The sequence below is a fragment of the Peromyscus leucopus genome, chromosome 22 (assembly GCF_004664715.2).
Source record: "Peromyscus leucopus breed LL Stock chromosome 22, UCI_PerLeu_2.1, whole genome shotgun sequence".
Classification (NCBI taxonomy): Eukaryota; Metazoa; Chordata; class Mammalia; order Rodentia; family Cricetidae; genus Peromyscus; species Peromyscus leucopus.
Window position 1 is genome coordinate 51,223,498 of NC_051081.1, and position 72,089 is coordinate 51,295,586.

The window sequence follows — 72,089 nt, forward strand, 5'->3', positions numbered from 1 at the left end:
TGACTCAAAGACAGCTGCATCACCAAAGCTCAGCCCGGCATGGGTGACAGCTCATAAAGCCGGAGCACCCTGTGCAGCCTGCTGGCGGCTCAAATTAGGATGCCGTTTCCAGGTGCCACCGCGGATCCAGACCTGTTCCAGGCAGCTGGGCTGGTCTCAGCATCGTCTTTGCATCTTGGCTTCCATTGTTCACAGCTTTTATTGTTTACTCTGTCAGGGAGGAGCCCAGTGAATCTTTCCCATTTCAGAGATGGTGGATTTGGGGATGTTGCTGGTGAGCTTCGAATACATCCTGAATGAGACTTTTTATTCACCCTTTCAAACAGGGATGTAGTTTATTCACTTTTCAGGAAGAAGGACCCTGGTACCTCAGGGATATACAATAAGGTTTCCAGATTGCCATTGCCACTGGGGACCAGCATAGCACACAATTCAGCTGATGTTGGATGATTCCTATCTTCTCTTTTATGCGGCACTTTTTGTTAACTTTATGTATTGTTTTACAATTTCTCATATGTATTGCATATCAAAGTACCCCATTATCCTCTCATTTCCTTACCACTATCTTCTTCCAAAGTCTGCCTCCTACTTTAATGTCCTGTGTGCATGTGTGTGTACACCAGTGTGTGTGTGTCCCCCATCCGTCCATCCGTCCATCCATCTGTCCATCTGTCCATCCATCCAGTTGTATCAGTTCAGAAATGTGCAAGTGTTAAAGGGGTTGGTTTTTAATAAGTTTCTTCTTTCTCTGAATATCACACTTCTCTCTAAGTCGGGTGGACAGAGCGTCCCCTGTGATGTGGCACCTTCTTTCTGACCAGCCAGGACACAGGGGAACTTGGCAGGAATACAGTGCTAAGCAAACATAGAATGGAGCCACTCCCCTCAGAAGCTTGAGTGGGTATCCGAGCACAGAGTCCATTTATATGGTAGGTGACCAAGTCCCAGGAAACTAATCAAGATTCACATTTCAGAAGTTAAGACCACAAAGAACGCGCCCAGCGGTGCACATCCTACTTCCTCGGCTGAGAGAAGGAAAATGGTCAGGTTGTAAAACTTTTTATTTTCCATTTTCTAAGAGAAATCTATCATGGAAGGGGTAAAGTTGTCTATGGGAAGCCATTATTGTGCTGTGTGGCAAGCAGAGCTTTTCCCAGCAAAGCCTGGCAGCGCCCTGTTCCCATGACTTCAGCTCAGGTGTGCTGGGTCACTTATAGACCCTCACGCACTACGATATGCACTATGATGTGTTCTCCCTGGGATGTCCTGCTTAGCAAAGTCAGGGGTTCAAAACCAGCTGTGTCTAAGACTAGGAAAATTAAGACTTAGAAAGTGGAGCATGACCAATTTTGGATCTTCTGTTTCTTCTGAAATCACTTGATTATAGTCCTCATTCCATAAGGAATACAGCAGGTGCAAGGATTTAATCTTTGTAAGTGCTAAATGCTTAATGTCAGATGTTTGCTCCATATAGATGTGTTTGAATGGACAAATTTCCAATTCTCTAGTCTCACATTTCTGACGAACAGAGGACCAGCTCTGTAAAGCACCCCAGGCTGTCTATGCATCTGATGGCTGAGTGTCTTTACTAAGGAGTGGCAGCCTTGGACTTGGGAGGGCCCACCTGAGGAGAGACCTGGGTATTTATAGTAGATCCCGCAGTGTACTGCTGAATACCTGATCATCTCTTCCCCACTTCAGCTCCAGAATGAGAGCACTTAGAGCCATGGCAGTCACACTGGTGGTGATGGGAACTGGAATTTTCTTCCCTTTCATCTTGAGACGCAGAGAAGTCTTGTGGGGTAAGTAACAAACAATATGTGATCTTTTCATCTTGTAAAGTTGTTTTTCACACTCAACAAACTGAACATGTTGCGGCAGTTGTTGAGAACCAGTTAAGACCCTTTTGTGCTTTTCAAAGAGAATAACGTAATTCTTCAGTTTAGAAGGATGAAATTGTAATTCCTCCTTTAAAAGAACTGATTTTTCTTTCATGATTGCAGAATAAATCATTTCCATTTTACCTGTACATATATCTGGAAGAAAAGTTCTGAGTATTTTTGTTCCTTTGTTATAAAACCATCTTTCGTTAAATGTCTCTAGTATAGTTTCTGGAATTCGTCAGTTGTGTGGAAAATTACGGTAAGAAAGCTACTGAGATGTCAAGGTTAACATAATCCCTGCTATAAAAAAGGAAAAGGAAGGAAGGAAGGAAAGGAGGGGATAGAGAACAGAAGGAGAGAGGGACATGGGGTAGGGAGGGAGCAAGCGTCCTGGTGGCAGGATGCTGGAGGGCACTTGCTGCCCCCATCTCTCAAACACAGCCCAGTCCTTGGGCCTCAGCACACTCATCCACACCCGAACCTGCTTCCTGCTAGGAGCATGTTCTGCCTGTTTCTTCTGAATGTCTGGACATCATGACTGTGCGGAAGTCACCAGCTGCCTTCTCAAGCTCAGGAGTTCCCGAAGAAAGCCTCCCTCCTCCCTTCCTCCCTCCCTCCCTCCCTCCCTCCCTCCCTCCTCCCTCCTTCCCTCCCTCCTCCCTTTCTCCCTTCCTCCCTTCCTTCTGGGTGTTCCCACTGGGACCTACAAGGCACTCCTTGCATGGGCATGCCATTCCCCTTCCAAGTCTGGGTCCCTTCACCTGACCATCACAGGCATTTCTGCTCAGCCTTAACTTAGGAAGTGTGCTGCCATGGACAACCAGAGGAAACAAAAAAGAGGTAGCCGTTTTAAATCTTACTCCTCCATACCAACCCTTCTAACATCTGGAACATAACAGGTGTTGAGCACACAGTCAGGGAGTAAACCACTTCATCCTTTTGTTTAATCGTTATCAAGGCCCTAGAGAAATAAAACAAGACTGAAAAGGTAGAGGTCAGGAGGCTAGTCAAGAGCAAGCTGTTGCACCCGCGAGCTGTTCATAAAAACATCTGCACAGCATGGCTTTAAATTTTAGAAATTGTGTTATTTTCAAAAATCAGGATGTGGGTTATCTATAACTCTGCTCACAGATTTTTTTTTTTGTTTCTTGAGACAGAATTTTAGTATGTAGCCCCCATCAGCCTGGAACTCACTATATAGAACACACAGAGATCTCCCTACCTCTACCTCTGCCTCCAGAATGCTGGGATGAAAGGCATGATTTATAAATCTGTAATATATTTAAATCTCTTGTTTACATTTTTAATAATATATGACAATGTATAAAACAATTTTCACAATGATAATGCACTTTGGAATGTATTTTACCATTCATTCTGATATTTTGAAGCAGACTTACTATCCATCTATTCCATAAATTTCTTATTTAGAAAATACACCAGTAGTGGTGCCACATCTCGATAGGCAAACACTAAAGAGGATGAAACAAGAGAATCACAAGGTTAAGGCCAGCTTTGGCTATATGTTTGGTCTGGTGTAGGTCAGCAAGGCAGCACTTGGCTTGGCATATATGAGGCCCTGGGTTTGGTACTAAATAAAAGAAAATCATTAAAATCACTGATAGTGCTCTTTAAGTTCTTTTGGTGCGGTGGCACACCTGTAATCTCATCTGAGGCAGGAGGATCAAGAGTTCAAGGCTAGCCTCGGATATATAGCAAGTTGAAGTGCGCCCAGCCTGGACTTCATAAGACCCTGTCACAGACAAACACAAAAGCAAGCAAAAAGTATTTGCTTCACAGTGGTCCAATTTTGCATTCTTTGATGTATGAACATTATTTAGTCAGCTGAAAACAAAACAACAGTGCCTTTGAAATAATACATATTCACTGCTGAAATGTATTTGAAACAGTTTTCATTGGGTCTACTTCACCACAGCCAAAATTAAATGCATTTGGAAGATGACAATGCAGAGGTGACTTTGTGCATTCGGGTGACATCAATGGCATTTTGGGAAGCTATAGGACACATATACATCACTGTGCAGAGCCAGATGGCTCAAAACACAGAGGGAAAGAGCCCTCAACACCTGGAAATTCGCTAACAAAGTACTGAAAATGAAAAAAAGGTTTCATTTTCTCCTGAAGTACACCCACGACCATTATAAATCTAAGAAAACTTTGCTCGGAGCATCTCTTGACAATGCTTAGTGGCCCATGCTTCCTGAAGACCGGCGTATTCTTCTCTACAAAGTGAGACAGGCTTCCAGTGTTGGTGCAAAATTAAGATCCGTGCGAAATTATCTGCATGGTGAACTCAGCAGCTAGTTGTAGCTGTGAAAAGAAAATAAGATACAAATGAGCAGCAGTGTGAGCAGGAAAGCGGCCTGCAAATCCTGAGATTGGGAAGCTCGCCTAGTGGGGGAGTTTGTTTAAAAGGGAAAGCTGGCGAGCTCTGTTCTAGTTCACCAGATTTCTGAAAACAGAGACGGTCAAAACAGGATCCACACGTGGCTCTGAGCAAAAGCCTAGTGATCTGAGTAGCCAAGGGCAGCCCTTAGGAGCCTGGGGCCTCTGTGGCTTTGGAGAGGAAACCTTGGTTTCTTTGCTGTGTTTCACTTCGTTTTGCTTTGTATTAGTGAACATGTTTGGAACTACGTAGCCTGTTTCTTTGTCCTGACACACAGTATCTTCTTGTATGACTTCTTGCATTCCAGCTATGAATATGCAAAGGGTGGGATTCTAGAGGCTAGTGTGCCTCCCAGAGCAGATGGCTCTTTCAGGAGGTACACGTGGAAAGCCAGATGACAGATGATATCTCCCAGACAGGGAATGAGTCAAGTTATTCTCCAGAATTTGGATTTCTCTTCTAGAAAAACAGAAGAGGCCAAGTTGAAATTCTCAGGGTCATTGTCCTAGCCTCAACCACAAGTCATGGGTAGCCTGTGCACCTGCTGAGTGGATCTTGAGATAGAGAGAATGCCACAAGTCACAGAGAAGCACTCTGTCTCCACCTGCTGGCCAGAAAATCCACTTGCAAAGTATCTCATCCCTCCCTGAGGGGAAGAAAGGAAGGAAGGCTCCAGGTCTCTAGCCAGGCACAGACATCCAGGAACCCACGTCACAAACCCAGCTGCCAGCTGCGTAGTGGCATTCCCCCATTTATCTGCCTCCTCACAGCTTGGTCCCTAACCACCTGTTCCCTCTTTTCTTCCTCCCTCCCTCCCTCCCTCCCTCCTTCCTTCCCTCTTTTCTTCCTTTCCTGAGAATGCCATCTAGTCAACTTCTCAGCTCTGCTCTGTCAGTTAGCTCTGGCAGCTCTCATGGGATGTCAGCAAACAGACCAAGGCTTGCTGGCTGCCAGTTTTTTCTCTTGTTTATCCTTTCTTTGTCTAATTTATGCGGCCCCAGAAAATTAACCTGAGATGGGCAGAGGGAAAGATTCTCTCCTCTGTTGTAGATAAACGAGACATCTCTGTTTATCCAAAACATAATTAATTTAAAATCTATTCAGTCCCACAGGGATTTTAGAAGATCATAGATGAGAAAGCATTTCTACAGGAAAAAAATTAATATAAAAATCTTTGGTTCAAAGACAAAATTTGAAATAAACCTTTCTTTAAATTGTGGTAAAATATTTTGTAATGTAGCAATTAAGTATAAGCAATGTATGATCCGTTTAATTTAAATTTCATTTTAATAGGGGCAAATAACAGGAAATTCTCTCACTGGCAGCTACTATTCCCCAGAATAGTAAATACATACACACAAAAAATTTTTTTTTGCTTTATAGTTAATTCTTTTATTCAATCATTTAGGTCTTACACACGACAAGTGTAAGTCCAACCTCCACTGGATAGAGGCCAGGGACCCAGCTCTCTAAGGTTCACAGTGCATAGGATACACCATGAAGAACGGATCAAGTTCTTCTGCTGCATCCACTCAAAGGGTCATTATTTTGTTAAAGAAGAGAAAATGAGTTGCCTGTTTTAAGTAGCTAGTTTGGGGGTGGGGTGGGATATGTACACAGGCATGTAAGGGCATTTGTGCCCATGTGTATAGAGGCCACAAAAGAGCATCAGGAGTCCTACCACGCTCTACATTATTACCCTAAGACAGATTCTCTCCCTGAACCTGAAACTAGACTGGCAACCAGCAAGCCTCAGTGATCCTCCTCTCCCTGATCTGTGCAGCATTTCAGTAAAGGTACATGAGATTGTGCCAGACTGTTTCACGGATATTGAGATCTGGACTGAGTTCCTAATGCTGTGTAGCAGATGTTGTTCTTCACTTAGCCATTCCTCTAGTACCAGAGGATGATACATTTTAAAGTAAGGGGGAAATCTGGCTATCACACCCAGAGCTTTGAAATATTAAACCTGGTCCTTGTAGATTGTTAGGGTCTTGTATTCCACAGAAAGGAGTCTGATTGTTACTCATCAGGGTCTTTGTGTTGTGAGGGGAGGTGCCGTCCCGCAGGTCTGTATTTTAAAAGACAGGAAGGAAAGAAAGGTGAGATGTCTCAGCTGTCACTTTTCCCACTCAGTGATGGGAGTGTAGGGGAAGCCAGTTATGAGGTACAGAACTTCCCAAAAAGGCATTAATGAAATGAAGGGAAAAGAGACACATTCTCAAGCGTCTCCAACAGCACTGGACTCCAGACAAACTCTCAGACGCTGTCTTAGCCAGTGTTCTATTGCTGTGAAGAGACATTGTGGCCAAGGCAATGCTTACAAAATGAAAGTGTTAAATCCGGGGGGGAGGGAGGGGCATACAGTTTTTAGAGGGCTAGTCCAAGATCATCATGGTGGGAAGCAGACAGGCACTGTCTGAGGGATGAGTACTTTTCCCAGCTAGTGAAATCGGGACCACAGCTGACTTGGGAATGGAAATGAGAACTGGGTATAACAAGGTGGTGGATTTAGCAGCCAGCGGGGAGACTGAGTAGACACTGTGCCCCAAGCTGGTGTCTTGAGATCACAAACGTCTCAAGTTCTCCAACAGTTTCCCATCATATTGCTTCTCCTTACATCAAACAGCGAAGGTAGATGCTGTCAGGTGCTGAAGGCTGTAAGGCCCTCTCACTGACACACTGTCCGAAATATGCAGTTACTTAGTTTACCTTTTCACAATCTGTTTCATTTTTAATATAAATGTTAATGCTCAAGAACAGCCCAATAATCCATTCATTTCTAGAGACCACGTGACTGGCATTGTGTCCATCTGCACTTGAGGAAGGCTAAAGCTGGCAGAGTTGCTTTACTGTGGGTCTGTTTTAGTGGTGCCATGTTTTATATCCTAGGGAAGACGATGAAGTCCCGTGTTACCCGTGTCGTGGAAGCGAGCCAGCTCATGGTGGATGATGCAGTCTACAGCACCATGAAGAGGTAAGGGACAGTGTTCACCATTACCCCCTCTTGCAAATGAGCTCATATGAGATGACTCATGGTTCCAGTGCTGTTGGCAGCAGCAATGAACAAATAATGCTCAGTCTCAAACTCTCAGCTCAGAGAAACACAGATCAAAGGCCCGTAGTATAATCACAGATCAGGGCGCCATGATGGCAGAGTCTGAAGCCTGGTCAGGAATAGCATTAGGACACATCAAGAAAGAAAGGGTGCTGCACACCCCAGGCATGGTGCCTAACCACTGGGATGTCCCCATGACACTACCTCAAGCCTAGGACCAAAGCTGCCCATCATCTTTTCCTAAAACAACTGACATCATATACTCACTTTCAATTTTTCAAAAAAATGTTTTATCATCTTATTGTATGTGTGTACATGTTTTGCTCACATGCATATCTAAGTACCAAGTGCATGCCTTATGCCTGCACTGGCCAGATGAGGGCATCAGATCTACTAGAACTCGATTACAGACAGTTATGAACCACACAGTGTGGGTGCTGGGAATCCACCCTGGGTCCTCTAGAAAAGAAGTCAGTGCTCTTAACTCTGGGCCATCTCTCCAGCCCCTGACATCGTGCTCTTAGATATGTGACAGATGCCAGTGCTAATGGTATCATGGTGTCTTGTTAGATGTTCAGAAGACTTCAAAAAACATACTAGGTTTTGTCTTCACAAGCTTATTGTTTTATTGGAAGCTGGCGAAAAGTTACAGCATCTCTCAAGGAACAAATTATTACCTGACACCTTCCGATTTGCTTCAAATTTCTATTATTCCGGGCAGAAAATATTTTCATTATTCCACATTGGCTACAGACAAATTGTTACTTGACTATGAAAAAAAAAAATTGAAGGTGAACAAAAGAGGGGACACTATTCCCTAGAAGATGAACTGGTGGGAATGGTCAGGGAAGACAGGGAGTTTTCAGTGTGGGATGCTCCTGGGAATCTTAGAGCCAGAGGAGTTACCCACTGGAGGTGGGAGAGGTGGCAGAGAATTCATAAACCTAGAAGAGTTTCATGGTGTCGATCTTGGTGCGGAAAGGCCCCCGGCTGCACCGTTTGGGGAGGAAGGGGCATGAGGCTGAACTGGCAGTATGGCTGTGATAGGTAGCCTGTGCTTCTGCAGTAGGAAGTGGAGCCAGGTCTAAAGGCTGGCAAGAGTGGATAGGGCCTATGCCAGTCACGGCTGGGCCACCTAGGTCAGCTGTACTGTAGGAAGAAGCTCCAAAGATCCCTGTGTGGGGGACCAGTTATGCTCACCAGCCCTTTCTGGGTTTAAGAGGAAAGACACCAATGCCTCTACTCTCTTGGGCCGAGAGTCCTCGTCAGGCCAAGCAGATGAGCTTTCCTGGCACAAACTGGCTTTTGTGCATCTGCAGATGCACACACATTAAAAAAAAAAATCTATATCCATATAGTCACCAGGAGGTCCTCTATCTCTCCTTTTCTCCTCTCTCCCTTTCCCTCCCACCCTCTGTCATTCCCTTCTTACCTCCTTCACTCCCTCTCTCTCCCTCCTTCCCTCTCTCTCCCTCCTTCTCTCTCTCCCTCCTTCTCTCTCTCCCTCCCTCCCTCTCTCCCTCCCTCCCTCTCTCCCTCCCTCCCTCCCAAAATGTGGATAAAATTACTTTCCCTATTTTTTTCCTCTGCTGAGAGGCAGTGAGTCTGGGGAAACGGGAAACCGTAGACAGCACAAAGTGCCAGGACCACATCTACACCTCTAGGCCCACTCCTGGAGCAACAAATATGCCCCCTTTCAGCATTCAAAATGAATTTCTGGTTCACAGTTGCCTGTGGGCTCCAGGATACACTCAGCAGGATTATCAGTGCTCAGATCGGGTGACATCATCTTAGTCTGCCGATACTGAAATATTCCAGGTTCCACTTGGCAGCAGATTGAGAGGCAAAGGGCACAGGATGGTTTAATGAGGATGACACTGCTGGGCAGCATTCTCCACTTCTCAAACACCCTGGGGACTAAAGAGAACATAAATCTGACACATGGCTCTCCTCGGCTTTTCACGTGAGGAATGCTGAGCCAGCTGAACAGAGTTCCCGAAATGTGATTGTAAAGTCAATATCCTTCTGCAAATATAAGGACACACGCCCATCGCTGAATACCCTGCCAGTCTCTGCAGCTGGAGTGTTAATGAGCCCTGCACAATGGTTGGAGACATGCACTGTGATTGGAGGGTTAACACATGGAGCTGCCTATTCTGCTCCCCAGGGGCAGCAGCAGGTGGACAGCTGACTGGGCAACTGATACAAACACTTCATCTAGCCCCTAAGATCAGAGCACATGGCAGGTTGGGTATGAAGGGAGATAATCTGCCAGGGAGGACCAGTCCTCTTGAAGGGCTATGTGATAGCTAAGGGGACAAGCTAGAGAAATATAGAGGCACTGGTCCATGGTAATGACCGCTGTCATCAGCAAGCTGTGAGGACTAGAACTCCCAGTCTAGGAGTCAAGGTACCACGGTGGCTATCTACCTCAGAGCAGAGTAGGGTATTGGCATCACCAATCAGCAGGCCAAGGGTTCTTTTGCTCTCTCCAGATAGGAATGCTGGACAGGCAAGGAGAAGCTCTCCAGTAGCTCTCGTTACTTCGTTTGGCAGCAGTGAGCAACAGCATCAGAAAGTGGTGCCCTCCAGGGTCGCAGTCCCTGTGAGTCTCAGGTATAAGAACCCTTAGCCTTACAAGTGTACCGGTACCCACCAGGCCTGGAGTTTTAGAAATTTAGACCTTGGCAGAGACTAGTATTATAGCTCTCGGGCTAGGGTCTAAGACCCTTGACTCTAAGGAATTGGTAGCTCTCTGAGAATATTCCATCAACAGTGGCCAGCGTGTTCTCTTCCCTGGCTTCTTACGCCTTTGTCCTTCCTTTCTCTCAACTCTCCACTCCCTCCTCATCTTTCCTTCTGCTTCATTACTCCTTCCCTAGCTGCTCTCAGACTGGTCATCTGCTTCCTGGGCAGTGAGGCAGCTGGATGCTCGGCCCCTCCCCAGCACCAATCACCGCCATCAAGGCTTGGGTTTTAGACCCACTGCAGTCTTTAGCCCCAGCACCACTCTGAGCAGTTTTTCTGCTAGAACATCAGACGTGCTCCTTGGAGGAGGCAGACACAGTTCATCAAGGCTCATGGCAGCAAAAGGCACAGGAAAGGCCTCCTGGAGAAGCTGGGGTCCTTGTTTCCCATGCTTCAGTGTCCATGGGGTATTCAATGGCTGGTTCTGGCATAATGATAGCCAGCTGGCTGTTAGACCGTTTTTTTCCCTTAAGGCAGCTAGGGCAATCAGGAAGAGTTCATCAACCGCTAAGTAGAAAGACAAATCACCTTGCATCCAAAATATTTGCGCATTTGCAAAGGTGAACATCAGAAGGGGTGCTCAAAATACAAACATTAAAACATCCCATTTTCCCTGTTAGCAATGTCCTTTGCTCAAATAAATTTTAGAGAAATGTCTCTGTCTTTAGGGGCCATGCTCTTGTCTACCATTAGCATCTCAGGAAGATAAAGCCCTGCTAGTGGTGAGAAACAATGATCTCTACCTCTGAACTGGGGTCTCCGGGCCTCTGTCAGTTCCCATGGAGCTTTGATCAATTCATGTCTTAGTTTGCATGTTGAATAACCTGTGTCCTCAAGGCTCAGGTCTTCATTGGATCTTTTACAAATATGTGGGCATGTAAAAAATAGAAGTATTTGATAAGTCATATTGTATATCATGGACATTGGTAAACAGTCATTTCCAGTACAAGTGAGGGGCGGGGCCTGATCCCACTTTTCCCCCAGGGTACTCTTGAGCAGGGAGAAGTGAGAAATATTTAGATAGAAATATAGAGGAGAGAGACAGACAGAAACACAGGATAGCCTCGGGAGGGCCTGGGTCAAAACCCACCAGCCCCTTCTGTCTCTACTAAAGGGCTTTTAAAGGAATGCCAAGGGGTGGAGCAAAAGATCTCCCCCAGCACAGCCAAATGCAGACCATCCCAGGCACCTGGTGACCATGCATGTGGTCCAGCCATCCCCTAATGCAGCCCTGCTGTGCAAAGCAAGCTCAGATCTCACTGGGAAGCTTTTGTGGGCCCCCACTCTGTGTGTTGTGTGTGTGTGTTGTGTGTGTGTGTGTGTGTGTGTATGTATGTATCTCAACATTGCTGCTGTCGCTCATATCTACTTTGCAAAAGCTACTCACCTTATATGAGTTAAGTGTTAAATTCCTCACCAACAAAACTGTCATAATCATAGTATTTATGTCCTGAGGTTTTTAAGTCGTATTTGTATTGCATATTTTGGGGTGAGCAGCACACTGTTTGGGTATACATAGAGATGTGGAAATGATTACAGCAGACGCTGTCGGTCACCTGAAGTAACTGGCTTTGTTCTGTAATAGGAGCAAGTGGCCTCTTTCATCATGTTTTCAGGCTATAGTATGATGCAACCGCACTGAAGCACCTGAAACATGTTTGTTCAGAGAGCAGTATGTGTTTTAGGCTATTAGTAAGAAATGGAAAATATAAACATTCCATTTAATCAGAGTATGAGAAAACCGAAAAGAAGGCTGAGTTGTTTTCCCAAAAGCCGCAGTGATATAAACCTGGGTCCATCTGGGACAACCAAGAGCAGGAAAGGGACATTTGTGCCAGCTGCAGGGGTCTGCCTGGCCTCAGACACTCGGACTCTGGAGGTGGTTGATTTGATGATCCTCCCCACTACAGCTGAGACACTCTGCCCTGTGGTGACTGCCCAGCCAGGTTTTGATGAGAACCAAAGAACTGTAAAAGAGAATCAAGATCATTTAGATATGGATGTTTCTTAAAGAGAAAATATTGGCCATTTTCTTCAGCACCCAATATTGAGACTCTGCTTGTGCTCTATCCCTTTTATGGACCCCAGCAATTCTGTGGTTCAGAACCATCTAGGTTTTTTCTTTGTATGCCCCTGGGTGCACTGTCTGGTATGTGCAGTCACTCACTAAGTGTTCTATTTATTAGTGTATATGTATACGTGATATATGTGTCAGTGATGGGGAGGGTGTGGGGGGATCTGTGTGCAGGATCACATGCACATGCATGAGGAGGCCAGAAGTGAACCTCGGGGGGCCTTACACATTATATTTTGAGACTTGTTCTCTCATTGGAATATGGGGCCCACCAGTTTGGCTAGTCTGCAAGGTGCCCAAGAGGTCTACCTGTCTCTACCAACCCCCAGCCCTGGGATTGCAGACACATATCACCATGCCCAGATTTTTCCCTAAGTTCTGGAGTGTCAGGGACAAGGACAGAATCTCTAGTTAGTGGAAAAATACAGACCCCCGATAAGACAGGGAACTGGATCATCTTACAGTCAGGTTGCCTAGCAACAGGACACTGAGTCAGAGCCCTTGACCCTTTTACCCTGTAAACATCCTATACAAACATCCTGTTAGCTTGCCCCACCTTATGCAGATGACAGCTTCTTGCTCCCCCCACCCTGCAGGAACTATATAAACCCTTCTGGAGAAAATAAAGTTGCACCTTGATCAGAATCTAGACTTGGTGTATTTCCCTTTGTATCTCCTGTCCCTACATTCCCTCCTTAGGGTGGTCGAGTGCCTGTTGAAGCTTTGCAGGCCGGGGCACTGGAGATCAAATTTGAATACTTGCATGTTTGTTTATCAAGTATTCTTGTCAGCTGAGGTGCCTCTCCAGCCCCAGTTAACTTATATCTCCTTATTCTAGGAACCTCAAGAAAAGGGAAGTCCTTTCCCCAACCCAGCTTCTCTCTTTCTCCAAGCTGCCAGAGTCCACCAGTGGGGCTGTTTCCCGAGCAGCAGAGATCATGGAAACATCAATACAAGCCTTGAAACGTGACCAATCACAGTTCTTCACAGGTAAGTGGCCACATGCCTCTGCCTCTGCTTAAACCCACACACAATTTCTTATTTATGAATTATTCTGAGAAATGCAGTTCCTCTGGTATTTGAATTCTATTTAGAGAAACATGCCTTTTGTGGTCTAAAATGAATTGGGAATTTTCCTGTAGCCTTCCCACCTAGTGAAACATGGGGAACACATCCACTCGTAGGAGCTCTCTGAGGAAACATTCATTCCGTTTGTGTCTTGTCACAGCAAGCAGGGGGCTGGACAGGAGCTCCACCTTCCCAGTTTGTAGCCAGGGCCTTCTGACTTAGTTACTCAAGGAACGTGACAGCAGGATGGCTTTCCAAAAACGAGGGGAGTCTGCAGGCTCTGGCCGCTCACGTGGTGGCCGCAGTAGAGCACAGTGGAAGAAAGCATGAACCACCTCAGATCAAAACCTCTGTGGACCTGAAGCAAATGTGGGCACAGCCCAGAGATGCATCATTACTTCTATGAAGCCACACTTGGAAAATCAGCTTTCTTTTAACAAGCTCAGTGACATTTATTTCGGATGCAGTGCCATGAGCTACTTGATCTCTGATATATGTTAATTTAGTGCTGCTTTGCCTGATAAGATGAACTCCTTTTAAACCAGGATCAACCACAATTCTCAGATCCTACACTGAACAGTTACGTTTAATTGATTTTTATAGCAACCAACAAGTGATTCCTAAAAGGGTTTTGTTTCAGACTGCATAGTTGAAAGACCTCTCTAAGGACATTGGTCCCTACCCAGCAGTGACATCAGCTCAGACAGTGGTAGAAGTGATGTGGGGTGACCCGGCCCAAGGATGGGAGCCTGCTGACTCCTGCTTTCATTTTGCAAGGCTCCCAGCCCAGGCCAGAGTAAGAGCACATTGGGAAGACAGACCATATGTGAAATTGAAGAATTCTACCATAAATGGTATTTTAAAATTATTTAAGTTATAGACTCAGCCACTCCAGAACATTTAAGATATAAAAAGGAAGGTGAACCAATCTAAACAGACTTCCTGACACAAACGCACAATGAAGTGCGATCCAAATTAGTCTTAATAATAAAAACCCAGAGTCAGATATCAAGGATGAAAGCTGAAAGAGCAGAGAAGCAGAGCAGCAGCCACTAGAAAGTTCTTACCTCTACTAATCAAATCCTCAGATCGAAATGGACAGCCAAGATCCTGTTTCCACCTCCCTAGTACTGGGATTAAAGGCATGAGCCACCACTGCCCAGCTCAGTTTCTCTTTTAGACTAGTTAAGTCTCGTGTAGCCCAGGGTGGTCTTGAACTCCTGATCTTCCTGCTTCCTCCTCCCTAGTGCTGGGAGTAAAGGTGTGTGCCATTACTGCCTGGCCTCTATGGTTAATTAGTGGCTGGTTCTGCCCTCTGATCCCCAGTCAAGCTTTATTTGTCAGAACACAAGCAAAATATCACACACCAGCATAAACAAATAGTAAGTGCACTGGGTAGAGGGAGCAGATGTTTCTGAATGTAGGGTTGTTGACTAACAAAAGTTTGAACCTGTGAGTCTTTTAACAAAATTGCATTTGCTATGCTCTGTAAAATAGGGGACACTCGGCCCTCACACAGCTGAAAGCAAATTCTGCTCAGTTTACTCCCTGTTCCCCGAGGCTTGGTATGGAATACTCATTGTTGAGATGCTTGCTGTGTTTCTCTTGTATTTGAAAACAGGGTGCATTGCTGTTGAATTTATTTTCTAGTGCAGTGGTTCTCAACCTTCCTGATGCTGAAACCCTTTAAAACAGTTCCTCGTGTTGTGGTGACCCCTAACCATGAAATTATTTTAGTTGTTATTTCATAGCTGTAATTTTGCTTACTGAATCACAGTGTAAATATTTGATATGCAGGATATCTGATATGTGACCCCCATGAAAGGGATCCTGACCCACAGGCTGAGAACCACTGTTCTAATGAGTATCTCAATTTCATTAGTATATAGCCACCCAAGTTTTGTAGGGTTATCTTCAAGCCTCCTCACCTTGATTTGTTGAATAACATAAACAGTGACAGAATTGGTAAGAAAAACAGTAAACATAAACCAAAGAGATTGCATCTGAAGGCTCTAATCTAGAGTTTATAAGAGAAAATAATCAATAGGAGAAAAAAATAAAGGCTTTTATAGAGGAAGGAATGAACACCATTAGCAAGCTAAACTAAGGTGGTTTCTACAGGAGGATAGACATCCTGTTTTAGTATTCTCCTGAAGCAGTGGATAATTGTGAAATGGGAATGTTTTTATTGTACAGATATAATGAGTTGGCCCCAGTGATGTATGCTATGAATGGGTGACACCTCTAAGTAGTAGCCTACTGGCTTGTCTTGGAGCCACATGGTGCTCAGGTTGTTTTTCTGAATCATCACAAAGCACAAAAGTAGACAAAACCCCACACTCCTAACAATGAAGATGCTCGAGGGGATTAAATGAAATTGTATATGACTGAGAAGGAGATGGCAGTTTTCTCAGAATGGTGTCTGAGACTACACAGGGAGTCCTATGCAGATGTTGAGGCTATGGTTGATACAAGTTGGAAAGGTACTTTATCTGGTACTGATGTCACACACACTCTGGTCTGTCTTGTTATGCAGATGCCCTATCAGCAGACCTTCTAGGCACAATTGCCAACCTCTCAGGTTGCTTGCCGTTCATGCTGCCTCCAAGATGTCCTGATACATGCCTGGCAAATAAGTACCGACCCATCACAGGGGCTTGCAACAACAGGTACTGTGTGAAGACCCTCTACCAGTTATGGGCCTCTCATGGCTTGATCATGACTACATGCTATCGTGCAGTAGGCTCTAGATCCATGAATTGTGGCCATCCACTCCTCTCTCTGCTCCATTCTCCCACACGCTAGCTACTTGGCATTTCTACCCTCATGCTACCCTGCACTACAGATATAGACAGCAGAGGTGAACTTTTTTGCTCTGTCTCACTCTTATCTTCTAAAACCATTGGATTACCCTCACCTAATGTCTTAGTCCGGATACTTAGACAGCATCCTTGACTTCTCCAAATCTCCTACCTGTCTCTAGTCTATTACCAGGACTTTCTGCTTCCTCGCACGAACCTTGACTAATGTAAGAGTTTGGCCATCTGCCATAAGGCATCAGGTCCTGTGGCATGTAGCTCTTGCTTCCCTTCGTGTATGGGCCCAATATTAAACACAAACCATCGCAATCCCCTCCCAGCCCCCTAATTCTTGACTTCACTTGGCTTCCTAGCAAGATCTCAGCTCAGTGTATATTTCTGGGGCATCCCACCTTGTCCAGCCAGCCACTTACTTGAATCAATATTTGGATTACTTTCTTCATGTTTATCAATTTTAACCTTTTCCTTTACCCTCTCCCAATCCTGCACCTCTATACTATGGGGTCCATAATCCTGTCTTAATGATACATGGCACTGCATGTTGTGGTTGAGTAGAGCTCTACACAAGATAAGGATAAGAGACACTACCTGCAGGAAGCCCCTTGAGGGAGACACTACATACATTCTTTAAAAAAAAAAAAAAGTTTTATTTATTATGTATACATTGTTCTGCCTGCATGTTTGCCTGCAGGCCAGAAGAGGGCACCAGATCTCATTACAGATGGCTGTGAGCCACCATGTGGTTGCTGAGAATTGAACTCAGAACCTCTGGAAAAACATCAGTGCTCTTAACCTCTGAGCCATCTCTCCAGACACTACATACATTCTAATGAACCTTTTTGGTTGTTTCTGCTCAGCTGCCAGTAGATGTCAAGCCGTTTCTTGAGTTCTCCCAACCCTCAGTATGGACTGATGTTAGGTAGTTTCCACTGGTTATTATTCTGCATGTTCTGCATGGTCTTGCTTCCCTGGCTTGAGTTTCTACATCCAAGGTATTAATGTGACCATACCCCACACCATTGCTTAACATTTCAGCTGGGCAGTTTCCTCTTATCAGGACTCCAGCTGCCTCTGTAAGGTTCTGTTTCTGCAGTCACCATGTAGTTTCCTATCAAGTCACTCCTCTTGTCTTGACTTTGGCACACCTTCCCTGAGTCAGCAGTGCACTTCTTAGTTCCCAGATCACCACCTGCCCAGGCAGCAGCAGGATGTTTCCCTCTTGGGCCGTTCCCTCCAGATTCCCAGTGAATCTCAGCTTCAGGCACACTTTAGCCTCTGTCTCCAGAGACTGTGCTGGTCTCATGTCGCTCTGCTGTATAGCCAGCCCCTGGTCACATTTTCACAGCCTATCTTTTTCCAGCCCAGAGTTCCATCGTGTTTGTAACTGAAGGGTCCCTCTGAAAATTACCCCTAGCCTTGGCCCAAACTTCATGTTCCTGGCCCTGGAGAATTCACCTGGGGCATCTCTCATGTTTCAGCTGTTAGAATGAACACTGCTGCTTGCTCTCCTGTTTCTTTCAGTGGGTCAGGTGGAGGTTGCCTTAGCTTTCTCTTCCTGTTGCTATGATAAAGTACCCTGACAAAAACAATTTAAGGGGGAAATGGTTTATTCTGACTTATAGTTCTGGGCTACATCATTATGGGGAAGTCAGTGTGTCATCTTGAAGCAGCTGCTCACATCATGACCACAGTCATGAAAGAAAACACTGAATGTTTGCTACTTAGCTGGATCCAAGTAGTCCAGGATTGATTTATTTAGTCCAGGATCCCCTGCCTACGGATCACACACAATTAAGATGGGTCTTCCCACATCAATATGATCTTCCACGGGCATGCTCAGAGGCTTGTCTACCAGATGATGCTAAATTCTGTCAGGTTGATGATCAACGCTAACCATCAAAAGGGGCTTCTAACCCATCATCTTACCTGTAAGTCCCTCATTTGGTAAATTATGTGGTATTTGTAGTAGGGACTGAGGAGAGCTTCGTGTGTGTGTCTGCATAGATAATATTCGACGTATTTCAAACATTAATGTTTACATGCTGAATTCCAATAGAGCCTGATCATGAACCAAGGAGACTCATATATGTGAGAACTTATTGCTGGATCCTAGTAATTAGAGGAAGGAGGGTACACAACTGATCACAGAGGTCTTACTCCTTCTAGAAAAACAGACAGAACCCAACAGAAACAAAGACCTCAGTCACATGCAAGTAGCCAGTGTGGATCTTACCACAAAGAAGAGCCACTTGGACACTGGCTTTTTCCACTCAGGAGCTAAGGTCAGGTGGCTGTGAGGAATGAGACGAAGCAGAACCCTCCCCCAGTTACCATTGCCCCCTTTCTTTTGTAGGCAACCTAATTCTGATTTCAGTAAGTTCTCACTGGTCTGATTGCTGCCCGCCCCCTTAGAAAACTCCAGGTGTCTACCCCACTGCTGTAGGGTCAACACCTTCCATGACAGAGATGCTTCATTTGAGTCACTGGGCTGCAGCAGCATTTCCCCTTCCCTGAAAACACAGCCCTTAAATACCACTTATCAGGGAGCTTACATCAGCTAGCTTAGAAACCTAGAACTGCCTAGTTAGAGAGTTCCTGAGTCTAAAGAAGATCTCTAAATTCTCAACCCTTCAGTCCAATGGTTGCCTTTCAGAGTTATTTCTCAGACCTGGGTGTGTTTTGCCCACCCATGTAGGCTTGTTCTTGCACCCTTGCCGTCATTTTATTATTGAGCCTTTCCCTCTGAGAGTGTTTATTAGCAGGAAACCTCAGCGTTATTCATCAAGCCCTGGGAAGTGGTAACTGTTCTTAACCCTCAGGATTCATAGAACCATGTCTGCTTCCTACCCCCAATTCCATACTGCTCAGAACCCACCCGTGGGAAATGTGGATTTTTTTTTTCATCTTTTAAAAACAGTCTCCAAGTGAGTATTTAGAAAAAGGAAAGCGAGCTACCTAAAATCCAGCCAAATGGAGAAGCCTCTGATATAGTAAAGATGCTGAGCAGCCATGGTGAAACACACCCTGTTCATATATGCTGGGTGCTGCAGAGGGATGGATCCCAAGCATGATATAGTTCAGAACCATGCCTCTGCCCTCAAGACTTAAACATACAGTCCGATGAAACAGATACCATGTTACAAGTATTGTGTTAAACAAGTGCCTCCCAGAACATAGAGAAGGGATTAAAAACTCCCAAAGAGTTGAAGGGAGGTCAGCCTTTCTAGCAGAAATAGATTACACAACAACCCATGTTCGTGAGAGCTTGCAGCTGTTTGGTTGACTTTCTTTGCTTTGATAATCCATGATTCCCTGACTAGGGAATGGTAGTTCCTTCCGAGAGGTCCTAGGAGTAGAGATGTCTACCTACCTTCTACTTAAGCTTAATTAGGAAGAAGGGACGTGTGGATCTCTAAGGGGAGGGAAGAAATAGCAGGAGTGGGGCCCAGAGGCCTCCCCTGCAGGGTGCAGATACATACAGCACTTCTTAGAGCACAGCCTGAGATCCAAAGCTTAGCCCTTGAGGAAGCAATATGACCCATTCGACAAGGATGGTAATAGATGAGGACTGGGCAGGGTAGAGCATGAATCCCATCCCTGTGAAATCATGCCCAAGGCTTGGCCTCTGGAAAAGAATATGGATGAGACTGTACCCCTCTCCACCAGTCATGCATGTCTTCTGGATACCAGTGATAATTACTATGACTGTCACCATGAAGTGACTCTTCAGCATCTAACCTCGGTGTTCTTGGCCCCAGGCATGAGCCTCATGCCCCAGTGTAACTCAGCACGCTTTCCCAAGGAGAGCTGTCCTGGAGAGTTCCTGCAGTAAGTGGCTGACTTGACTGACCTCAGGGTGCTACAGCTTCTGGAAAGCATGTGATGAGCCCTGATAACCTGGCCCCTCATGGTCTTATCACTCTCACCAGAGTTGACTTGAGGGACTCTAGCCTTTGCCTAGTAGACAGGCTTGCCAACTGTACCTCCTACTCAAAGACAGACACACACCATGGTCTGCAGAACCCTAAGCTAAGGGCCAGCATGTCAGCTTCCCTATAGTGCTGATCTGTACTCACTCCTCTATGTGGGGGACATTTTCTGTTCAATACAATCCAGACACTCAGAAATCATTCTTAGGGGAAATGACAAACTCGGAAAAGAAAATTTGATGGATGTGTCTGTTACCAGAAGAACTCCCAATTCCATCTGCACTTAGAATGTAATTTGTTTTACAACTTTCTATAGTCATTCCCTAATAGTTAAATTAAACTTTGAGTTTGCCTTCCAAACACATTGTGAAATAACCTAACTCCTGATAACTGACAGCTTCAATTAGGACCATTCCAGAAGGACTAGCCAGCAACAGGTGGGATGTTCTAGGGAGGCCTGATGACTTCTGTGTGTCTAAATGCACAGTGAGACCTTTCCCTAGATGTGTGTCTGTGGGCACACATTCACAGGCACCTTTAATCCCTACTTTTTTCCTTTGTGTTTTAACATAAACTTATGTAATTGTGGAGCTTTCCTGGGAGGAATTAACACAATCAACCCCCTTGGGGAAAGTCTATGCATTGATAGTTAAGCTGCTTTAGACAACAGTTGTTACAAACACGAGCCTGTGCAGAATCTAAATCACACTTTAGAATTCAAAGAGGTTATCACTCAATGTGGAACTAGATATTAGAAATCAAAACAACTCTTCTTGGTGAGGAGGGAGATGCCGGTGTCCTGTAGGACTCTCAAACCATCACATAGGGACCAGTGGCTCCAGAAGATAGATTTCCAAAACTCTTGAAGGTCACATTCATACCAGCTACAGAAAAGCACATCCCTCAATCTCAGAGACCCCCATGTGCTTCATTGACCACAGCAACGACAAGCCCACCTCTAGGACGGTTTAATTGTCTCCAGCAGAGCAACTCTTGCCAGAGATTCCCCCTAATCAGGACCAGAGCTTCCTCACTCCTCCAGACCAGCTTTCAAAGTGTAGCGAAGCCCTTGGACCACCCTAGGACTGCATGGCTGCTAAGGTGTGATGAGCTACTGTTCTGTGTGCCTGCCCCATGCAAAGCAGCTACCATTCTTCTATCATGTAATTCCACCTTTCTGCTGAGAAAGCAACATGCGTGTAGAAGTGAAGAGAGAAGCTAATCTCATATTTGAGCCAGGGCTATTCTGCTACTTTCCCCTATGTGCTGGGGCGGGGTAGGTGGTCAGAAAAACAAACCCAATGGCATAGTAGCTTCATACTCCCTATGGAGCTGGAGGTATAGGTCTTCTTCCTGGTTAGAATGGGGAACACTAAGAAGACCGCAGTGCCTGATGCCTGTGCCTAAGTCCTGGTCACTGGAGCTATGAAGGAAATAAGGCACCACTCTCCTGAAAATCACTTTCAGAAATGTTTCTTCTGCTCATTGCTGCTGTCAGCATATTTGCATGGCCATCATTCATGCGAGCCTAATAAAGGGGGGACTAAAGATAAATGCAGGGTGATACATTGAACTCACTGGGAATGGAGGCTCTTTCAGCCCCTACTGACAGGTATCTCTGTGTGGTCCCCAGAGCCCAAGGGCTCCAGAGCAGCAAGAGGCACTCAGCACTGTCCTCCTGGGGTCTTATGAAACAGCTGATCCCAACTGACACACTGTGTGTCCACAGCAACAACCCAGTGTTCTTGAGCACCGAAGACCTCCTCGTGAGCTGCTGAAATAGAAAAGCCAACCAGGAAAGAAATCACAGTGAGGCTGTGGGAACATTATGTTAGTATTGACTGGGTGAAATAGGGCCACCCTGAGAGCTGTGCTTTATGGAGATCCAGTAAGGAGCAGCTGACTGTAACAAATCTGTGTGAAGGGCTGGCTGCCTTCATGTTTCTAATTAAAAGCACTACTCCAACACCTACCTTTGCAAATCGAGCCAGCTGGTGGGCTAGTTGTCAATAAAGTATTAATAATAGAATTGTTTCCCACTTACTGTCTCGCCAGACATCCAAGTCATCAAGCCTCCTTGGAGTATCATGGCATGTTGCTAACTAGTCCTTCTGGAATGATGATGTAGGTAAAGCGGCAGACAGGCAAACGGTGAAGCCTTTCCCCTCTGGGGTCATTTCAAGCAGTTCTTTGTAATTCATAACTGCTACCCCTCCTCTGCAGAGCATCTCAGTCAGTCACACAAAGGAAGGGTTACAATGTCTATCCACAACAGTGTAGATAAGGAAATCAGTATTGGAACACTCCAAAAGATTTTTAAAAATCACTTGCCTGGGCTAGGGGGGTGTCTCTACTTGTAAGGTGCTTGCCACGCAGGGCGAGGACTGAAGTTGAATTCCCAGAGTCTGTGTAAACGCCAGATGAATGTGGCACCTCATCTATAACCCCAAGCTCAAGGGGGCAGAGACAAGGGAATCTCTAAAGTAAACTGGCAAACTGGATAGTTTGCCAGACTACCCAAAATAGTTGAGCATTGGTTCAACAAGAAAACCTGCTCAACACATAAGATGGAGAGGAATAGAAATGAATCCTTAACATAAATCACTGTTCACACATGCAACTGCATACATATGTGCATCCACACACGTGAACACACATGCAAAAAAAAATCACCTCACTACAATTCTGTATTCTAAGGGCATATATATCCAGATAACAATTTTCCTTCTCCCCCATTTATTGAAAATAGGTTCTTTTCTCATATAATAAATCCTGATTACAGTTTCCCCTTCCTCTATTCCTCCAAGTTCCTCCCACCTCCCCTCCCATCTGGATCCACTTCCTTTCTGTCTCATTAGAAAAGAACAGGCTTCTGAGAAATAACAAAATAAGATAAAAAAAAAAAAACTATCACATCAAAGTTGGACAAACTAATCCAACAAGAAAAAAGGCATAAGAATCCAGAGACCCAAATGTTCATAAAATACTAAAGCTAAGTCCCATAAATACTAAAAGCTGCATGCGCGCGCGCACACACACAACCTGGTACAGACCTATGCAGGCAGGTCCTGCACTTGATGCTTTAGTCGCAGAGTTTATTTGAACTTTGCTCAGTTGATTAGAGGGCCCTGTTCTCCTGGTAACCTCCATCCCTTATGGCTCTTATACTTTCCCTTTCCTCTTCTGTGGGGTTCCCTAAGCTCTGAGAGGAGGGATTTGGTGGATACATCCTATTTAGAGGTGAGTGTTCCAAGATCTTTCTCTCTGCATAGTATCTGGCCGTGGGTCTCTGTATTTGTTCCTGTCTGCTGCAGGAAGAAATTCCTCTGATGATGACTCAATAGGGAATTGATCCATACAGCAGTATATCACTAGGAGTCATTTGTAACTACTTAAAACAAACAGTAGTATTTGGTTTTACTCTAAAACTGTGGGATATCTAGTCTCTGGTTCTTGGTCACCCAAGCAGTGTCAGGTATGGGTTCCATCTCTTGGAGTGGGCCTCAAGTCAAATAAGACATTGGTTGGTTTGTCCCACAGGCTTTGTGCCACCAGTGCCCTAGCATTTTTTGAAGACAGAACAGGTTGTGGATCAAAGGGTTTGTGTCTGGGTTGGTGTTTACTTTTCTCTTTTGATAGCCCACACAGTACCTCTCCATAGGAAAAACCCAAGAACTTTTGTGTGAAGGTTCTATATAGACACCAGCTTGATCTCTCCATGTTCGATGAGTTGTGTGTTGTCTTCAGCAATGGGGTCTTGTCAGTTTGTGGAGATGAACATATTGTCTTGGCAACAACCTGGGTGTTTGGGGATTTGCATGGAACTCCTTTGGCAAACAACTTAATTAGATGTAACCAAGCCACCACACTAGAAGCTTTGTTTGAAGACAAGAGATGGCCAGTGGGGTTCCATCCCCCTCATCATTTGGAGACTTCCTTAGGATTGCCTTCACAGATTTTAGGAAGTTTCCATTGCACTAGGTTTCCATACCACCCTTTAAATGCCTCTCAATTCTAGCTGTCTCTATCCACATTTCTTCCCTCAACCCAATTGCCCTCTCCCTGCCCACCTGATGTTCCTGTTTTCATCCTCCCAACACCATTCCATCCACAAAATTGTATTCATTTCCCCTCCCAGGAAGATACATGTATACATGTGTCCCCTAGTCCCTTTCTCTATACTTAACCTCTGTGGGTCTACAGATTGTAGCTTGTTTATCATTTATTTGATGGCTAATATCCACTTATAAATGAATAGATGTTGTAATTTTTTTCTGAGTCTGGATTATCTCACTCAAGATGACTTTTTTTCTAGTTCCATTCATTCGCCTGCACATTTCATGATGTCATTTTTAACAGTAGAATAATACTCCATTGTGTAAATATACCACATTTTCTTTATCCATTCTATTCGTGGACATTTAGGTATTTAACAATTTCTGGTTATTATGTATAGAGCAGCAATGAACAGGACTGAATAAGTGTCCTTGTGGTAGGATAAAGTTTTCTTTGGGTATATGTCCAAGAGTGGCACAGCTGGATCTTGAAGTAGATAGATTCACATCTTTCTGAAGAACTGCCATTCTGATTTCCACAGTGGCTATACAAGTGTGCACTCCCACCAGCAATGGATGAGTGTTCCCCTTGCTCCACATCCTTGCCAGGATAAGCTGTTACTTGTGTTATTGACTTTAGCCATTCTGACAGGTGTAAGATAGAATCTCAAAGTAGTTTTGATTTGCATCTCCCTGATGGCTACGGATATTGAATCTTTCTTCAAGTTTTTCTCAGTATTTTGAGTTTCCTCTATTGAAAATTCTCTATATAGATCTGATATTTTTACTTGGATTATTTGGGATTTTCTTATATCATTTTCTTAACTTCTTTATATATTTTGGATATTAGTCCTCCATTGGATGTGAAGTTAGTAAAAATCCTTTCCTATTCTGTAGGCTTATGCTTTGTCTAAATGATGGTGTCCTTTGTTTTACAGAAGTTTTTCAGTTTCATGAGTTCCCATTTATTAATTGTTTATCTTAGTGCCGGGGCTGTAGGTATTCTGTTCAGAAAATCTTCCCCTCTATCAATGAGTTCAAAACCATCCTCTAATTCTCTTCTATCAGGTTCAAGATATCTGATTTACTTTGAGGACTTTAATCCATTTGGAGTTGAGTTTTGTGTAGGGTAGTAAGTATGGATCTATTTGCATTCTTCTACATGTAGACATCCAGTTTGACCAGCACCATTTATTGATGATGCTTTCTTCTTCCCAGAGTGTATTTCTGGCTTCTTTTTTTTAAAATGAGTATCTATAGGTGAGTGAATTTATGTATGGATCTTGAATTCTATTCCATTGGTCAATGTGTCTGTTTTTTTTTTTTGTGCCAATACCATGTTGTTTTTATTACTATAGTTTTGTAGTACAACTTGAAATCTGGATTTTTTGAAGTGCAGCTTGAAATCTGGAATGATGAGACCTCCAGCAATTCTTTTATTATTCAGGATTGTTTTAGCTATCCTGAGTATTTTGTGTCTCCATATGAAGCTGAGAATTATCCTTTCAAGATCTGTGGGAAAATGTGTTGGAATTTTGATGGGGATTACATTGAATCTGTAGATTGTTTTTGGTAGGATGGCCATTTTTACCATGTTAATCCTAACAATCCATGAGCATGGGAGATCTTTCCATCTTCTGATATCTTCTTCAATTTCTTTCTTCAAAGACTTGAAGTTTTATCATACAAGTCATTCTATCGTCTTTGAAAGTCTGGTTGAATTCTACACTAAAACCATAGACTTCTTTTTGTTAGGAGAATTTTAATGACTGCTTCCATTTCACTAGGGCTTATAAGTCTGTTTAAATCACTTATCTGATCCTGATTTAACTTGGGCAAGTGGTACTTATCAAGACAATTATTAATTTCTTTTAGATTTTCCAATTTGATGGGCTGCATGTTGTTATGTCTTCCTTTTCATTTCTGGTTTTGTTCATTTAGATATACTCTCTGCCTTTTTGTAGCACGAATCTTAAAGGGTCTTATTAATAAAAACAAACCCCAGAGCCAGGTATTGGGGTGAACGCTGAAAGATCAGAGAAACAGAACCAGCCACAGCTAACCTCACCTCACCAATCTCATTTCCTCAAACTGGAAGCCTCTGTGTCCTCGTCTGAATGGATCTAACAACCTAAAAGCTTAACTGACCCTAGTTCCTGGTCCCCACGCCTTATATACCTTTCTGCTTCCTGCCATCACTTCCTGGGGTTAAAGGCGTGTGTCACCATGCCTGGCTGTTTCCAGTGTGGCTTTGAACTCACAGAAATCCAGATCTGCCTCCAGAATGCTAGGATTAAATGTGTGTGTGTGTGTGTGTGTGTGTGTGTGTGTGTGTGTGTGCACGCGCATGTGTGCACCACCGTTTTCTGGCCTCTATGTCTATCTAGTGGCTGTTCTGTCTTTTGACCTCAGATAAGTTTATTAGGATACACAATATATTGGGGGACACAATAAATCACCACACCTTTTAGTTAATTTGGCTAAAGATTTGTCAATCTTACTGATTTTCTCAAAGGACCAACTCTTTGTTTCATTGACACTTTGTATTGTTCTTTCTTTCTATTTTATTGATTTCAGCCCTGAGTTTGATTATTTCATGTGATCTATTCTTTCTGGGAGTGCTTGCTTCTTTTTGCTCTAGAGCTTTCAGGTGTGCTGTTAAGTTGCTAATATGAGATATCTCCAGTTTTGTTATGTGTCATTTAGTGCTATGAACTTGCCTCTAACAACTGCTTTCAGTGTGTCCCATAGTCTTCATATGTTGTACGTTCATTTTCATTCAATTCTAGAAAGTCTTTAATTTCTTTCTTAATTTCTGTCATGACCCATTTTCCATTCAGTATATAGTTGTTTGGTTTCTATGAGTTTGTAAGTTCTCTGTTCTTTCTGTTGCTGTTGATAGCCAGCTTTAATCTGCGCTGGTCTGACAGGATGCAGGGAGTTATTTCAATGTTCTTGTATCTGTTGAGACTTTGTGTCTGAGTATGTGATCAATTTTGGAGAAAGTTCCATGAGGTACAGAGAAGAGGGTATATTCTTTTATGTTTGGGTGAATGTTCTGTAAATATTGTTATGCCTATTTGGTTTATGATGTCTGTTAGCTCCAGCATTTCTATGTTAAGTTTTTGTCTGGACAACCTGTCTGTTGGCAAGATTAGGGTATTGAAATCTCCATATATCAGTATGCGAGGGTTAATATGTTATTTAAGCCGTAGTAGTGTTTCTTTTACAAACTTGGGTACCCTTTTGTTTATGGTACATATGTTAAGAACTGAAATATCATTTTGGTGGACTTTTTTCCTTTGGTGATAATGTAGTCCTTCCCTATCTCTTCTGATTAGTTTTGGTTTGAAGTCTAATTTGTTTAATTTGTTAGACATTAAAATGGCTATTCCAGCTTGCTTTGTAAGTCCATTTGATTGGAATATCTTTTTCCAACTCTTTACTGTGAAGTAGTGCCTATCATTGACATTGAGGTGTATTTATTGGATTCCGCAGAGGGATAGATCCTGTTTTCACATCCATTCTGTTAGTCTGGGTCTACTGGAGAATTGAATCCATGATATTGAGAGGCATCAATGATCATTGATTTTTGAATCTTGGTGTTTTGGTTTTGGTGGTGGTGCTGCTGCTGCTACTGTGTGTTTCCCTTCTTTTGATTTTCCAGGTCTGAGATTATTTATTTCCTGTGTTTTCACCTCCTTAGATTGGAGTTCTCCTTCTAGCAACTTCAGCGGGGCTGAATCTATAGACATTGCTTAAATTTGTCTTATTTTCTCCATCTATGGTGATTGAAAGTTTTGCTGGGTATGGCATCTGTGGTCTCTTAGAGTCTACAGCACATCTACCCAGGCTTTTCTGGCTTTTTGAGTCTCCATTGAGAAATCAGATGTAATTCTAATAGATCCGCTTTTATATGTTACTTGGTCTTTTCCAATGCAGTTTTTAATGCTCTTTCTTTGTTCTTTATGTTTTGTGTTTTGATCATTATGTGCCAAGGGGACTTCCTTTTCTGGTCCAATCTGCTTGATGTTTTATATGCTTCTTATACTTTTATAGCATGTACTTTAGGTTAGGGAAATTTTCTTCTATGTTTTTGTTGAAAATATTTTCTGGGCCTTTGATCTGGGTTTCTTCTTCCTCTATTCCTATGATTCTTAGATTTGGTCTTTTCATGGTATCCCAGATTTCCTGGATATCTTATGTCAGGAGTATTTTAGATTTAACCTTTTTTTTGACCAATTTATTTCTTCTATTGTATCTTCTGTGCCTAAGATTCTCTCTCCAATCTCTTGTATTCTATTGGTGATGCTTTCCTATATAGTTCCTGTTCAAATTCTTATTTTTTTTATTTCCAGAATTCTATTTCCTTTTTCATGTCTTGAACAGTTTCATCCATTTTCTTCCACTATTTATCTGTGTTTTCCTGGATTTCTTTGGGGGGTTTATTCATTTCCACTTTACGAACCTCTATCATCTTTATACAGGCTGTTTTAAGGTCTTTTTTTTTTTTCTTGTGCTTCAGCTATGTTGAAATTTTCAGGGCCTGCTATGGTGTGGTTCCTAGACTCTAAGTAGAGACTGTTGTCCTGGCTGTTGTTGGTTTTTAAACCCTGGTGCCTAGGCATCTGGGATTGGAATGATTTTTAGTCTAGGTGCTGACATCTGGTCTTGTCTTTGTTGCATGGGGGCTTTGTTCCTTGTTTTATGTTTCCTCTCTAGACTTCAGAAGAGTGTGATAGCTGTGTTCTGACTAGTAGAAATTTTTCTGTGGATCTGATGGGTGTGGCCACTGGGGGGTTTCAGGTAAAATATGTTTGGGTATTGGGAGCTGACACTTAGGAACGGGGACAGACTAGGGATCTGAAAGCGTTCATAGGAGAGGAGAGCAGAGGGTCCAGCCAGGATCTGCTTATTTTGCCTGCTTGAAATTCTGGCAGAGAGTGAAAAGGGGTCACCCCAGAAGGTCTGCTACAGAGCTGGGGATGAGATTAGAGGATTGGATCTGGAGAAATGGAAAGACAGGAGAAGATCTGCAGTCAGCATACCTGCTTCCCTGCCCTGCTCAGCTGGTGTGTTCCCAGGGAGTGCCTACTGGCATTGGAGGCTGGGATAATGGGATGAGTTTGGGAAAGGAATTGGAGGAGATCTTCCTGATCTGCAAAGGATGGGGTCAGAGAGGAAAGGGAGCCTGCAGCAGGTGTTCAGCTGCAGAGCTGGGGTGGGAGTGAGACTGGTGGAATGGATCTGCAGGAGCAGAAGGAGAGATGAGGTTCTGCAGTCAGCCTACCTGCTTCCCTGGCAGGAGTGCAGATAACAATTTTCAAAGTCAAAATATCAGGCAATTTTATTTCAAAGTCCCTTCTCTGTGACCTCACAGGGTGACAATAGTCACTCACCCACCTCTAACTCTGAAACTTTGCTCTTCCACACCTCTCTAATCTATGTTTCCCCTCCCCCAATGACTCAGACTGAGTTGCTGATCACAGTTCCCTCTTACAAAGCATGAGGTAGACACACAGTGACCACCTTTCCCCTCTTCAGTAAAGGGGGCTGGAGAACCTTGTACATGTGAACTTGTAGTCACCAACAGAAGTTTATTATGAAAATTGAAACTGGGTTTCAAAATTCTTCCTCCCATATACAAGAAAACAAACATACACATGAGGTTTTGTCAAAATCACTTATTAAGGCTGGGGAAGTAGCATTGTTTTGCAGAGTGCTTGCCTAGCATGCACAAGGCTCTGGGTTCAAGAATCAACACCACATACATTAGACATGGACATGGTAATAGATGCTTATAACCCTAGCACTGGAGCGGTAGAGGCAGGAGGATCAGAAATTCAAGGTCATCAAATCTTAGCTCAACCAGTCTGGGTTCCAGAAGACCATCTCAAAACAAAAACAAAACATATTGGTCTATCATAAATCAACAAAACCCAGGTGGTGGTTCTACTTGAACTTGGAAAGCATCTACTTTTCCCTAGGATTAGCAGCCAATAACTAATATTTCAGTTCCTCCGCTTCTGAAGAAGGTGCCAAAATGTGTCATCGTTTAATTACACTCTTTCCCCCCTTGGCTTAGAGGCACTGTCCCTAAGCTTGGGAAATCAGTAAAGTACTGATCAACACACCTTTGCCTTAACATGGACCTTAAATGTGTCTTTTCTAAGTTATGCTTGAACCAAAGAATAAAATCACAGATTAGGTTGAGCATAGGAAATATTCCCCTTTAGCCTGGGTGGTGGGGTTCATTCTTACTTCAAAGCAATTAGCTCAGAAAAGGGCCTAATTTTATTTTTAATTCAAATGTGCATATTAATATGTGTTCCCTTGGCAGTCCTCTCACTTCTGAATTTAGAACACTTTGGTAATTTCCTGGATACCTTATTTCTCGTAGAAATATCATCATCCTGATCACCACAAGGGTCTTGGCTGTGTCTGATTATAGTGTCTTGATTAAAGGTGCTTAAATGTGACACTGTTTCAAATAGTCCCTTTGAATGCCCCAAATATCTGTCCTCTGGGTAGGAACCCATAGTAAATTCTTTGGAGAGAAGCCCGAGGATGGCACCTGGTAAGGGGCAGTATAAAGAGGCTACCAGCAGCCAGAGATCCTCGAGGTAGGATTACCACTCAAGAAGGTATTCTGGGGCCCCAGAAGTCAGTTCCCTCCACATACCCCAGGGAAGCCCATCTGGGGGACAAGCTGGTAGGGCCTATCTGGAGACTTAGAGATGCCATCTTGGTGCATTGTCTGGAGTGAGTCATACTGTATTGAGATCCCAGCGTTTCTTTATTCTCTTCCATCTCAGACACATCCCCTCATTTGTTTTCACAGAGATCACCCCAGATGGGGAGCCTCCAACACAGCCCTAGCAAGATGGCTGCCTCCTGTCTATGAAGATGGCTTCAGTCAGCCCAGAGGCTGGAACCCTGACTTCTTATACCATGGCTTCCCACTACCCCCAGTTGGTACTCATTTAAAACCTATTTCAACAGGTTTTCCATAATGGTAACATACTCCCTGCAGCCTTGGAGAGCAATGGGCAACTGCTGGAATGAGTTCGTATCGGAGGGATTCACACAACCCCTTGTGTTCCCAAACTTCCTAAGAAGTTGGAGCCCTGAGGTGTAAGACTTATTATTGAGGCTCTGAAGGTTAGCCAGAGTCAGCTAGTGAGGAGAACAACTGAGATTTAAAGTTACTGCCATCTAATTTGACAGCTTTCCTCTTCATAAAGACTTTAATATTCTCAAATAAATTCTTCTGTTCATCGGTAGAAGACAAGATTCAGCCAAAGACATGCATTCATTAATGAATTCACTCGCATACACAATGTATGTGCAGATGCTGGCTACCGTTTCTCTATCAGAGGCACACTGACTTGGGAAATGAATTCCTTTCCTACTGGTCCTTTGGTCCAGCATGTGCCCTTGGGTCCATTGTTCTACTTCATCAGAACATGGTCCATCTTGACCCTAGTTTGACTCTCAATGTCAATGGGGAAGTCAACATTTGTTTTTATGCCACAATCCACAACAGAATTCTCAAAATGTATGATAGTGGATACTCAGCTCAGCATAGGGGAAATCAGTACCAGAAGGGCAGGGCTGACCCAGTCAGATGTGGACTGACACTCTTACCATTACAAAGCTCTCCAATAGAGATTCAGTTTTTTTCAGGTGTCTCTTTATTGAGAGGCTCAAGTGTTCCTAGCAGTTAGTGGGGGCCAGCAAATGGAGCTGGGTACCAAGGTTCTCTGAGAAAGCATGATACTCATGTCTACACTTAACAAGATGTTTCTCTTTCCTATCGTGTGTTTGACAATGGACTAGTTCAAATCCTGAGGTCTTCTGAGCTCTGTACTAATACCAAGATTCTACAAACTCATGTCTGTTTATATATATTATTATATATAAGAATCAGCACTCAAGTATATTTACATGTAGCCTGTTCATGTCTCGATTTTATTCTAACAGAGTAATCCAAGATTACCAACTCATACAAAATTTTAACTCCAGTTCTATAGCCCCAAAGCCTAAAGTCAAGGTGTCTCAGGACTGTGTCCTTTTAGAGGTCCTCGGGGGAAATCCATCTCCTTGGCTCTTTCCAAATTTGTTTGTGGATGGGGTACATGCAGGTGTGTTTTGTTTTGTTTTTTTTTTTTTTACCACCGAACCATCTCTTGAGACTTATCTTTTCTAACTAAGGTTACACTCACTCTTCCTTTATGGCTCTTCTACCACATTGTAATGTTGTATCTCTCCGTGTCTTTTCTTGACAACAGTCAAGAAAGCTCTCAAAACTTGAAGACCCATGTGACCAGACTGACTATTCTTGGAAACCTGGAATAATCTCTGCATCCCAAGGTCTTTGCTCTAACCACACAGGCAGGTTAGATATTATAAAGCAGACATATTTGAAGGTGTTATTCTTCCCATCATACTGTACTTTCTGATCCCCAAAGATTTATGTTCACTCAAACCATAGGTCCCACTTGTATTATGGCACTCAGAAAGTCTAATGTCCAACCTAAATCTTAGCATTGTTAGTCCCCAAGTCATATAGGGAGAGGCTGTGGGTCTGACCCACCTGGAAACAAATTCTCTTCCATCTTGACCTGTGGCTGGAAAAAATGGCTTACCTGTTAAAAGTGTTTGCCCTGCAAGCCTGAGTTTAGTTCCTGGGACCCATAGTGGAAGCAGAGAATCAAACTGTGAAATAAGGAAACCTTCTTTCTGTTCCCAAAATACATCTTCTTAACAGTCCTGGAAACAGGCAGCACTAACCCAGGACAGGGAGGAAGAAAAGGAACAAAGAGGAGATGGCTGCTTCCAAACTATGAGGAGATCAGACGAGTCTTTAGGCACCAAGACCTTGGTCAGAGCCCTGCAGTTCAGGGCTGAGTCATGGGCTACATGTTCTTCACAAACTTCCCACAATGACCTGGGAACTGATAGCTTTCTGTCCACTTAGAGATTTTATGTGATCTTCCTAAGGCTCTGAGAAGTGACCTAAAGGGCCTCAGACATCACAAATCAGGGGCAGGTTTCCAAGCCCAAATGTGTGTATCTTCCATCACATCCACGGTGACAGTTTTTCCCAAGGCTCCCTGGAGCTGTGAACAAGATCCTCACTGTGAACTTGAGACCCCAAGGTCTCCATTATTGCTACAGTGCATCTCTCTACATCATCGCAATCTGTTTTCTCTTCCTCCAGGTTCGGGAGGTGACAAGACACCTCATTCAAGTTTCAAATGAGGCTGTGACAGAAGACGACCAGTACTCTGATTTCCTGACCGTGTGGGGACAGTACATCGATCATGACATTGCTCTCACACCACAGAGCACCAGCACAACAGCCTTCTGGGGAGGTGCTGACTGCCAGCTGGCCTGTGAGAACCAAAATCCCTGCTTCCCCATACAGGTAACTTCCCTAAACTCCCCACTGATTTTGAAATGGCATATGCCTTTTTGAAAATTAAACAGAAAAATCCTGAAATGAAATACAAAGTCTCCTCCCCATGTCCTGTCCTTAAGAGCTACTACCTACATATGCTCCTTGGATATTCAATGCACTCCTGTGTACAACACTATTTTGTGTGTACAAATGATCCCACAATTCCCAGGCCGTGCCATGTACAATGCTCTGAACCAGGCATGGTTACTCAGCAACAGTTATTACCTCTCACTCCACATCATCTGATCAACACAAATTTATTTTATGGTTTAAGATTCTAGAAGGGCCCAAGAACCTGAGGTGACACCTAGTCTCCGCTTTGACACAGCTTCCCTCAAACTCCTCGGGGACCGCTGCGTGCCTGCCTTTCTACCGCTCCTCAGCCGCCTGCGGCACTGGGGACCAGGGAGCTCTCTTTGGCAACTTATCTGCGGCCAATCCGCGGCAGCAGATGAATGCCTTGACCTCCTTCCTTGACGCATCCACTGTGTACGGCAGCTCGCCTGGGGTTGAGAAGCAGCTGCGCAACTGGAGCAGCTCGGCGGGGCTGTTGCGGGTCAACACACGCCACCGAGACTCAGGCCGCAGCTATCTGCCCTTCGCATCCGCTGCCTGCGCTCCGGAGCCTGGCGCCCCACGTGCCACCCGCAGGCCCTGCTTCCTGGCTGGCGATGGCCGTGCAAGCGAGGTCCCCGCCCTGGCAGCAGTGCACACCCTGTGGCTGCGTGAGCACAACCGCCTGGCTGCTTCATTCAAGGCCATCAACACACACTGGAGTGCTGAAACTGCTTACCAGGAGGCTCGCAAGGTGGTGGGCGCACTGCACCAGGTATGTACCTTGGCATGGCGGGGGGGTGGGGGGCGGGTACAGACAGTGAATAGTGGGCGTCCCTAAGGTGTGTCTGCAAGACCACACTGTAGGCACTCTAGGATGATGGACAGGGTCACTGCGGGCTTACCAGTGGCTTCCAGCAGGACCACCATGGTCTCTCTGAGTTTCTGGCAGGATCACCTTGGGATACTCAAGTGGGGACTTCCGAGGCACAAGTGTGTGTGAGCAAAACGCTCCTGGGACTAGGGGTCTCTCTTTTGGCGCTGTTGTCCCAGCAATGCATCATCCAGAGTAACCACAGGGCTACAGACCTCCTGAGTCACAACTGGGCCCAACATCAGGTCCCTTCATTGGCTGCTGCTTGGTAACTGTAACTCACAGAGCCTCACAGATTATAGCTCTAGTCTTGGTAGCAGCCCTATAAGGTGGGAACACAGCTGGATTCTGGCATGTTTGTGTTTTGGTAATCCTAATCATTCTGTCGAGTTAAATTAAGAGTCAGTTTTTAAATCTTTATTTTATGATTCTTTTTAAAAGTCAGAGGATCTTAAATGGAGATTCCTGTTGGTCATTTATCAGTTGTGTGACAGAGAAAATCATACTGAAAGATAGAAGGGGAGAGGGAGAGAGGAAGGGAGGGAGGGAGGGAGGGAGGAAATAAAGAAATAAAAAGAAAAAATGCAGTGCTGATTCCATAATCTCCCTGGGTTGTTAGGGAGGAATGAGTTATTTTACTCTATACCAGTAGTTCTCAAAGTGTCTCTACGCCTTAAGGGTCAACTATTTACATTATGATTCATAACAGTAGAAAAATTACAGTTCTGAAGTAGCAATGAAATAATTTTATGGTTTGGGGTCACCACAGCATGAGGAGCTGTATTAAAGTGTCGCAGCATTAGGAAGGTGAGAACCACTGCTCTGTGCTAACCTTCTTCCAGTGTCAGGTTAGAACAGACTGTGTTCCAGGCACTTGACATCAACCATGTCCTCACAAGAAACCCTGTGGGGAAGTGTACTGGGAAGTTTTGTATGTCAACTTGACACAAGGTATAGAGTCATCAGAGGAAGGAGCCTCTGCTGAGGAAATGCCTCCTTGAGATCCAGCTGTAGGGCATTTTCTCATTTAGTGATCAATGGAGGAGAGCCCAGCCCATGGCACCATGGTGGTACCATCCCTGGGCTGCTGGCCCTGGGTTCTATAAGAAGGTGGGCTGAGCAAGTCATGGGAAGCAAGCCAGTAAGCAGCACTCTTTCATGGCCTCTGCATCAGCTTCTGCTCAGGGATCCTGCCCTGTGTGAATTCCTGTCCTGCCTTCCTTCAGTGATGAACAGCAATGCTGAAGTGTGAGCCAAATGAACCCTTTCCTCCCCAACTTGCTTTTTGCCCATGGTGTTTCATCACAGAAATAGAAACTCTAAGACAGGAAGATAACTTCAATCTCACCTAACGAATAAGGAAGGGAGTGTTGTCCTCTGTGCGTAGTTGCAAGGGGCAGCCCAGGAGCACCTGCCCTACCATGGCCTCAGGTGCCTGAGGACCAGGCATAGCCCATGAGTTGCTGTGAGTAAGGAGGACATGAAGACAGGTGGCATCAGGGGCTGGAACATCTTTACTGGCTCACAGAAATGTTCAAATACCCCAGGACCTGTGTGTACACAGAGGTGCACATTGAGTGTCTATCAGCTCTGATTAAGGAGTCATGTGTACTGTGTTACTGAATCTGTGCTCAGTATTTGTGTGTGTTGTGTTTGAATGTTTGTCTCTGTGAGTTTGAATTGTGATCTGTGTTCTATGTGTATGTTTCTGTAGTGGATTGTATTTGTATGCATTATTCTGTGTGTGCCTATATTGTAATGTGTTAGATAAGAAAGTAGAAATGAGATATACAAAACTTATTTGAAACTGAGGCTTATAATAAACTCTGGGTGCAAAGTGCTTCACTGAGTAGCTGTAATCTTGCTTGACAGACATATGTAAACAGACACTTTTTTTTAATCACTGCAGGTACCCCTAGCAGAACCTCACATCAGTATCTGTGAGGATAGAACCAAAACAATTTTGTATAGTAGCTTTAGGACAAGACCAGGAGGAGCCTCAAAGCCCTGACGTTTTCAAGGAGCTGGCCAGACATTGTGACCTCTTTGTGCAGAGTGGGGTGTCATCCATGGCAATAGGAGACACACACACACACACACACACACACACACACACACACACACACACACACACACACACACACACACACACACACACACCTGACTGCCTTCTCTCTGCCCTGGGAGATGAATCTATGATGATTCTCTAATTATGAATTCCAGGCCCAGATAATGGTGGGTACAAGTTAGTTCTCTTAGTAAAGTTTCTTCTTAGGAAAGTTCTGCAATAGTGGTGGTGTGAGTCCTTTGGTATGCCAAGTAGTTGTAAAATAGAGGGTTTAGTTCTGCATATCTGAGGATCTCAGCTGGCCTGAACATTAATCATCCAGTGGCCTATTCTCAATAAGGAAGTGATAACCGTCTAAATGAACAGTAAAGATGCTCTCAGATTTCTGTATTACCCTCATCAATCTAGTGTCTCTTCTCTACTTGGTTTTTGTTGTTGTTGTTGGTTTGTTTGTTTGTTTTTTAACATTCCTATGGGTTGTGCCTTTACCTGATAGGCATGTTCCCTCCCACACCTCTGACTACATCTTGGACTGTGTCCTCCTTTTGGAAGCTCACCAATCCTATGGTGTTCTATCACAATGAAGCCCAGGCAGACTTCCTCCCTATTTATTTTAATCTCCTGTTGGCCTGCAGGACACCCTTGGGCTTTGCTGAAAACTTTCCCTGCTCAGAGAACACCTGTCTCCCTCCCTATAGATCATCACCATGAGGGATTATATCCCTAAGATCCTTGGTCCTGATGCCTTCAGGCAGTACGTGGGCCCCTATGAAGGCTATGATCCTACTGTGAACCCTACTGTTTCCAACATCTTCTCTACTGCTGCCTTCCGCTTTGGCCACGCCACAGTCCATCCACTGGTGAGGCGGTTGGATGCTGACTTCCAGGACCACACAGACCTCCCCAGGCTGCAGCTGCATGATGTCTTCTTCAGGCCCTGGAGGCTTATCCAGGAAGGTATGCCCATCCTCCTGACTTGATCCTACAGCTAAGCACAGCCAGGGTAGCCCAGCATGAGGCTTTACCGTCCATGCTGGTTGGTTAAGCTAATGCTATCTAATTTATCAGTATTAAGAGGGAATAAATAAATAAAAAGCCTTTTTCATATATGCACCTATGTGGCATGTCTCTGTGTGTTCAGGTGCACATGTGTGCAAATACAGGCTGGAGGACAACCTCTGCTGTCATCCTTACAAAAGCAATCCACTTCCTTTGAGAAAGGATCTCGCATTGACCTGAAGTTAACCAATGAAGCTAGACTGGCTGAACAGTCAGCCACGGGGATCACCCTGTCTCTGCCTCCACAACACCAGAATTACAAGCACACACCATCGCACCCTACAATTATTCCCCTGGGTTCTGAGGGCAAATTCAGGTTCTTGTGCTTGCCTGGCATCACACATTACTGGCTGAGCCACCCCCATTGCAGTGTTCAAGGTTCTTTGAAAGGTGAAATTTCCTAAGAAATGCCTTGACTCACATCTGGAGCTATCCAGTACTCAGGATAAATTATCCAGGTATAGAGCTCGCTCTCTCTCTCTCTCTCTCTCTCTCTCTCTCTCTCTCGGCAGACAGATAAGTAGAAGTGTCTTGGTGGTTATGCCTTACAGATGCTACTGCCATTCCTTCATCAACAAGCGCTATAACTGTTCTCTGATGGGACCAGCACTGTGAGCGGCAGGATGCTGGCATTTGCAAAAGCAAACAACAACAACAAAACTCTGATTCGCTGACTCTACTCTGGAGAACCGTTTTTATGCTTCCCTATATTTCTTTCTTTCTACTCTTCTCCCCATGGTCTTTCTCTCCCTCTGATCATTTCTAAGCTGTCTCAAAAGTAGGTACAGGAACACGTTGGAAGGTAGAGATGATGGTAGCTGACAGTGTGTTCCCTCACCACTGATAATCAAGTTTCTATCATACAGAACATGAGGAGAGAGGTTTGGGGTCTTCCTGAGTCATCCTACCCAGTTCAAGCTATATTATAAATTTGCATTTGGTGGGCACCAACAGTAACTTACTGTTGCAGATGTGGAGTCCAGAGAATATTCCCTTGGACTCTAAATCAGCAGTTTTCAACCTGTATGTTGTGACCCCTTGGGGGTCAAAAGACCATTTCAACAGGAGTCTCACCTAAGACCATTGAAAAACACAGATGTTTCTATTCATAGACTCTACAATTCATAATAGTAGCAAAATTACAGTTATGAAGTAACGATGAAAATAAATTTATGGTTGGGGATCACCACAACATGAGTAACTGTGTGATTAAAGGATTGAAGCATTGGGAGTGTTGAGAACCACCTCTCTAAGCATTCTGCTGCTGAAAAATAAATAATGATGAATCTCAGTAATGTGATCCTGCCTATGTCTAGTCCCTGACGTGCTGAAGGTGCGTCCTCAGCACACAGTTGTCAATAACTGCCGTGTCCTAAGGAACCTGGAAATCTTTTGGAATTGCAAAAGGTATTTTGGGGGAACATGCTCAGATGTTTGTTAAGAATAAACATGCTTTATAACTGAGTATCTATCCTTTGTCCCCAGAACTCAGCAGGGACCTAGGGACCTCTCTGACTTGTGTATGATGTCTTTCAGGTGGTTTGGATCCAATAGTGCGAGGCCTCCTAGCAAGACCAGCCAAGCTGCAGTTACAGGAGCAGCTGATGAATGAGGAGCTGACTGAGAGGCTCTTTGTGTTGCCTAATGTTGGCACCTTGGATCTGGCATCGATGGACTTGCAGAGGGGCCGTGACCATGGCTTACCAGGTTTGTCAGGTCTCTACGTGGTACACCTCAGTATGTGCTGAGGGAAGGACTCTCTGGTTCAGTGTCTGGTATAAAAAAATATACCCACAAATCTATTGCACTGCCAGCTTCAAAGGACTAGATTTGTCGTGTTTTTTATTATTTGTTTGGCCTTTTGTGTGTGTGTTTTTAGATGAGGTTTTGCTATGTAACTCGAGCTAGCTTCAAATTCATGATCCTTCCGCTTCAACCTCCCAAGTGACTGGGATTATAGGTATGTACCAGGCCTGTAACTAACTACACATCTGTGTGTAAACTGGCTCCTCTGCACCCTGTGAGCTCTATGGAAGAGTCTGTGTCCCTTCCTGTGATTTGCACTTGAGATGTCTTTTCTTGTATGCCCTGGGGACAATTCCCAGTCTTCGAAGGGCATCTAACTACAGAACTGCAGTCTCTCCCAGGATCCTGATGGAGTCCCCACCACAGAAGCCTGTGGAGCACCAGGGTTCCCCAGGAACTACTACACTGATGCTTTGTCTAACCCAGTGGCCCACACACAGGGCCAGTGGCCAGTGCCCTTGCTCTTTGTATATGCAGCAGAAAAAGTCCTAGATGCAGGTGCTGTTGTTACTATGGCTGCTATTCTGAAGCTCTGTTTGCAGAGTGCAGTTGGCATGTCCTTCTATATCATTCTTCCCTCACCACAGCCTTCAACTTGTGTAACTTGGATTTGAAGAGCAAGTATGTACTGGGAAGACAGAAAAGTGTCCCTTCTGCTTATGTTGAAAGACCACACACCTTCTGTGTGTTACCCTGAACTCCAGGTGCACTTACTTCTCTGACCTGTGGAGGAATATACCTGCTGCTTATGGCCCCTGAAAAAGCTCTTTCCCAATTTTTGAGTGTAATTCACTCCCTTTTTGAGCTTCAATTGTCCTGAAAATAAATGATCCTTCAAGTAGATATTTAATGAAGTAACTGCTATATTCCCCAACCTCTGTGGCAAGCAGTGGGGATATATATATATATATATATAATATATATATATATATATATATCCATCAGATTCACTGATTTTATTTTGTTTGTCATGAGATTATGTGATCTGGGGGGTCTGTCCTAAAGCAGAGGGTGATGAACTGGAAATGTTATGGGATTCCACAGAACTGAGGAGACAGGAGAGGAGGAGGCTGTCATCTTGCTAGATAGCTCCTGAGAAAGATAACAGGAGGTGACCCACCTGGAATTAAAGAACTAAGAGGGGACTTGCCAATGAGTTGCCACTCACCAGGTCCAGCTGTGGACAGCAGACCTTGAGTTAAGGTAGAGCAATCTTGTTGGTCAGGAAGCTCAGGAGCCATGGCTCTGAAAAAGGTGGTGTGATGCTTAGCTGCATCATATATAAATATACACATAAAACAAATAAAATAACAACAACAATAAAACAGCTACATTAAACAGATACCAGTTTCTCCTGAATCAGAATAGAGGGAGCTGTCATTATTGAAAATTAACTCAGTACCATTGGATGGCAACATTCATGAACCAGCTTGTAAATTCTCACTGATGTTTTTCTTCACTTTGGCTTTTATTTACTATAACCTACTGCCTCTGTGTTGTTCCCTGTAGCTAGAAGCTCCCAACACCCCATTCCATGGCTCAGCAAGGCTCTTCTAGCATCCCTTCTTAGACTCCCCAGAAGATACATGATCATTTCTTCAGAGTCTACTTTATCCATGGGGTTCACTCTGAGTCCCTAAAGTTTTTATCCCATGAATGCCTTGTCACCCCTGCGGAGACATGGCCTAGACCTCAGAGCATTTCTCTGTGTGTGTTTATGCAATACTTGTTGAGGGTCTAGGTGTGGAAGGGAGTGGAAATAACACAAGGCAGACTCCACTGGAATACAGATGGCAGAATGAACAAAGAGAATGCAAAGATCTGCGCTGCCTGCTGAGTCCCACAGCAGACTGTGACTGGCACTAATGGAGAAAGTCCAGATGAGGAGGAGGAGGCCAAAGGGAGCCCAACAAGGAGGATACTACAAAATCAGGTCCTGTGTCCAGTGGAGAATGCAGCCCAGTCAGAGTGCAGCATGTAGAGACAATGAAAGGGTGAGAGATGCTGGGGCCATGAGGCCAAGGCTGGCCTTTGCCAGCAATGCTGAGCTCACCTTCAATCATGGGGGATAATCTATAATATTAGAGACAGTCAGACAAGGGAAGATAGGCATGTATATATGTGTATTCTGTGTGTGTGTGTGTTGTGTGTGTTTGTGCAAGAGAGTGTCTATGAGTGTGTATAAGAGAGTATATGTGTCTGTGTAAGAGAAACTGCATTTGTGAGTGTGTGAGTTTGTGTATATATAAGAGTATATGTATATGTGTGCGTGTCTGTGTTTATGAGTGTGTATATGTGTGTAAGAGAGAGTATGTCTGTGAGTATATGTGTGTAAGAGAAAGTGTGTGTCTGTGAGCATATCTGTGTAAGAGAGTATGTGGTTTTGTCTGTGTAGAAAAGAGTATGTGTGTGTTTATGTATAAGAGAGTATGTGTCTATGAGTATGTGTATTAAAGTGTGAGTGTGTATGTGTATATCAGAGTATGTATCTCTAAGTGTGTGTATAAGAAAGTATCTATGTTTGTGAGTATGTGTCTATGTGTAAGAGTGTGTGTGTGTGTGTGTGTGCGTGCGCGCGCGCATGCGTGCATGCACACTTGTATGCTCTGGATCTCCATGAGCTCTCAGTGTCCTTCTGGAGCATCAACAGCTTTGAAGAGGGTGTAGCCTGTCACCATAGTTCAGTAGGAGAAGACTGAGCCAATAATAGTGCGAATCCACTAAAGCATCTTGACTTGGCCCCTTTCAATCCTAATTCACCCCCAAATATACTCTTTGTAAGAACCCCAAGTCTGTACCGCATGGCCTGTCCTGTTGAACTCCATAGGACTGAATGTCATGCCACAATGACGCAATGGTCACTCAGCAGCAGGGAATGGAAGGCAGGGCTGTGTCTCTGCAACGCTGCCTTCCAGGGGCCAGCAGAACCCATGTGTAGACTGGTGAAACTTAAGTCCCTGTAAAAACAGACCTACCCTCTCTTTCTTGTGCAGGCTACAATGAATGGAGAGAGTTCTGTGGCTTGTCACGCCTGGAAACACCAGCCGAACTGAGCAGGGCCATTACCAACAGAAGCATGGTCAACAAGATCATGGACTTGTACAAGCACACAGACAATATCGACGTCTGGGTGGGAGGCCTGGCTGAAAACTTCCTGCTGGGGGCCCGCACTGGACCTCTGTTCGCATGCATCATTGGGAAGCAGATGAAAGCCCTGAGGGATGGAGACAGGTAAGTACCTGTGGAAAGTCTGTCCATGTTCTGAGCAAAGCACTCTGGGCATAAATCAGTGTTCTACATAGGGCTTGTATGAAGCAGCCAGATCTGTGCTCAAGTGCCTATGTGATCCGGGGCAGGTTTTTTCTCAAACATAGCATCCCTGACTGTAAAACAATGTTGACACCCAACAAAAAGACCACAAGACATATAGAATATCCTGTTCACTTAGAAATATTACTATTGTTTTCCCATATTTCTAGTCATGTACACAATTCAAACTGTGACAATCTATGGCTTCCATCATTAGCCATTCACTGATACTGTTGACACTGGACAGGTAGACCTGCCTTGATGCAGATGTAGACCCCAGCTGGTACCCAGGAGCAGTCTGTGCTAAACAGACTCACTCCCACTCCCCACCATGCCTCCATCTCCAGCCCTGCACAGCTGGCTGAGGCTCCTGCCTGCCCTTGCATTTGTTTCTTCCTCCATTTCAGCCTAGAATTTTGAGCTCCCCCAGAGGGGTTTAGAGAAGCAAGTGCATTATCTGTGGGCCCCTTGAGCCGACACCAGATGGTGATCAGGGGAATGTAAAGTGAAACGTTAGAATTATGCAACTATAAAGAATAAAACAAGGAAGCATCATTTCTTTCTTTCTTTTAATAGTCCCTCCATACTAGATTCTCTCTTTCTGCCTCCATCCTTCCATCCATCCATCCATCCATCCATCCATCCATCCCTATCTATCTCCCTCCCAAAAGATTGCTTTTCAGGAGTGCCTCAGCTTTTAGACACAGCCTTAGGATTTTTTCCTTGCCTTTGCTAGGAATGTTGCCATTAATTTCTGGGATACAGCATTTCACAGAGATAAGACAACTGGAAGAAATACTGAGGGGTTTTTATCTCCCTTGAAACTGTATTGTTAGACAAATCGTGTGGCTTGAAATAATTGGGAATGAGAAGACACAAACTTTGGAGGCTGGTAATTTCCTGAATTCCCTTGAGTGTGGCATGACCACTGGGTCAGGTCCAATGGCAAAGTCCAAGAGCCTCTGGCAGATGCTAGAGTGATGCAGTGATTCTTCACTGTAGTGTTTATGACTGAATGTCTCCAAGAAGCAAAACTTCAATCAGCCAATTGATATAGAGGGGACTCCTTCTCATGCTGTCCAAGTCCTTTTGCAGATTTCAGTTCCTTCTCACAATCTAAGGGAATGTGTTCCCAAGTAGGAACAGAGGCAGTCTTTATATGGTAAAGGGTTGTGGGAAATTGGAGTTTTGTCCGTGATGTTCATATTCTGGGAAGAACTAACATTATTTTCTCTCTTTGCTGACCCTGGCCTGGAGGTAAGGACAAGAACAACACTTGGACCTTGGACTGAATGACACCTCTTCCTGTGGCTGACTGCTGTTGCCCCATTTGTTTCTGAGACAGGGATGCACCCATACAGGCACAGTGCAGCCAATCCTCTACAAGCTGGGCAGTTCACACTGCCCTGCAGATGGCGCTTTCCAGACAGGCTTGTAGCTGAAGTTTTTTTCCAGTCCTGCCTGGCCCATGATCAGGACAAATCTCTCTCACCCACCAGTCCTGCAGCCACTCAGACCCAACCAAATAAACACACAGATGCTTATATTATTTAAACTGTTTGGCCTAATGGATCAGGCTTCTAGCTATCTAGTTCTTACATCTTAGATTAACCCATTTCTATAAATCTATACCTTGCTACATGGCTCGTGGCTTACCAATATCTTACATGTTGGTACTCATGGAGGCGGCTGGCAGCGTCTTCTGACTCAGCCTTCCACTTCCCAGAATTCTCCTCTCTCCTTGTCCTGCCTATACTTCCTCCCTGGCTACTGGCCAATCAGTGTTTTATTTATTAACCAATCAGAGCAACACATTTAACATATAAACCATCCCACAGCACAGGCTCCTACCCTTCTTTTCTCCGCTGTATCTACAGTGCCTGGTTCTCATAGGCCCTGGATGCTGTGGTCACTCTCTGATACTGAGTGCATGAGGAAAGGGAAGTGGCACTGTATGCTGCTCCCACCCACGTGCCCTCTCCCATGCAGGTTTTGGTGGGAGAACAGCCATGTCTTCACAGACGCTCAGAGGCAGGAACTGGAAAAGCATTCACTACCTCGGGTCATCTGTGACAACACTGGCCTCACCAGGGTACCTGTGGATGCCTTCCGTACTGGAAAATTCCCCCAGGACTTTGAGTCCTGTGAAGACATCCCTAGCATGGACCTTGAAGTGTGGAGGGAGACCTTTCCACAAGGTGACTCTGAGCCTCTTGTTATATTATTATGGCACTAAAGTCAGTGTAACCTCTCCACGTGGCTGATTTTAACCCTGTGCTGCTGAGAAAGTACTGGTGAGGCTGAGCCTTGCCTTCCCCTGTGGTATGGTAGCTCCCCAGTGAGAACTAAGAATCAGACCAGAAGTCTGCAACAGTTGATAGACCTGTACCCCATCCAGGTTCACACACTACTTGGTAGCTGCTGAGCCTTGGCACTGGCAACCCCCAGAATTTCCTTCTCTGCCATGGGCTCTGTACCCATGAGTTTCCAACTGCACTATGGAACTCTGCCCACCATGGATGAGTATAAAGTTTCCTGGGATCCTGCTGGCTCAGTTCTCCTGGATGAGAAGCAGTAGATGAGCTCTTATTTAAAAGCAAGTAGTGACTGACATTTGGCTATGTAGAAAAGATGTAAGATTGAGCAGGGACCTGCAGATTCCTGAGATTTAATTAGCAAAGTAAATGTTCTCACCTTGGTTTTAGTTCTATACTTCAGACAGACCAAATTATAGCTCTTGAAATATCACTGACACAAAACATTTATTCTTTTTGCATGTATGTGCGTGCATATGTGTGGCATATGTAGGCTATGTGTATTCATGTTGGCAAGTATTTGGGCACACATTTGTGCTCACGTGCATCTGGAGGCCTGAAGTTGACATTGAGTGTCCTTAATCTCTTCATCTTACATTATTGAGGGAAGGTCTCCCGCTGATTCTAGAACTGGCTGGTCTGGCTAGCCAGATTTCTCTAGGAATTCCTTGTCTTTGCCCCCTGTGTGCTGGGATTATAGTCAGACTGCCATGCCCATCCAGCTTTTATGTGGGTTCTGGGCATCTCAATTCTGGTCCTCACAGTTACTCAGAAAGCACCTTACTGACCAAGGAATTTTCTCAGCCACACCAAGTGTTTACTCTTTCATTAACTATATGACATCAGCTTTGAGCCATGCGAGTCTTGGCTTTAAACAGGAGATAAAGCATTGGCTACATGTCAGGCACTTATCCAGGGCCTAGCACCCACTTGCCAGAAGAAACACAGAGATACATGCCATACATGCCCATAGAGAAACACACATACAAACCTATTAACCACTTCCATCCCAGACTAAGAAAGGGCCAAGGAAACCTACTCTCTGCAGCCTCCATCTCCAAATGTAATGCTATGCAGATACAAGGTGTTGGGAAATAAAGTTTTAATTGAGGGGTACAGCTCAACCCACAGCAGGGCTGATGGTCTAGAGTCTTTCTTTCTTGTGGCTTCACTGAATTTTGACCTTCAACATTTCACAGATGACAAGTGTGTCTTCCCAGACAAGGTGGACAATGGGAACTTTGTGCACTGTGAAGAGTCTGGGAAGCTGGTACTGGTGTATTCCTGTCTCCATGGATACAAGCTGCAAGGCCAGGAGCAGGTCACATGCACCCAGAATGGATGGGACGCTGAGCCTCCTGTCTGTAAAGGTCAGTGGCGCCACATGGTGTGAAGGTTAACAGCAATTACAAAACAATCTGTGTTTCCCCAAAGGAGAGCATCAGATCCTTCACCAGAACATTTTTCTGAGCACAGGTGTATCCCTAGAGCTGTCCCGGCACTGAAGGGGAAGTGTTGGCCATACTCCATTGCTTCCTTCAGATGGCAAAACGTGGAGACAGTCCCTTCAAATCTGGACTCATGGTGATTTAGACAAGGAGAGAAGAAAAGGAGCCAGTTAGTTCTCAACAAGGCTGCAGAAAGAATTGAGCAAGCCCATTCCCCGGATGAAATAGCAGAGAAGGTTCTCACTCCAGGCACCCAGAGAGACCCAGAACTATCACCCCCTTTGAGCATCACCTTCCCAACTGTGTTCTTGGCCTCCTCGTGCTGAGAGAGTCACTTCCCAGTCCTTCTCACACCCAGTCACAGGAGAGCAGAAGGAAACAGGCACTTTCAGGCGCTGCTGGAGGACTCCCCTGGCTTCCACCAGTCTCTTCCCTCTTGTGACTGTGCAAAGCAGGGATTGTACCCAAGACGCTTAGGAAGTTGGCAAGAGTGTCAGCCTGTGGTGGAAGAGCCTGAGTCCTGGTTATTTTCTGCAACGAGACAAGTCTGTAAGAAAGAATAAGCCTGGGCCCTAGTCCCCTGGCAATGAGACTTACTGGTACAGTAGCTGGTATCTTCTGTTCTACTTAAAAATCTTCCTCCTGTAAGTAGTTCTTCTGCAAGGGGCAGGGAGCAGTGAGAGAAGGGACAGGCGGCCTGCTTTCAGAGAAGATATGTTGCTCAACTCAATGTCCAGCAGTCACAAGAACGATAGACTCCTGAATGAAGGACAGACCCTGTATGCCAAGTGGTCCAGTAGGAATGGATGCCAGAGCCGCCCTTCCATGGCCTGCTTGCCTGTGGCATACATTCAGCAAAGTCTCTGAATGCAGAGGTGATGTCATGAAAGAACTTGGCTGGTTTGCAAGCAGAGATAAAGTCCAAAGTTTTTTTGGTTGGTTGGTTGTTTTGTTTTTGTTTTCAAGAGCAGTGAAAAGGTGGTATGACTCTGTATAGCACTGTGAACATGCCAGACACCTCTGAGCTTTCTAGGTCCAGTGTCTGAGGGTGAGCTTTAGTTTATATCTCCTTTCCCACAAGGATGAACATTTCCTTGAAGTCCAAAACGCTTTGTCCTTGAACAGTTGCAATGATCTTCACTTCTAAACCCTGAGTAGTAAAGAGGCAGACGAGCAAGTCTCAGCCCTACCCATGGCTGGCTCCTGTGTTCTGCACACCGTGGCAGATAGTCACATCAGGTTCCCCCGGTGCACAACTGTAGCCTGAGAGAGCAGGACAAGGAAGAGAGGAATCAGTGGATCGGAAGGCCACCAGGTAAGAGATGGAAGCTATTGCCAAAAAACACCCACCTGGGCTGCAAACCTGGACGTACACCCACAGTCCCGCTCTCCCAGACTTTGTACCAGTAGAAAGTGGGCTGTGAAGCCCCAGCGCTGACAGACTCCCCAGTTCTCTTTTGGTTCTAATCACGAGCAACAGTGGGCCAGGGAACAAGGTAAAGGACCTTATCGCTGAAAACACCATCCGAGATGCTCTGCCAGAAGACAGAATCCCCACAGAATGAGTGACAGAGGTCCAGCTGTTCTACGCAGTGGCAACATCTGTGTGCATCTGCTGTTTCTGACAACTGCTACTTGGATCCCTCTGAATTATCACATTCTGTAGTTCATCTCCATTAACGTTATGACAGACCTGGAAGCCTCCAACGCTCTTTTGGCTTAGCAACTAAACAAACAAGAAATGCTCCCTCGACCAGGATTGCCAGCTCTCCCCTCTGGCAGTGGCTTCTCGGGGTGTGGCACTTAGGATTTGGTACAGTGATGTTCTCTGGCTCATCAGCCCTGGTACGGTGCGCCCTTAGCTTGTACACTTGACTTCCTTTAGTCTAAAAACCTGAACTGCTACATACTCGTTCGGGCTATTTGTTTTAGGATTTAAAGCTGCACAGGAAAGCTTAGCTGAGGGAAATTCTCCGTGTCTCAGTCTGCTTGCGCTGACCACTAATTGTACTGAATATGAGCTGACATAACAGTTCACAAGGCTCCTCTCCACTGAACGTGTAAGAGCAGCATACCCCTTCTGCCTCCACTAGGCAGTTTTATGTCATAGAAACCATTTTTTTTTGTCCCCCGCCTACACCCTTCAGCTGTTTTTATCCTGACTTTTACCCTGGCTCCCTAAAGTTAAGGAAGTTGTGGTCAGTAGGTACCAAGGACTTAGTGGTCATCGGCTTAATTTCTGAGCTTCCCAGGTGCTCCTGTTGGTAGGAACATCAGGTGGCCTGCATGGCCTCTACCTGCAACAAGTGAGCTTATAATGTGGATTCTGTGACCAGAAGAAATGACATCCTCTTTTTGAGACCAGCATCCTTTCAGGGCCAACAGCTCTGAGATAGAATTGGCATTGTCCATAAGACACTGCAAAGCCACGTGTGTTAAAGGTGAAGTACCCACTGGGCAGCACTGACCATGTCCTTTTTCCCCCAGTACAGTAACTCAGCAGCTTCACACCAGAATATTTCTTTCAGCAGCTAATGGCTCTGCCCCTTGAGGTCACTCAGCTTACTCCTGCCTCCAACCCTTCCAGTGTACAATGAGAATGGTCATGGGATCCAGCTCATTGGTTGCCTACTTAAATTAATGAATCCACAACATTAAGAACAAGGCCTAGTGCCCTTACAACAGTGAATGTGTGCACACCATGAAATACCATGCTGAATATATTAAGGAGGGTATTAAGATGAATTGCTAAACAGTCTTATTAATAAAAAAAACCCAGAGCCAGATATTGGGGTGAAAACTGAAATATCAGAGAAATAGAACAAGCCACACCCACCAGCTATTACCTCACCAACTCCATGAATCCTCTGACTGAAATCCTTAGCCTCAAGAGTGTGAGTTCCTGTTTCCTCATGCCTTATATACCTTTAATAGAACAAGCCAGAGCCAACCTCACCTCATCAACTCCTCAGCCAATCTTATTTCCGAGAATCCTCAGACTGAAAGCCTCTGAGTCCTCACCCATGAGGGTCTCAGGTTTGAACTGCTGCTAAAAAGCCTCTAGTTCCTGGTCCTCATGCCTTATATACCTTTCTGCTTCCTGACATCACTTTCTGGGATTAAAGGCGTGTGTCACCACTCCTGGCTCTGTTCCCAGTGTGGCCTTGAACTCACAGAGATCCAGAAGGATCTCTGCCTCCTGAGTGATAGGACTAAAGGTGTGTGCCACCATGCCTGATCTCTATGTCTAATTTTGTGGCTGGCTCTGTTCTCTGATCCCCAGATAAGCTTTATTGGGGTGCACAAACAAAATCTCACCACAGGAGGGTCTGCTAGTGCTATGGAACCAAGTTCACCTAGGACACATCACTGAACAAAACCACAGCTGACAGAGGGCACGTTTGGTGAGAATCCACTCCGATCTGTTTGGAAGAAATGGCACCGATTTGCATGTGTTGCACAGATAAGGTCTTCGTGAGCTTGCAAAGAGCGTGGCAGGACCTAAACCTTATAACTGCAGGGGTCTCTGCAGAGCAAGATGGGAAGAGGGAAGGAAGAGAGACTACTCATTTCATGATGACAAATGCATGTTTCCTGCCTTACTGTTTTTATAATATTCTTATATGCAAACTATGAGGGTGCACTGAGGAAACACTCTAGGTGCAGATGTGTTTACACATACAGGTGTCTTCACTAAATCTTACCTCTAACTGCATATATCCAAAGAAGGAATTACAAGGAAGCAAAACACACCTTTAAAGAATGTTAGAAACTAAATATTTTTGGCATGAAATATAATTGGCATGAATATGTATCTAACTGATCTCCAACTAGTGTGTGCCCATCCATGTGACTCACTATTTAACGGAGAGCTACAAGCTTAACTATTTAACACAGAAAATCCAAAGAGATTATTTTATCTTCTCTATTCAAATCCCATTTACTCACTAAAATCCAGCTGTGATGCTTTGAATGAGTTAAAGTCCCAGGCATTTGAATACTTGGTCCCCAGCTGGTAGTACTGTTTGGGGAGGATTAGGAGATGTGGCTTTGGTAGAAGAAGTATGTCACTAGGGGCAAGCTTTTAGAGTTCAAATTCTTGTGGCATTCCAGGTTTGCTCTGTTTGGTGCTTGTCGCTCAAGATGTGACCTCTCAGCTGTTCCAGCTGCCACACCTGCCAGGGCCGCTATGGTTCCCTGCCATGATGGACTATTAACCTCCTAGAGTCAGTCCAGATAAGCCCTTTCTTCTATAAGTTGCCCTGTGATGTTTTATTACAGAAGTATAAAAGTAGTGGCTACATATGTTAGAACTAGGGAGTGGACTCTTGCTGTGCCAGACATGATCATGTTGGTTTTTGGAGAAATGTGGAAGATTTTGGAAGTTTGGACTAGAAACGTGGTTTAATGTTGCAGTGGAGCTTTGTGGACTTTGGGGGCCCATCTCAATAGATTCTAGATGAACACGATATTATTGTGAGATTTCTGGCAAAAATGTGGCTGCTTTCTGCCTTTGTCCTACAAATGTGCCTGGGGCTAAATTTAAAAGCAATGGTTCAATTTATTTGTTGAAGATTTGAAGACATCCTAATATTGACTATTAAATGGTGACTAGGAATCACCTTTATGCATGTCTACAATGAAAATGAGAAAGTAAGACAAGAAGGAATGCAGAACAGTTTGAAGAGACAATGAGCACCAGGAAACTTAATGTTTCAACCCAGGCTGGTGATGAAAGAGATGGGAAGACAAGGAGAGGCCTTATCTGTACTGGAATAAAGGGAAGGACTATGAAAGGAATTGTCCTAGGAAATAATAACAAACAAAAGCTGCTACACGTGTGACTCGAGGGTTCTAGGGCTCATCCTGGGCTGGTAGCCAAACCTGGCAGTGTCACCCACACGGTGCTGGATTCAGAGTGATGAAAAGACGTGGGAGTAAATAGGTCATGGCATCTTCCTCCACAGTCTCAGAGAGCCACTGAGGTCAGGCAGTGTGTGGCAGGGGCGTCCCTGCCAGAGGGTCCTTGAGAAAGCAAGAGGCCCTGAGGGGCCAGTGCCTGAAGTTGTAAAAATGAACCCTGTGTGTCAGTGGAGACACCAAGGTGTTTCAGATGTCAGAGCCATGAGTATCTGCAAAAGAGAGCTGCACACAGGAAGTGGAAACAGCCTGGGGGTGGGGGGTACAGATCTTGCAGGCAGCAAAGTTGGAAGGGCAAAGCTGTCTAAGCTTTTGACATCAAACATGGAGCTACAGGATTTGGTATTTTCCATGTTGGGTTTTTGTCTTGCTTTGGTCTATTGTTTTCTCACTACACTCCCGTTCCTCCCTTTTGGAATGGCAATGCACATTCTGTGCCATTATGTGTTGGAAGCTTGCAATTTGCATTTTGAGTTTACAGAGGCTACAATTTCTTACAGGTAAGAGATTTCCTTGAGTCTCAGAAGAGACACAGACTTTTGACTTTTAAACCATGCTAAGACCCAAAAACTACGGAGACTTTTGGAGTTGGACTAAATGCATTCTGCATTATGATATGGCCATGACCCTATGGGGAATAGCAAGTGGAATGTAGTGGTTTTAATGAGATGTCTCCCATAGTCTTAAGCACTTGAGGACTTGGTCCCTAGTTTATTTCACTGTTTGGGGAGGCTCACGAGGTGTGGTCTTGTTGGAATATGTCACTGTGGGTAAGCTTTGAGAGTTCAAAGCCTTGCACTTTCAAGTTGTCCTCTGTTTGGTGGCTTGTGGTATTGTGAGGTGTCACCTCTCAGTTGTTCCAGCTGCCATGCCTGCCTACTGCCATGCTTCCCACCATGATGGTGATAGATAGACTCTTATCCCTCTGGAACTATAAGCCCCCCAAAACCTTCCTCCTTTAAGGTACCTTGGTTACAGTGTTTCATCATAGCAGTGAAAAAAATAACTAATACACCATCCATGTAAAACTGATAGGAAAATCCAACCAGTGTGTGTGATAATTCTCATTCAAGCTGTAGGTTCCAGTAGACAGAAACTGCCTGTCTGTGGCTTTTCATAACTGTTATACAATGTGTGTATAAGAGATGAGCGTATATATTTCTATGTTGGCTTCCAGGGACAGACAAATCTGTGAAGGTATTTTCATGATGATCTGAGGGCACAATCTGCTGCTCTTGAAAAACTACAAAATCTGGGGGCTGGAGAGATGGCTCAGTGGTTAAGAGCACTGACTTCTCTTCCAGAGGTCCTGTGTTCAATTCCCAGCAACCACATGGTGGCTCACAACCTTCTATAATGAGATCTGGTGCCCTCTTCTGGCATGAAGGCATACATGCAGGCAAAGCACTCACCAAAAAAAAAAAATTAAAAAAAAGATTTAAAAAGAAAAATTAAAAATTAAATAATTTTTTTAAAAAGAAAAAAAAAACACTACAAAATCTTATCAACACACAACACCTTGGTCCTCCTAGAGTTCTAATAAGGTGGCTAACTTCAACATGTTTTCTCTTATCCTTTGTAGGAAGTACCAAGCTCCTCTCGAGATAGACTTGTAGCACACTCCTCAGGGTTAATCTTCTGCAAGAAAGCCAGAATGTACATGATCCCAAACTCACTAGCCTTCTAGAGTGACTTCTGTTTAGAACAAACTGATCATGTTGAGTCTGAGGTTGACAGTTATCCCAAAGAAAGATTTGTTCAAGTCCTAAGCCTCACTGTCTCAGAATGTGGCCCTATTTGAAAACAGAATCTTTACAGATGCTTCCAGGTGTCCCTCACCCAGAGTTCAGTGTCCTTACAAGAAAAGACACCAAGGAAGGATAGTTGGAGAGGCTTGAGAAATACAATGAGTCTAAAGACAGGACATACCCAGAGTTGTTCTGGAAGAGGCAAAGGAAGAGCCTGTGGAGAGGCATTGTGCTCTGACACCTTCATTAAGCTGCTATTCTTAGGCTCTCAGATTATGGTAATTCCTTGTGGCAGCCACGAAAAATGCATACAGGAAAAGTAAGAATAAGATCCCCAGGATTCACGGAGGAGAGAAGGGCATGATGCCTGTCATCCACTACCTTCCACACGCACAGTTTGCCCATGCACACTGGGGCAGAGCTGGGTCCATGGTAACAGAGTCCTCACACAGGGAGGCAGGAAAGGCAAGTCTGGCTTTTATAGTCAGTGACTCATGCTCCTGTGGAAAAGGCGGTGGAGGTACAGATGACAGAAAGAGCAGGAGCACAGGTAGACCAAGAGCCTAAGGGATACAGCTGGGCCATGAACCACAGGAGCTGTTGAGATGCCCTGGCCACAGCACCAGTGCTAAGGTGCCCTGCAGGTGACTTACAAGCACAGGGAGTATGAGGTGACAATACAAACTGGGAAGGTGGCAAGGCCAAGACACTAATGTTCCTGACACCAAGGGTGGACCTAGGTGTTGGCTTGCCTGGAAAAGAAAGGTCTGCTACTTGGGGCTGGGGACAGAGGCTCTTCTTTCTCTACTACTGACTGTGTGTTGTTCCTGCAGATGTTAATGAGTGTGCAGATTTGACACACCCACCTTGCCACCCCTCTGCAAAGTGCAAGAACACCAAGGGAAGCTTCCAGTGTGTGTGCACAGACCCCTATGTGCTAGGTGAGGATGAGAAGACCTGCATAGGTGAGTGGCTTCCTCGAAATGTCATCAAACTTTAGTGATGTTCCTAGAGGGTGCCCCAGATCTCCCCAGGTGACAAACTGAGGCTCTCCCTGCCTAGTGGTGAGTAGACAAGGAGAACCTGGAGAAATTCTGGGAATGGAACCCTGTCAGCTTTCAATAGTATGTCTGAAACACTTTTTAGATGCAAATCGTGCTACAGAATGTGTACAGCAGAATTTGAGGCTGCTTCTGTCTGCATTTACAGTTGCAAGCCCAAGATAACTAATTCAGAAAGAAACCTGCCACAATGAACCATGAGACACTAAAGTCAGCATCCTAATTCCTTATAGGCCAGCAATATTGCTAACCTTGTCTTATCCCATGAGACAGCTCCAAGGGCCCAGAATAAAACTCCTGATGCTGTCAGTCAGTCAAAGGGCACCTGTCTACAATTCAGATGTTTGTTTAGCCCAGGATGTCTTTGGCATTCCCCTCTGAATGCTTACCACTGAAGCCAGAAAATTGTTGAGGACAGAATTTCTTCATTTGATGTGTTATTACCAAAAAGGACATGTTTCAGAAACATGCAAGATAGACAAGGGCCCTAGCAAGTGAAGGTCTTAACCAGGGCTGACATTGATCTTCAAGTCATTCTGGAGTGAAAAATGTATGGAGGTTTCACACCCTGCACAAAGGATTCCTAGAGTTGAGCTTAGAGCTGAGCAGGGTACACAAGCCAAGCCTGGAGACTCCACAGTCATGTACAGGCAGAGGCACAGTGGGTGACCTAATGAAAGGCCAAATCCAAGCTGGGGAAGGATAGAGAGGCCTTGGTAAGGCAGTTCCATCTAAATACTTTTCACTTGATATACGGCCAAATGTAAACCCCAGGGGTCAGCTGTAAGAAACACCAGTGTCCGCAGCTTTCAAGAGGGTCAAACCCTGAGAGATTTTTTAGACTCTATCGAGAGAGAACATCTGGGGTGCAGGTCCCAGTTGGAAAGCCAGTCTAATCACACCAGGCCACCAAACCTCAAGCTACTAGGCCCCAGCACGTCCTCTCTGACTCAGCGTCATCCCTAGCCAGCACTGACTTAACCCCCTGCGCCTCTTGGTGGGACTAGTCCTCATAGCTTTAGGAGCATGCCACCTTACAGCGGCGGACGCAGTACAGTGAGTGACATTGTGACATTTAAAAACAAGTCCTCTGCTGGAGGATTTCTAACAATTCCAGGGAGCCAGTGATGAGCAGCTGGCAAAAGAGTCAGTAACAAGGTTGTGACAGCAGGGACTTTGAGAAAAGGCCACTGGCCACAGACTAACAGCTCCTCACAGGAAGTCAGTGGATTCAGAACTTGGCAGGAATACAGAAGAAATGAGCAGCAGCATCTGCTCAGACTCCAGTATCAGAGGTTTCAAGCCCCTGGCTAGACAGGTCCAAGGGTTCTGCCCTTTGCTCTCTAATTCACAGTGAATGGTTTGATTTATCTCTGTGTTGTAAAGATCACTGGGTAATTTGCCATCTGCCCCTAGATCCCCCTAAAGTTCTAACTGCTTGGGGCTTCAGTCTGCCTTCCGGGACTCCAGTTGAATCTCACAATCTTCGCAAAGCCCAAATGCCTATGAATGCAGTTCTAGTACTGCATCATGTTCTTCAGGTGCGGCTGCCATGTGCCTGCTGTCTTGTCCCATCTGACTCCTTAAGCAGCTCACTCAGAAGCTCACTGTCTATCTTCCAAGATGAGAAAGGAAGGATATCCCCAGCCCAGCCCAGCCCTGGAACTGTGCCATCACTAGACCTAAGCCTCTCTCCCAGTGACAGGGCCAGTTCCCACCAGCTCTCCCCACCTCCGATTCGCTTGGAAACAACATATTATCTTTTCCTCCATGAGTTGTGCTCAGAGTCAGCCAGGTGGAGATCTGTAGCCATGCTGGCCAGATCTGCTGACCTATGTCCTCCTGTACAGATTCTGGCAGGCTGCCTCGGGCATCCTGGGTCTCCATTGCGCTGGGTGCACTCCTCATTGGTGGGTTGGCCAGCCTCACCTGGACTGTAATTTGCAGGTGGTAAGTCCCTCCTTATGCCCATTTCCTTTACAGTCATTTCCTCTCCTCTGGGTGTGGCTCTTCCCAAAACTCCCTCATTACGAGGGCAGTTGAAACCCCAATCTTAAGTACCACAGACCACTGTACGTCAGACTAGACTCTCAGGTGTGATTTAGGTAATAAGGTAGGACAGGTTGTAGCACGAACCCTAATTGGTCTTAATAATAAAACTCGAAGCCACATATGGGGTAAATGCTGAAGGATCAGTAAAGTAGCCAGTCACTAGAAAGACTTCTTACCTCGACCGAATCCTCAGGCCAAAGGGAGCTGAGCTCCTGTCTCCTCCTGCCCTATATTCCTTTCTCTACCCAGCTGTATCACCTTCTGTCTCTACTTCCCTGGTGCTGGAATTAAAGGTGTGTGCCACCACTGCCTGGCCTCTATGGTTAATTAGTGGCTAGGTCTGCCTTCTGATCTTTAGGCAAGTTTTATTAGAGTACAAACAAAATATCACCATAGCACATGATGTAGGGCCAGAAAAGAGCTGGCCTTATTCCATGGGAAGGACCTAGGCCATGCACATCACTGATGTATGACCAGAGTAGTGACCAGCTGAGGCAGTTACAGTTACCCACCAGCTACTGTGGTAGGGCCCTACGGAGTGTCATGGGAACCAGTCAAAGATGCAGCTGTGGTGTCCAAATAAGCAAGATTAGCCTCGCAGATAATAGGACAGGGTGGAGGATGGGCACACATCCATACTGTGTAGAGCATCGCATAGGGGTTCCTGGGAACTGAGGCATCATGGGAGGGTCTTTGACTAAGCAGCTCACAGGTATCCCAAGTCTCTGGCCAGGGTGACCACCAGTCTATCTGTGTCCAGCATGAATTGGGTCAAGTGTCAGGTTTTCCCTTCCTCTCCCCTTTCCCATCCTCCTCCTCTCCTGCACCCCCTACCCGCATTTATCCTTCCCTTCTTCTCCCCTTTCCTCCTCCCATCCTGTCTCTAGAAGACAGACTTCCCTTTCACATTCATAGCATTCTTTCCCAAGCACACATACAGTTAACCACAGTTTACACATCCTGTTTCCCTCAGGTAAAGACATTTACACATTAAATGATGCTTAGAAGTCTGTTTCAGGGCTCCAGAGTCCAGGACTAATTCCTGCTTTACTTTTTAATTTTTTTATTTTTGGAAAGGCATTTCTTTAAACCATGGTCACCAGTCTCACAGAAACCTGTTATTTTGTTGTAAGAAGAATTGTGTACATGACAATCTCTCCTGGAGAGAAATGCACAGACAGAGGCAGCCCATGGTCCATGGGTAGAAGAAAACATGACTGCTGTGGATATTGCTCTATATAAATAAAACACTGATGGCCAGTGACCAGGCAGGAAGTATAGGCGGGACAAAGAGAGAGGAGAATTGGGGAAACAGGAAGAAGGGGGAGAGACACTGCAGCCACCGCCAGGAGAAGCAGCATGTAAAGACGCTGGTAAGCCACCAGCCACGTGGCAAGGTATAGATTTATAAAAATGGGTTAATTTAAGATAAAAGAACAGTTAGCAAGAAGCCTGCCACGGCAATACAGTTTGTAAGTGATATAAGCGTCTGAGTGATTATTTTATAAGTGGATTGTGGGACTGCAGGGCTTGGGGAACCTGGAGAGAAGCCCTCCAGCAACACATGACTCCCCCTCAAGTGTCACATAACCACTTGCATGCACATGGGAGTGGAGAGCCATGGTGTGGATAAGCTGTGTGATGTGACAGTCATGTAGCCTTGCATGTCTACAGGACAGCTTATAAGCTGCAGCAAACATGACAGGCCATTAAAATGAATATGAGCAGTGAGTAGCAAACTTCTGCTTCACAATTTGATTTCTCCTTACAGGCATTGCAATTTGATTAACACAATTTTTTTTTTTTAATAATTAAAAGCATGAGCCAAGCAGTGGTGGAGCATGACTTTAATCCCAGCCTGGTACACAGAATGAGTTCCAGGACAGCCAGGGCTACACAGTGAAACCCTGTCTAGGAAAAAAAATAAATAAATAAAAGCATGATAAATTAAAAGAGGCAGGGTCAGGCATGGATGCAGCTTTCACAAGCCGTGAAGAATGGCTTTTCTAGCCACTGTGCCCTGGGGCTCCTCCTGGAAAAAAAAAAAAAAAAACAGGCCCCACTCTCCACTGAGTCCTCTGGAGTCATATGCTACCAGTTAATGACCTGCATGAGGCCACAGAGGAAGACATTCTCTGTGGTCCCCTGAGTGACTTCCCTGACTTTAAGTCTAGAGAAGTAGTTACTGTTTGCATGACCGTGTGCAGCTACTGTGGAGCAGGATGTACACAGGCCCTCGAGTGGTCTTCTAAGTTCAGATAACAATGACTAGATGTGTGTTTATCCACAGGACACATTCTGAAAGGAAATCCACATTGCTGATCACGGAGGAAAATGCAAGAGTGACCGCCCAGTCAGGATTAAAAAGCAGTCAGGAGAGGGAGATTTCTCCACATAAGGCTGCAACTCAAGACACCAGACAGGTAGGGTATGTCTGTCACCCCAATCCCAGGGATGTCACTGTGACTATCAGCTGTTCTTGCAGCTGTGTGCAGGGGCCCTCCATGCATCTATTTAACATGGACCCCTGCCTCTTCTGTCCTTCCCTCATGCTGGGTTTCTTTCTCACACTAATTATAAAAGACTGACAATTTGTCAGAAGTTGAACCTACTTTTAAAAAAGTACAGGTGAGTTAGAATTAGTAACTGTCAGGTCCAAAAGAAACTCCAAGACAAATGGCTAACTGTGGTGCCTATTAGCATACCAAAGCACATGCTGGACTCCAGACCTTCTCAGCATAGGAAGTACCCACTACAGAATCCATGCTGGCATCCTAGCTCTTCTCACTCCATCCCCTAAACTTCTCCATCTCATGGGCTTTCCTTCTTCCCAGCTTCTCATTCCTATAGAACCCTGTGCCATGTCAGCCATGTGCCCTCTTGGTTCTTGGTCCTCTTAGTCCCTTCTCTTCTTCCTCTCTCACTCCACCCACCCTCTATCCCCATCCCCCACCCCATCCTCTCCTGCCCCAATTTAGTCTACTGGCCATGTTCAGTCTACTACTTTCTCTCTGTGCACTGGACCCTTCCAGATGCCCCTGTCTGTACTCTCCCTGTATTTACAATAAAAACCTCCCTCAATCATAGCTTGGAGTGACCATGTCCTCACTTTATACAGCTAGTGCTGAAACCCAGAAGAGGCATGTATGACCCCCCTTCCACATGGCGGCTCAGCCACTCCTAACCAAGACACTAATTCAACTCTCCTAAAATAAATATGGATCATTTGTTTCTGCCGGCTTCTGCCACCATACTTGACTCCAATTATGAAGTCTGCCTCTCCAGGTGCTGTTTCCCTCCACCTGCTCTGTTTGTCTGTCCTTGTCCATTCATTAAGTGTCCTCTATCCTTCTGGCTCTTGGAGCCTTCTATACCCTCCTAGGTGCCCATCATGTGGGCATCTCTCTGCTAAGACAACTGACGCTTCTCACTCTGTTGCAGTGGCTCTCAAACTTCCTTAAGCTGTGACCCTTTAATACAGTTCCTCATGTTGTGCTGACCTCCAACCATAAAATTATTCTGTTGCTACTTCATAACTATAATTGTGCTACTGTTATGAATTGTAAATATCTGATGTGACCCCCCCAAAGGGGGTCACAACCCACAGGTTGAGAACTTCTCTATTGGAATCCTCCTTTTTCAGCTGCTTTCTCATCTACCTGCTCTAACCACTCATCTCTCCTCTGCTGGGTAAGGATCACCCCAGAGCTGCCGGCTTTGTCCACTATTACTATAAAAGTTTCACCCATGTGCCAGGATGCTACTCTTACCTCCCTGGGCCCCCATGAACATGGAAAGGGATGCCTCTTCTGTGATTTGGGACATTTCTCTCTCTGCTTGGGGATGCCTGAATTGAAATTCTTGTCACTGGGGAATTTACACCATTGCTAACTGGAGGGCCAGCCTCCAGCAGTCCAGGGTATGCAGAACAAAAAAAAATCCATGCTAGACTGAGGGGAAAAAAAAGAAAACACACATTTTCTGATGGTAACGTGCTCTTTTACTTCATCTTAAAAAATCTTCTCTTTGAAATTTTCTGTATCCACAGTTACATTCTGCATTGTTACATTCTCCATACAGCCACATACCTGCACAGCCATACATGTCTACATACAGTTACATGTTGTAGGTATTCATCCCGACAATAGCTTTGAAGTATAAGCCTTATGTGTGTCTCGCTTGATGTTGTTTTTGTTGGTTGTAGTTCCATTTTTGTTTATGTTATTACCTTTCTTTCTCCCGGACAATTCTTGGTAATTGTTCTTAATATATAGTTTTGTATTAGGTATAGAACCTTATTTAGACAAAAAGGGAAGTGTTGTGGGTATTTGTTCCACTAACAGCTTTGGAGTACCAGCCTTAGGGCATGACCCCTTGGAGGGTTATGTGACTGCTTAAAATCTGAGGAGAGGGTGAATGGTGGTTCTCTTGGAGTGATCAGAGATTGGAGGGCCAGATCCACTTGCTGCCAGGCAGAATGGAGGATAACAATGGCTGTTTACTTGGCTCTGTATCGGTGAGTGTATTTTCCCCCATTTCATATCTTAATCCTCGACACCCCTTAAAGAGACTCTCATGGGTTTCACATAATACTTACATCTTTTTTCTATACAGCTTCATCTTCCTTGTCTCCACAGTTAGAAATCTCCACACAGCTACATTCTTTACACACAGCTGTGTAGCTCTCTTTATATACATACATCTCTTTTATACACATTTCTTCTCTCTACTCTGCTACATTCCTTCACACACTACCACATCATTCACTCACTCTTTACTCACTCTCTCACACTTCTGCACACAGCTACATCTCCTGCCAGCACACACCCACACACTTCTCAATAGCCAAACTCCGGACAATTATATGTTATGTTTTCCGGGTCCAACCCATTCTTATAACACATGATAAGTCACACAGTTTTTTCTCAGGCTAGGGAGGTCACACTAACTGTCCAGCAAGTACCGTGTGGCTGTGCATGTAGCCTGAGTGATCAGGATTCCCAGACAGAAAGTGACATTGAAACCCAGGATTTAAGCAATCAACAATTAGTTGGCTGAAGCTTGAATGGTCAGGAGTATGTGCAGAAAGTCAACTGCTGAGAGAATTGTCTACTAAAGCTGTTTTGTGCTTGACTTTGGTTTAACAGACACTTGGGAACTTGTCTTTGTGTATTCTCTGCAGGGAAAGCTAGTCTGTCTTGAATTTGTTTTGAGATCTTAGCTAAATGTGTGAAAAAAGCTGTCTTTGTGACTAAGAATACTTTCCTATGTCAGTTATGAAAAATATCTTAGTATTATTTTTATTCATCAGATTATGCAGATTAAGCAGAAATCATCTTCCTGACTATCCACAGCTACACGTGTACCTAATAGATGGAATATTTACACAAGATAAACACACAAGCAGTGGGAAGAGTACCCATAGCTGTTATTAGGGAAGAAATGTAGTAGCACATGAGAAAAATTACAGACAGAAGCAACTAGTCATTTAGTCAGTGACCCCACAGCTTTGCCAAGTGGGGTTTCCCATCAGAGGTTGATCTGCTGAACACTAGTTGTTACCTGCTGTATACTCCCACAGTCTCTGGTAAAGCCATGGCTACCAGCAGCTCTCAGCATTATCTTCTCTCCCACACCCTTTCTCCCATATGTTCCCACCTGATAGTTCCCTCACCTCCCCATAAGAGTTACTAAATTCTGAAGCTTCCTTACCCCCTCCTGGGTCTCTATGATATTCGAATCCTCTCTCTTGTGGAGTCCTGCTTGTGACCCTTGTCCCTCATAATGGCCCCATTCTCCTTTGTTTCTCTGCTCCCTCTTGGAGCTTATTGGAACCTTCCATCTGGTGGAGTTCCTGTCTCCCTTTCTCTTTTTCTCCTCAGATTCGGATTTCATTAAAGCCTTGCCCACTGTCTTACTGGAAACAGCTTGACCTCAATACAGCTCAATCAAGGGCCCAAATTGGTACACTTGATTTTCAAATTCTCTCATATGGTAACATTGTTGAGGATCTCCAGCTTGGTGGGGGAGGGGGCATTTCATGCTCCAGTCTCACTCCCCCCATTCCAGACCCTGCCACTCAGAACGCCTGCCAAGGGTCAGTCCCTCCCCGGGGGACTACTCAAGACCACACCTACAGGCTGTTTAAGACCTGGTTGTCAGACCCTTGTGCACTCTCCTGCCTTCCCGAGAGTCACCCAGAGTTGCTTTGCTCTGCTCAGATTAAATTTGGACTTATTAATTTGGCCTGATCTGATTTACTGTATCAGCAGAGAGGCCTCGAATATTGAATGAGGTATGCGGAAAAACATATTTACAGAAACATCTTCTGCCACTGCACAATTAAATGCTCCAAAATCTCTTCTATCTAAACTTTCTCTGCTCTGCACTCTCAAAAGTCTCTTATCATTCAGCTTTTTCTATTTTTCCACTCTTAAAAACCTTTTATCTCTATGATTTCTTTGCTCTCTGTTCTCTTAAAACTCTGGATTTGTAAGTTTTTTGGGTATGGTTTCAAAAACTGTAAAATCTGTAATGAAAAGTTAGCCATTTGTGACAAGTTTAAAGCTGATAATTTTTAATCTATATATAGTAAATGTTAATCTACTACAGTATCCTATATATGTGGTTTAACTCTTGTTTTAAAAAAATAGATCTATGACAGCATACTGTAGATGTAACTTGAATTCAACTCTTGTTTAGGAAAATAGTTGTTTTTAAATAGCAACCATGTGACTTGCCTCCATCCTGGCTGATGACCTCATCATGGAAGCAACCATGTGGCTGGCAGCCATCATTACTAAGGGCAAAAAGGGTACATGCCAATGTAACTTCAATACCATCTTGATTAAGATGACCACATGGTATAAAGCAACTAAAGCAATAACCATGAAGCTTGTTAGTCCCGCTGAGCCCCCTGCTTCTCACTGTATCTCCTTTTTAAACTAAGGGGGCAGCAGCAAGTCTCCAAAATATTTTGGATTAGGATGGATTTTTGTATGATGATAAATTTTTAAGGTTATAAAAGTATACTTCATTTAACAGACATGAACTTAGAGATCTATATCTAATTACTGAAGTCTTTGCTAAACACCAGGCTTCTAGAAAATTTTAGACAAGGAATAACATATGTTTGATGAATAAAGAATATTTGATAAATAGGTTTATAAACTCCTAAAGTTGCAAAGGTCTACTCATATTAACAAAAGCTAACTTAGAGATTCATGTCTAACTACTTATATCCTTGTTGTGTTCAACACTAGGCTTCTAGAAAATTTTAGACAAGGAACAATATGCTTGATGAATAAGATATGTTTGATAAATAGTTTATAAATTCCTAAGGTCTATTCAGGCTAGTAGAAACTGGCTTGAAGATATATGTCTAGCCTCTTTGTCCTTGTTACTGTATTTATGGTTTAAAGTTTTATTTTGATACTAAAGAATCCTCAATTGAATCTTCAATTAAAATTTTTAGAGCCCAAACTTGATAGGAATAAAATTGTAAAATACTAACCTTATATAAGCTACTAACATGTTGTAAACTGTTAAAGATAATTAAGACATGCCAGTTAATGGTCGGTTACCTTATAAATGATCAAATTCTTTAATGTGCTCAGAAATTTGATCATGGTCATGCTAAGCACAAACATAGGGGCAACCTTTATTTGTCCTCCAGTATATGTTTTCAAGGTTAAGCCTAAAGTAAGTAACTAAAAACAAGTAAAGTTTGCTTAAAATCAGTTATATTTAAGAGACAGTCCCCAAACTCCTCAGAGATCTGCTGAATATGGCATTTTAAATGTTTAATAGAAAATCTTTCTGTGATAGACAGAAATGCCAGCTCCTAGAGGCGACTGTAAGGTCTTCAAAGACAGTGATGGAGCACAGATGACTCCACTGGGATTGTGGTAATGTTAACCACTGAGAAAAACTGCCCCAGGCCTGGCTCGCCATCAGGGTTCAACCCAAACTGCAGACGGTTTTCGGTTGACTTCCCAAGTTCCCACTGCACAGGAAAGTCTCTCAGACCTTCTGGGTCTGGCAGCTGAGGACTTCGCGCTGTCCTGTGTGACATCCAGAAGACCAACAAATTTTTTTCCTCAGTGAAACAATTGAAATTACCACAAGGGAGCCCAGTGTAACCATGCAGATAGCAGGTAAATCTCTGGCATTTAAATCTGCATTTAAATAATGCAGATTATATTTCCTGTTCTAATCTATCCTTCTCGGATCTTTGATAGGTGGCTAGCTGTATCTTTATCAGTTTAACAGCAGCAAGCAAACCAGCTTCTCCCCCAAGGCTGCAGCTGCCCCATAAGTCCATTTCATGTGTAAAAATCAAGACAGTTTACCTTGCTGGCAGACTCCAAACTCACAAAACAGGTTTCAATGTAGCTTTTTAACTATTCCTTTATTTAAAGGAACTAGCTTTGCAGGGACAGATCTTTAGTAATCAACCACCTGTGTCTCGTGGTAAATGATGGGATAGAAAGAAAAGGTTTGAAATTTATGTAAGCTGTGAAGGTCTAAGAAAGTAATTTAAGGTTTGTAAAGGTCTGAGACTATGAAAGCTTAAGTAGGTTGTGAGGGTCAAAGTGATTTTAGGGTATGTGAAAAATGAGGATGTTTCAAATTTCTTTCCTTCTCACTATGCTATATGAAGACTTCAAATGTGCAGAGTTTTAACATTAATCAATTGAGTCCTGATAACCTATTAATCTAGTAAATTATCTGGTAAAGCACTGAGTGCTATACTATTATCATAGCCACAGCTCAAAATTTAAATTTCCTTTGGTTGACTTAAAAGTGCTTCTCATCATGCTGGAAACATCTCTGTTCAATTCATACATCCAACCCTCTTGACAGAGGAAAGAGTGTTCATTCTTTAAACCCCAAACCATAGCTCTAGCTACGACTCAAAGACACAAGTGCCTGTTTACAGACACTTAACAGCGTGGATTTCTGTGTAGATTACAAACAATGGTAACGATAATGTATCTAAAACTTCCACCTCTCTTGTAAACTTGAAATTCATGTAAGCTTCAGGGAGTCATGACTTGGATCCATCTGTCACAGGTCAAACAGACTCAGTCAGTAACTTAGGCTTCCCACCTGCCTACTCATGAAGGTCCTCTCTCTCTCTCTCATCTTGGAACTGACTGAGTGTGAGGAGTTTTGTAAAGAAACCAAAATAGCCACTCCACGGATATAAAGGGGAGAAGAATATTCCAAACTGCCAAGTGTCTCTCTCAGGAAAGCAGAGAGACATGAAGGGGAAATCTTCAGGGCTATAAGGGACTGGATACCTGAGGGAAAGGGAGCCAGTGGGCTGGGCGGCTTTGAAATGTATAACAAGTAGTGTGAGTGGGAACTGAGGCAGTCTGGAGGCTAGCATGGACCTTGATGTGGTGATAGGTACTACAGGCATGTGTTAAGGAGAATAGCTCCTTTTAGCAAATGGGAACAAGCTTCTCCAGTCCCTGAGGGAGTACTGGAAAATTTCCTGGGACCTGACATTCTAGTCCTTTGACTAGAGGCGCAATCTCTTCTATAACTGCTCAGATGAAATTAGGGCTTCATATGTTAGGAACCAGGAAGACTGAAATGCCAATCAAAAGGCCAGGAAGGGAGGAAACCAGGCAATGGCCAGGAACATCTGGGATTTTCACTCACTGTCCAGGTTCTGTGGGGCTTCCTAGGGTAGTGAAGTACAGCCCACTTTGGAGCAGTTAGGGGCTCAGACTGGTAGGAGATGGTAGGCCTGGGGAAATTCTGCCAGAAGCATCTGGTTTACTGACCACAGGGCAATTTCATTAATCTTTTTCTGAAAAAAAAAAAAAAAAAAAAAAAAAAAAAAAAAAAAACCTGAAGAGATAGTGTGTGTGATCATTATGATGAGTATGGAAATCAGTAGGCCAAAGACATGTAAGAGCCAGGGGGCCAAAATGAGAATTCTGCAAAGAAATTAACCCCTGGAAGCCAAAGCATTCCCCAACCCCACCTCTTATGAAGTCTTTAATCCTTTTTTCCACTTGGCTGGGCTGGTTTACATAGTAACAGCTTTCTTCCAGGAAGAGGTAAGTGCCTCCCTTTCAGCAGTTAGTAAGCAGAAGGCCTTTAGTTTGAAGTAATTGCAGGGATGAGGTTGATTCCTGGATGCTATATGCTAGCTGGGTGGATACCTGTTGAGATAAGATATAGGCTGTGACCCAAGCTGCCTATAGTCAGACTAATTCTTACCAGGACAGGGAGGGCTATGGCTATGTGTGAGACTTGGAGGAGAGTATAGAATTCTCCTTCCATGTATAGGGTGAGTTGGGGGAAGTAACAGAGTGGGGAAACAGGGACCGTGAGTGGATTTGTTTATACATTAGTAAAACTTAAATGGACACAAGAAGAGGGTTCCTTCCGGGGCTAGTGAGGTTCCTGAAATTGGTTAAGTTAGCACGTACTGAGGAGGGTCAGGACTGCCAGTGGTTATTGCATAGCAGTTCACCTGCTGTCTCCAGCGGTGATGAGGGCCAGGAAACGATTTTGGGGTTACATGGGTGAGAGGAATAGCTGCTGCAGAAGAGCATGGAGGAGACTCAGGGGTTAATTTAGAATAGTCTTCCAAAGGCTGAGTTCGGAGATATCTCACACAGCTGGCACTAGAGGATAATCTCAGACCACTGAATAGTCTCTACCACTAGAAAGGTGTCAGGTGCTTCCTTGAGAGGTCTAAAAATTATCACTGGCCCTCTGTGAGACAGGCTAGAGGATGCCTTCCTATAGGTGTAGATCTGCTCCCACAGCCCCTTGGATGCTTTTTTTTTTTTCATTCCAGGAGTTCTGGAGAAGGTGGCCATATCTAGTATGGGCCCATGGCAGAGTTGTGGAGGCTGTATGCCTCATCCTTGTTTAGAGTAATGAACATAGGGTCCAGGCCAGGTTTGGTCTTGGAGAAGAAAAAGGTACTTGGGATTGTCACATAAATTGAAGTTGGCCTGTTGCTTTCTGCAGATGCAGAAAAAGTCTGCTTGGGGATCAAAAGTTAGAGAAGCTCTGAGCTGCAGCCAGAGGCGGGACAGAAGGAATAATCTTAATTTGGATGGATGTATCTGGAACTTCCAAGCTTGTCTAGGTCCTGCTGTGTGGGAGGTCAAGAGAACAAAGAGAGCGCCCAGCAGAAGGGTGAGAAAAGAAGCCATTCTCAGGGATGTGTAGTAGGCAGGAGAGCTTAAGCTTTAGAGGGCCCATAGATGGGTGGTTGTACTTAACAAATAAGCAGTCACCCCTTTGAACTGTGACAGGTGGATCCAAGTTGCAACTCCTTGAGGTTTGGCTGCCATTAGTGTGTTAAGGATGACCAGATGTGGAACCATCCTGCATGGGTTGAAGGTCCTTGGGTGAGAGGGTTTCAACTAAAACCAAGTCTCCTGGCAATATGGTTTGGGTGATCGGCTCAGACATGTTCCCAGAGAAAGTGTCTCAAGAGAGGGTAAATAGTCACCAAGATTTCCTGGAAGAAAGGGACTGCCAGACATTAACTCACAGTCTGAGGAAAGAAGGGGCTCAGGGTGGGGCATGGGAGGGAAGGAGGGCACGAGGTAGAAGTGGAGTCCAAGGAAGGTGAAGTCCAGAAGACGGTATTGATAAACAAGTCTTAATAAGTCCATCGGTCCTTTCTACCTTTCCCAAGGACTGGAATCAAAAGAGAATGTGGAGGTGCCACTGCACACCTAAGGCCCTCGAGACTGACTGACTTTAGAAATGAATGCTAGGCCATTATCTGACTGTATGGAAGTCAAAATCTGGATAAGATATCATTTATGAGATACCTTTTCTGGAGTCTCAGCTACAGTATGGAAAGCGTCTATCCTCCTGAGAAACTGTCTACCAGAATAAGGTATTTGTGTGTTTTGTTAGGAGGCATGTGTGTGAAATCTGCCAGTCCTCCCAAGATCACCCGCGGTGGGGTTGGAAGGAGGAGGGGGTTGCAAGGCCCCCTGTTGGGAGGTTTGCATCACCTGGGGGTGAGAGCCTTATGGGCAGAATGTCTGGGGAAGAAGAAGGGTTGGAGCAATCAGAGGTTGAGACCCAGTGTGAAAAAGATTTGTTAATGCCTGTCAGGAAAGACTTTGTTTGGTGTTTAGGGAGATATGGTCCCTGTCCTGTAGGAGAATCCAGCCCTGAGGATCCATGACCACTCTCATAACTTGGAGGGCCTGTCATTGGGACTCTCAGTAGGTAAGGATTAAGCTTGGAGGAGTAGGAAGGTTGGATGGCCTCTTCAGCAGTCTTGCCAGCAAAGCATTTCCCAAAGCTATATCATTAGCAGGGGCCTACTGCCCCCAACAGTGAAGATAAGAGGCTTCTAGCAGGGTTAGAATTAGAGACCCATTGGTAATAGATGTGCCTCTGGGGGTGAGAAATCCTTTCTCCCGCCAAATGGAAGCATGGTAATGTAGAATACAGAGATCACACTTAGAATCTCTGCATGTATTGATGGTTTTGTCTCGTGCTAAGTTGAGGTCTCCAATGAGGGCTAGGAGCTCTGCCTTCTGAGAAGTAGTGCCCAGGGTGAAGAAGAAGATTCTATACCCAGGTCGGAGGAGACTATGGCATAGCCTGCTTGACAGCAAACAGTGGAGCTGAGAGGTGAGCTTCCATCTGTAAACCAAGTGTAGTCAGGATGTGACAGAAGGTAAGAGGAAGCTGTGGATTTCTGTAAGCAAGGGTATCAAGAGGCCCTAGGCAGGAATGGGCGAGGGTAGAGACACTGGGAAGAAAGCAGCAGTGTTCAACGGAGAGCAGGAACCGGATGAGATATCGGGGTTTTCTAGGAGGGTGATGTGAAAAATCCGAAGCTTAGAAAAGCGCAGAGTGGAGAGAGTCCTGTGTGACAGGAGAGCCTTGAGCTGGTAGGTGAGAGAAAGGGCAGAGAGGCCGCTGCTAGTGCCCATAAGCAAGGCTGCCATCCCCTAACTGTTGTATCTGGCTGTTTGGAAAGGCAGGCAACAGGCCCAACATGAGTCCTCCCATTTGTCCCAAAACTTCTAGGCCATTCCCCAGTTTTCAGTAGAACACAGAATAAAGGGTTGGTCGAGGTCAGAGAGAGCCACAGCCTGTAGGAGTTTGCATCTCAGAGACATGACAGGCTTAGTGGGATCTAGAGGCTCAGTTAGGGTGTCGCTAGCTGCTTCATAGGTGGGGAGAGCAAGAAGAACAAAGTTAGAAATCCAGGTTCGAAGGTACCCTGCCAGGTCAAGGAAGCTCTCAAATCTCTTCCCTGGTGGTTGGAGGTGTGAGGGTTTGCAGATGCCATCTGTGATCAAGAGGAAGTTCAAGGCTGTTAGGGGATGCTTTGACTTGAGAGACAAAGTTCAGCTTTAGAAAGGGAGATTCTGTATCCTCTTTTTCCTAGAAAGTTAAAAAGATGAGTAAAATGTTGTGACGAGTGAGGGACTGCGTAGTAGAGGGTCATCAACAAATTGGATTAAGTGGCTTAGGGACAGATCTAGGGAGAAGAGGTTAGTGGCTACAGCCTGGTTGTAAAAATGTGGGCTGGCTCAGAACCCCTGGGGAGAGGACTGTCCAAGTAAGCTGTGATGCTGTACTGGTGTCAAGATTCTCCCAGGTAAAAGCAAAGACATCGTGTGAATCTGAGGGAAAAGGGAAAGTTCAAGAAAGCGTTCTTAAGGTCTAGGACAGTAAAATGAGAGGTAGAGAAGGGAATCAGAGAGCAGAGTATAACGGTTAAAGACTACAGTGCATATAGGAATTACAGCTGCTGTGTTAATAATCCTGAGGTCCTGGACTAGGTGGTAAGAACCATCAGGCTTTAGTACAGGCAGGATGGGGTGCCATAGGGTGAATGAGTGCTCTTGAGAATACCTTTATCAACAAAGCACTGTATGATAGGCATTAAGTCCTGTCTTTGTTTTAGAGGAATATGGTAGGAGGTAGAGTCCCCGAGCAGGATCTTAATAGGAGGAGGATGAGAGGCCACCAAGGGAAAGGAAGTATCCCATACTTTTGGGTCAACGTGAGAGTCTGATGGGGGGAGGGTGAGGCATTAATATGAGTCATTGAATAAGGGGGCTCTTCAGAGGAGGAAATTCCAGAGAGAGTTGGTTGAAAAGTTTAACTTAACCATGATATCTCTGCCCAATAATGTGGTGAGAAAAGAGTAAGCTATCATGTGGCCCTAGAGAGGAAAGAGGAGAGAACCTGTAACCAGGAAGTATAGACCAAATAGCTCCTGAATCAATTAAGAAAGACACGGATTTACCCACTCCCTGGACAATTATCCTAGGCCCCTCCTTGGTAATCTTGATGGTTTTGTTGAAGGCGGGGGTCCAAGGGCAGTGTTAGTCTTCAGCCACCAGGTCTAGAAGATGCAAGGGACTTTTCCATGGAGGAGGAACTTGGGGGGCTGACCTACCTTAGTGAGGCAAAGAGGTGCAGTCAACTCTCCAGTGTCCACAGTTTGGGCATGGTCCTGGAGGCGGGTGAAATAAAGGACAGCTTTTCACCCAGGGCCAGCTTTGCTCCTTTAAAGCAAGCTCCGTGTGGAGTTCATTTGTGTCCCCATCTTCTTTGGAGGAGACCTTAGGGCTTCCGCTAGGAGCTGGCACCACTATCCTTTCCTGCTCCCCCACTTCCATTAAACACCTTAAATGTCATGTTCCACAGATCTCTCTGGAGGGTTGAAGGCTGTCATCCAGCCTCTTAATTTTTTTTTTTTTTTAAATATCAGGAGCTAACTGGGAGATGAAGTGAGACAAGCATGCCATCTTGAGAATTAGGATCTAGCTTTGTGTACTGTAGGGGAGCCTCTGTAAGTGGGGTGAGGATTTTCATCCAGCCTCTAAGTGACCTCTCTGAGGCGAGAGCCCACAGAGGTATATATGTATCAATTTATTAAGGGGTGCAATGGGGAGACAGACGCACTAATACAAAGCAAGGTAGACGTGCTGCAGATCCACTCCTGATCCGGCTTCCGTTCTCCTCAAGGCTGTTGGGGACCAACTGCCTGACCAGGCCTCCTCACCCCAAGAGAGTGCAACACTTTTTCTCTCTCCTTTTAAGTGGTCATATATGCAGACAAGAAGCCACACCCCAAAGCTATGGGTAGAACAAATTCCCACAACACCTCTCTCAGTTTATCATAATGAATTACCTTATGGGAAGCCATATAGGTGGCAAATAATCATTTTGTCTCAGGCTACTCTGTCAGGGGACTAATTCTCAACATTAACCTGGAAATTCTGGGGTGGGGAGTGTCTATCGGGGAACTGCCTCTGCCCCCAGTAGATATGAATTATTTGTGTGGTGGACCTCACCTTGGAGAAGCAACAGGGGAAAGATCTTCAGGGATATAAGGGAATAGATACCTGGGAGAAGGGGAACCAGTGGGCTAGGGTGGGAGGCTTTGCCGTGTATAACAAGTACTTGTGAGTAGGGACTGTGGAGCCTAGAGGCTAGCATGGACGATGCTATGCTGATAGACACTACAGGTATATGTTAATAGGAGAGCTGTATGTCCCTTTTGCCAGAGATAAGAAAATGACTTCTAGCGAGTGGGAACTAGCTTCTCAAGTCCCTCAGAGAATGCTAGCTTTTATCTAAATGCCAGACTTTGAGAAACAGAATTTCTTGGGACCTGCCACTTCCACACAGACTGCTGGGACCACAGGCCCGGAAGTTTCAAATGCACACCCAAGATGTAGATTGTCCCCTGAGATCCTTAACTTTACCTTCTATCCCTAATCTATATCCGCCCCAGCAGATTTCCAATCAACTGGAGACTGTACACCGCCCCAAACTGGAACTAGCTGAAAGCCAATGTAAACTAGATGCTTCTGATAAATCAGCACATCCAGACTGC

The 72,089-nt window shown here is 44.7% G+C and overlaps 1 protein-coding gene across 1 annotated transcript; it reads left to right on the forward strand.

Annotated features, from left to right (window-relative positions):
• The first annotated feature begins 1,708 nt into the window (after window positions 1–1,708).
• Tpo (thyroid peroxidase) lies at window positions 1,709–59,686 on the forward strand. The gene is made up of 16 exons (XM_037198014.1): window positions 1,709–1,802; window positions 7,183–7,267; window positions 13,009–13,160; window positions 15,775–15,907; window positions 30,883–31,012; window positions 33,265–33,471; window positions 33,833–34,333; window positions 37,199–37,457; window positions 39,096–39,266; window positions 42,359–42,596; window positions 44,664–44,872; window positions 46,189–46,359; window positions 53,939–54,070; window positions 56,017–56,116; window positions 58,509–58,641; window positions 59,660–59,686. The coding sequence occupies exons 1-16, from the start codon at window positions 1,709–1,711 to the stop codon at window positions 59,684–59,686; spliced, it is 2,742 nt and encodes a 913-aa protein (XP_037053909.1).
• The last annotated feature ends 12,403 nt before the right edge of the window (window positions 59,687–72,089 follow it).

Excerpts from the sequence above, each read along its gene's own strand:
- Tpo (XM_037198014.1), top strand. The coding sequence starts at position 1,709 with ATGAGAGCACTTAGAGCCATGGCAGTCACACTGGTGGTGATGGGAACT. Across the intron at positions 37,458-39,095 it reads CTGGAGGCTTATCCAGGAAG|GTGGTTTGGATCCAATAGTG; the intron begins GTATGCCCATCC and ends GATGTCTTTCAG. Across the intron at positions 46,360-53,938 it reads TGAGCCTCCTGTCTGTAAAG|ATGTTAATGAGTGTGCAGAT; the intron begins GTCAGTGGCGCC and ends TTGTTCCTGCAG.